General features: G+C 41.5%; 3 protein-coding genes and 1 long non-coding RNA gene across 9 annotated transcripts in view; 2 read left to right on the top strand and 2 right to left on the bottom strand.

The window, feature by feature from the left end:
- LOC133901955 (heavy metal-associated isoprenylated plant protein 20-like) overlaps positions 1 to 848 on the top strand; it is a 955-nt gene extending 107 nt beyond the window's left edge. The window contains exons 1-2 of one of the 2 annotated variants that reach the window (XM_062343514.1): positions 1 to 86; positions 212 to 848. The exon at positions 1 to 86 is cut by the window's left edge and continues 107 nt beyond it. In XM_062343514.1, coding sequence (XP_062199498.1) covers positions 1 to 86; positions 212 to 580 — 455 coding nt within the window. In that variant the 3' untranslated portion in view covers positions 581 to 848. Of the gene's footprint in view, positions 87 to 187 lie in introns of both variants that reach the window. The other variant, XM_062343521.1, reaches the window with a different exon arrangement.
- Positions 849 to 13839: 12991 nt separating this feature from the next.
- Positions 13840 to 16820, bottom strand: LOC133909921 (uncharacterized). The gene is made up of 3 exons (XR_009908462.1): positions 16542 to 16820; positions 15426 to 15481; positions 13840 to 15255 (listed from the first exon to the last, which is right to left on the bottom strand). It is a non-coding gene; the product is annotated as an uncharacterized LOC133909921 (long non-coding RNA).
- A 15195-nt stretch (positions 16821 to 32015) lies between these two features.
- On the top strand, positions 32016 to 37533 carry LOC133901929 (uncharacterized). Of its 5 annotated transcripts, none has more exons than XM_062343481.1 (9): positions 32016 to 32214; positions 32954 to 33116; positions 33677 to 33976; positions 34058 to 35178; positions 35750 to 35923; positions 35999 to 36115; positions 36244 to 36423; positions 36529 to 36575; positions 36938 to 37533. In XM_062343481.1, exons 1-9 carry the CDS (start codon positions 32167 to 32169, stop codon positions 37209 to 37211), a joined length of 2424 nt encoding a protein of 807 aa, XP_062199465.1. In that variant the 5' UTR covers positions 32016 to 32166; the 3' UTR covers positions 37212 to 37533. The 5 variants fall into 5 exon arrangements, with proteins under 5 accessions (XP_062199465.1, XP_062199473.1, XP_062199481.1 ...); XM_062343505.1 differs by having other exon boundaries at positions 32017 to 32214; positions 34361 to 35178; XM_062343471.1 differs by having other exon boundaries at positions 32017 to 32214; positions 33677 to 35178.
- A 694-nt stretch (positions 37534 to 38227) lies between these two features.
- Positions 38228 to 53987, bottom strand: LOC133901919 (protein ALTERED PHOSPHATE STARVATION RESPONSE 1-like). The gene is made up of 4 exons (XM_062343459.1): positions 52588 to 53987; positions 48004 to 48182; positions 47010 to 47233; positions 38228 to 39276 (listed from the first exon to the last, which is right to left on the bottom strand). Exons 1-4 carry the CDS (start codon positions 53759 to 53761, stop codon positions 38475 to 38477), a joined length of 2379 nt encoding a protein of 792 aa, XP_062199443.1. The 5' UTR covers positions 53762 to 53987; the 3' UTR covers positions 38228 to 38474.
- Positions 53988 to 72089: the final 18102 nt, after the last annotated feature.

The raw sequence follows: 72089 nt of genomic DNA, 5'->3' as shown, positions 1-72089 counted from the left end.
TGGGAGTCTTGGACCACCTCTCCGACCTGTGCAGCATCACGGAGACGAAGGAGGCCCTCAAGCTCAGGAAGAAGCGCCCGCTGCAGGTGAGCTTTGTGAATAACACATATGTTCCATGGTGGTGTTTGTCGATCTTGTAAAGAGGTTTAGTTTGCAGCGGAAAATGAGTTTTCTGATGCGTGATTAGCCGGATTAATTGTCGGACCTGCAGACGGTGAACATCAAGGTGAAGATGGACTGCGAGGGGTGCGAGCGGCGGGTGAAGAACGCCGTCAAGTCGATGCGGGGCGTGACGAGCGTGGCGGTAAACCCGAAGCAGAGCAAGTGCACGGTGACGGGGTACGTGGAGCCGAGCAAGGTGCTGCAGCGGGTGAAGAGCACGGGGAAGGCGGCGGAGATGTGGCCCTACGTGCCTTACACGCTCACCACGTACCCCTACGTAGGCGGCGCCTACGACAAGAAGGCGCCGGCGGGGTTCGTCCGCAGCGCGCCGCAGGCCATGGCCGACCCCAGCGCGCCAGAGGTCCGGTACATGTCCATGTTCAGCGATGAAAACGTCAACGCGTGCACCGTCATGTGATGCGTTAGAGCCGCCGTCGTCGAGGCCAGCGACGTCCAAACTCCGACGACATATGTGTGGATCGATAGAGCTCAGACCTAGAAGAGAAAAAGGAAAGTTAAGCGTCCTTACAACTACCAAAGTGTTGTATATGTTAGGTTTTGTTGTGATTGTGATCTTAACATAGAGAACAGAGTAATAGCGGTTGATATAAAAACTATTCATTACTGTTTTATATGGTGAGTGGGGGGTATTTATAGATATATATTAACTACTCTCGTTGTCATTATACATTTGCTCCTTATCTACAGGAATATTTCTACTAATGACGGGAAATATTCTAAGGTATCTCAAAGGATATTATGGTCAGTGTCTACATACATTGCACTAAATAACAAAATCTTGACACGTATCTTAGGGGTCCCGCACCGGACCCTTCACCGAGACTACTAGTGATCTTCCTTGAGCCACCCCTCGTCGGTTTCGGCTAATGTGCGGTTCCCTCTTTAATCTAGACTTCGCTATGTTACCGAAGGGACTCACGTCGCCACCCTTCAGTTTCATAATTTGTACTGGATCCTTCGTCCTTCAGGTCTCATTGCACCTGTTTGACCTTGAGGCTTCGCTACACTCCTTGCCCTTCGGGCCTCATCGCATCCCCTCGGCGTCAAGGCTTCGCTACACTCTTTGCCCTTGGCTTTGTTGCACCCCTTCGGTCTTTTGGGCTTCGTCTCCGAGCTTTGCTCCTTAGGTTGCTGCGCTTTATCGAGCATAACTACTGTATAACATATAGGGAACTATCCCTAACTTGACGTCAGTATCTCTATTTTGGTTTTTAGGATTTGCCATTGTGCCCAAAGTCAACAAACGGTGACCACGTGGTACCATTCCCCTAATAGTGGCCCCTTCATGGTTTTGGTTCTGACTTTGGGGGGCCAAAGCCAAGAATCTTTAGACAGTAGAGTGGTACCCTACCCTCGGTCTCTCCCCCCCCCCCCCCCGGTCGGCCAAAGTCAATTCCTAAAAATAGCAAGACTAACCTTTTATGAAACAGAGGACACAAAAAATATTATATATACATTTAAATAAAGGTAAAGCCCTCTGCCATCACGTAGTGAAAAAAGTAACAAAATAAATTAATCACCCGATGGCCTCAACCCTTCGAGTACTTGCTAATGGGTTTCAAAATAGTCTCTGCAAGATTACAATATATCTATGCATGGCGCAAAGGCTGATGCTCCTTCTCCTTTGACGGGGCAGCCTATTCTAGACTTGGGATGAACCAAGTGCCTTGCTCTCACTGATGTGCTGCGGGGACGACCTGGCCGATGGCTAGGACATTTGCCGCAACGTCCCACTACTGTACAAAATATTGGGCCCCGCCTTGGCCGTTGAGCTATCTGAGGAAGCAAATACAGCTTTTGCGAATACCTACAAGGTCCCTTTCTCCTGCTAGGATGTACCACGTGTTGTCCTAGCTCTACGATATGATTTTGTTGTTAAGCTCCAAGGTCACAATCCAGCTTTCGTGACCTGGGAGGGTCCATTGCCCATTGTTGCCTTTGAAGCTTGGTGCCTTCAGGGGTGACACCAACTGGCCACCATTTCGTGGCAGAGCCCAGGTCGTGTCACTTCGGAGGAGGATTACATGGCATCCTGCTTGAATGAATCGTGGAGCTTCTTCCCTTTTGGTCCATATTCATGACCATAGTTCCTCCGATGGCTCCGATGTCCAACCACTCGTGCTACCGACTTGCCACCATGACGCTTCCTCAACACACTCTCCGTATGTGATATGGCGGTTGCAGTATGCGTAGATGATGATGACTCTTTCTGCTTCATCTCCCAGCTTCAAGAGTATGAAGGCACCCCTTGGGTTTCGATAGCGGGCCCATTCTAGTAGCTGGGGTAGCCTAAGCACCTGTCTGGTCAGTGGGTTTACGATGCTGGCAATGTCATCATCACAATCCAACCTTATCAAATAGCTTCCCTCGAAGATCTTGATTCGCGTTCCCTGCCATAAGAAGGAGAGGAATTGTACGACAAAGATCCGCTCCTTGGTCAGCTAGTAAAATGATACTTCACCTAACTCATGGACTTTGTTCGTGAAGGATCCATGGGGCGAACTACGAGTTGTCTTTGCGTCGAATGTTGTTGCACCACCCAGAGCAAACCGCCCTGAAGGACACGAAATCCCTCAGCTCATCAAAGTAGTCGTTGATCGTGCAGAGGGCTAGCCATGGGAGGTCTGCGCACTCCATGACTATCGTGTTCGGGCTTTGCTGAGCCTTTTGCATCGTTGCTTAAGTGGTGGGTGGTAATGTTGGCTAGGTGTGGAGCTATGTTACGTTGACGGTGTTATGTTTGTTATTTATATGCGGGGGATGGGCTGGTTTTGAGGTGTGAACAATTATGTGTCACTTGGGGTTTGGTGGCAATTGTTGCGGTTTCTCGTGGGAGCCCAGGGGTCTCAACACATGTGTTGTACATCATTATGGCACCGTACAGTTGCGCTGATGCGCTCTTGATGCCATTACGGTGATTAATTTTTCATGCCATATCCGTTCGCCATGTGTCACCCCCATGTCCCATAACTATCCCATTGTGCAGACGTGACATGATCTATGTGGGCAACATGTGTTAGGGTGTAGCAAACATGCCCTTGGAGAGATTGTAGCAACCATATTTGGGCATGTATATGATTTTGGTGATTAATGATAACATAGTCAATGTGACTAATATGTTTGTCAAGTATATGCTTTAGTAGGTCTTATGGATGCAATACATGAAGAAGCCATCGAAGCCGAGATGAAGACTGATCAAATTGGAAAAGTCTTAGAGAAAGTGTACACACTGGAAGGTCTGGCGTAGAGGAGATTGTACACACCAGAGCATTTCAGCTCATGGCAATTGTACATCCCGAAAGATCCGGTGCATGGAGCCAGTGTACGTCGGAGTGTTTTTTATAATAGGGAGAAAAGTTGAAGCACGCCGAATGGTCCGACGATATGAAGTTGAATATGCCAGCAAAGTATTTCTTACAGAGAAGACAAGTGTTGAAGAGTGAAGATCAACACGCTGGATGGCCTGACACACTGATGATATAAACGCAGCGTATTTTGTGCAGAGAAAAAAGTGGCTCGGTTGGTAGAAGCAGTGTACACATCGAATGGTCTGGCGATGGAGCTGGTGAACACACCAGAACATCCGGTGTTCATAGAAGGTTTAGGGTTCCAACTGCTACTTTTTTGGATGATGCACACGCCAAATGGTCCGGTGAGTACAATGGTGTTTACACCAAATCATCTAGAGTATACAATAAAGTTAAGCCATTGGGGCAACAACTAGTTCATAGGGTTAAGGCTATAAATACCCCTCCACTCGATCATTTGAAGGTGCTGTAGTTCAGAGGAAGCTCATATACAATAGTGAAGACATCCAAGCCACCAAAGTACTTAAAGTGATCATCTAAGGCAATTAAGAACATGATTAGAGAGTGATTAGTCCCAATAGGCCTAAAGAGAGTTGTGTCTAGGTGTTTCTACACAGAGAGGGGATCAAAGAGTGATCATATCTTGTACCAAGTGATACGCCAGCACCTTGGAGTCTTGGTGACTCCCTGACATGTTGGGCCTTGGTAGCTCAAGCTTGTTGACCATCTAACTTAGTGTGGAGTGGCCACAAGACTCTTGTACGGGGACACGAAGACCCTTGTCTTGTTGTCTCAAGCTCCAAAGTCAAGACAATGGAAAGTGATCGGAAGAGAGGCTTGTGGTGAGGCCTTGCCTTGGTGGCTTGGTGGCTCAACCTACTTGAGGCCTAGGTGGCTTAAGGGCTATGACCGGGGGCCGTCCGGAAGCTATAGCCTAGGTGGCTACTCCAACATGGACTAGAGGTGGCGTTTATGCCATCGATACCATGTGATAAAAATTTGTTGCACCAAGTTTGCTCTCTCTCTCTCTTATTTATGTTTCCGCATTTACATACTTGCAATTTACCTTTCTAGATTGGTTCCATATCTTTTGAATGATAGAGTAGACACACTTGATAAAGCTAGAGCACATTTAGATAGAAATTGATATAGGTTTATCTTGTGAAATTTTTAGAGAAAAATAGTTTTAAGTGTCCTAATTCACCCCCTCTTAAGACGTCATCGATCCCTAAAATTGGTATCAGAGTCTCATACTCTTGAAAGGATTAACCATCTAGAGTTATGACGTCCAGGATTAGGATGGATATCGGTACGACTCCACTTTTTGATAGTACTAACTTCTCCCGTTGTAAAACTCTAATGACTTATCATTTGCAAGCCAAAGGTTTAGATGTTTAGAGGGTCACCGAAGAGTGGATGAGACCACGTCTCGCAAACAAGGAGAGGAAATGTGATGCTATGGCAAAGAGTATCCTATTATCATCTCTATGCACTGATGCTTTTAGTCGTGTTTATTCTCTCATTAATGCACATGATATTTGAACTAGTCTCATTGAAATATATGAATGCACAAAAGATGCATGCAATGAAAAATATCATATGCTAGTCTCTAAGCTCAATACTATAAAACAACTTATCCATAAAAGTGTTAATGATATGTACTCACATTTGAATATTCTTAACAATGAGATAAATGGGCTAGGTTTGATACAAATTAAAGATGATCAAGTGGTGATAAGGATACTTCATGCTCTTCTTTCAAAGTATAAGTTGATAGTCTCCATCATCTATGACAAGAATGACATCAAGAAGATAACTCCAAGGCAAGTAATCGGCATGATCACCGCTTATGAGATGACAATGAACATAGGGGTGGAAGCTTCTTCCTCATCCGACGCCAAGAACCTTGCTCTAAAAAGCAAGCAAGCACCATGCTCACACATGAAGGAAAAGATGAGGAGACAAGAGCAAGAGTGCTCAAGCGAAGGTAGTAGTGATGAAGATGAAGAGAGCGATAAAGAAGATGAGCAAAACACCTCAAGTGATGAAGAGATTGATCCCAAGGTTGCCAAGCTCGTCTCACAAGTGGAGAAGAACATCAAGAGAATTAATACCAAGATTGATCATCGAATCTCCATGAAAGACTTGGTCAACACAATTGATCATATCAAGAAGGAGAAGAAGATTAAGAACAAGAGGGAGACAAGGGGGAAGAGGCAAAACATTGGCAAACATAGGAAGATAGGTGAGTGAAGATGAAGATTCAAGCTCAAGTGATAAAAGCTTCACCATCCACTCCTCCAAGAGAAGCTCTTACTCAAGGTCATCATCACTCAAGTGCCTTATAGCCAAAGGTATGAAAAGCGATATAAGTGATGATGAGTTCGATGAGGATTCACCCTCTTAAGAAGAACTTATTGAATTGATTAATGAGCAACAAAGGGGTTTAAATAAACAATCTAAAAAACTTAAGAAATTAAATACCCTTAATAATATTCATGCTACCTTTGTGTTTAATTATAACAATTATTGAGCAAGTTTGAATTTCTAAATTTCTAAACAAGGAGCACGAGGAGCTTAAGGCAAAATTTGAGTGTATTGAATCTCAATCTAAGGTCCCTTTGAAGAAATCTACCGCTCTCTTTAATTTCAATCCTAAGGTAGATGCTTCCACTTATTGTGATGATTTAATTGATTTATCTAGCTCACCCCTTTGCAATGAGACATGTGTTGAGAATGTTGTTGTAGAATCATCTAATGATCTCATTGCATAAGAAAATCATGAGCTCAAGCAAGAAGTGAAGAAGCTCAAAAAGGACTTGGCAAGATTAGAGGGCGAAGGAAATATCCAACCTCCTCAAGATAACCGTGATACCATGATGAAGAAGCTTGCAGAGGGGTCAAACATGACATGCTTCAAGTGCCATCAAGAAGTTCATAAGTCCTTCCATTGCAAGCAATTCAAGAAGGAGACCAAGGAGGAGAAGAAGATGACAAATCTCTTCAACAAAACCTCCAACCTCCACAAAGCCTAACTACAAGATCAAGACTAAGAGCAACAACTACATGATCAAGAAGAAGAATAATAGCAAAGTGGTTGCACATATGGTTGGGAGTAAGGAACCTAGGTGGAACCAATCCATTTGGATGCACAAGAAAGTCATCACCAACCTGAAGGGGCCCTAATCGATTTGGGTTCCTAAGAAGACTTGAAGTCCATGGGTCGACATTGGGGATTTGGAGATTTGGCACATAAGATGTAGTGAAAATTCAAGTAAGAAGCCAAGTGTATAAGATTGGGCATTCTGATGAAGATCTTGATCATTATATACCCAAATTCACATCCAAAGGTTTTGTAGCTAGATTTGTGTTCATGCATTTATTTTGCATCTAGTACATTTGCCCTATCTAGGATTGTATATGCATATTTTATTCCTTTGCAATGCCTAGTGTGGGTTTTTTATATGGTAGGTTGCTTGTGTTTCTCTCTAACCTAGAAGCAACCTACATAGTTTATTAGTTGTAGGTTCTTTACATGTCATATTTCTACATTTGGTATCCTTTATGTTCCATGATTCCAATCTATAGGATAAATCTCTATTATTATCAATAATAAGTGCATATATCTCATAAAACAGTTAACACTTGTATGAACGTATTTAGGGGAAGTATATCGTATGGGTTGTGATTTTGGCACTGACATGTGTTGTGAGTTGTATTTTGTTTTAGTCTCATGAAGTAAGTTCTCGGAGATATGCAATGCTTATTTGTCAATTGATATCATTGTCAATTTATTTGTTCATTAAAGCTACCTCCATACATAATATGGCTTAAGCTTCGTATCTATACAAATTGTCTAGTTGTGTATATGTCTCTATCTTATCATATGTATGCACATATTTAGGGGGAGTTTATATCATATTATGTGAGTTTCATGAATTGTGATCTATGTGTTTTCATTTAAATTGGTACTATATCCTTAAAATAAATTCCTTCAATTGGTATCATTTTATTAGATCATGGTTTATGAAGCTCTCTCTCATGTGCTCTAACACTTTTCCTCGAGTTCAATATATGCTTTGTAGCCTTTTTGAAGATTGTTGACGAATTGAGAGAATTTTGATGACCAAAGCAAGATGCAAGATGGCATGCCTACTCTTCAATACATACAAGGGCTAATTACAAAAGCAAGTGCATGATAATTAAAATACAAGGTGAACTCGTTCATCGCTATTCATACTTTCTTAGTAAAGTATGGGATGCTACTAATTGTGATGTTTTGTTTCTTAGGAGTATGGGAGAAGCGCCACAATATCATTTATATGTCACCCCTCCAAGGGTAAGTCTAATCGGACTCCAAGTTGTTCTCAAGTCGGACTCCAAATTTGGTTTAGAGTCTGCGAACAATATGTTAATAAAATGGGTATAACTTTCATATACGGAGTCAAATTGAGGTACGAGTCCTTTCTATCACACACTGATTTTCACTTTTCTCAATTTTCTAAAATTTTCCAAGATTAGAAGCTAGATTGAATAATTAGAATAGGAAAAAGCCTATTTTCTAAATTCAAATTTTAATTTGAATTAGGATATAAATGATTATTATGCATTCATGCTGAATTAGGCAAGTAGGGTTTTTATTTGGCTTTTGATGGATTTTGTTTGAAGTGGATTTGCTTTGAATTAGAAATTAGAAAGAAAAAAAAGAGAAGAATAAAAAAAACCCTAAACCTAATCTAGCCTAGGCCTAGCCCGTGCTCCCTCCTCCCTTGGGCGCAGCCCATTCCCTCCCTCCTCTCTCTTCTGCCTCCGCTCGTTTTCCCCGGCCCGTTCCATTCCCTTTCGGCCTAACCCAGCCGCGCCAGCCCGCTACTCCTCCATCTCCCCACCTGGGCCTGGCCGCCTCAGCCCAGCTCGTGCACGCTCGCCCGCTCAGCCGCTCCGCAGTGCAGCTCGCCAGCCCGCTCACCGAAGGCGTCTCCACCCCTTCCGCCTTTGCTGACTCACCGATGCGTGGACCCACGCCGGTTGTCTTCGTCACAAACTCCACCCGAGTCCGATTCGATCATGCTACGCCGCCGCCCTTGAGTGTCCTGGCCCGTCCCGACCTCCCCTTGCCGCCTATATATCCCCAGCCGTCCCCCTCGGATCTCCCATTGCCAAAACCCACTGAGACCCGAGCCAAATCGCTGAGATCGATCTCGCCGTCACCATAGTCGTCGCCGCCACGATGCTCTAGCGCTGTTCCGCCGTCGTCGAGTAGCCCTATACCTCTGTCGTTGTCCCCTGTTTGCGCTGGTGTCGTCGATTTACTTCCCTGACCACCAGAGAATCCATCTCGACGACTTTCTGTGCGCCGCTGCCTTCCTCACCGCCGCTGGACCTCTCCAGTTTAGCACCGCTCTCTGTAAGACCTCAATCGGAACCCTCTTACCCTCCTGAAGCTTATTCGTCGCTCACCGTCGCAATCCGCATACTGGAGCACCGTTCTAGCCAACTCTGGCATGTCGCCGCTGATGTCCATCTGTCCCCAAACTCCCTCAGCCGCCCAATCCATCCTCAGCCGTCCGATTAGCAACATACGGTCTAGATTGAAACAAAGGATACCCCATCATCCGCCTATGCCGTGATGCCACATGTCCATCCTTTGATCCACTCAACATCTCAGCCACCTCACACGCCACATCACAGTCCACATCAACAAAATTGCTAATGTGTCATCTCTGTCACCGTGCCACGTCAGCCAAAGCAGCCCCAGTCAATATTTCAAGCTTTTCCAGTACAAAAATAATTCCAGATAATTCCTTTAGTTGGTAATTTTGCAGAAAGACCCCTATACTTTTCTGTAATAACAAAAGAGCCCTATCTTTTTACAGTTAAGTCCCTAGACTTTCCCATAATTACAATTAGGTCCCCTGTTTTTACAAAAAGGTCCCTAAACTTTCTGTTTTATTCAAAATAAGTCCTTTTCTTTTTCAGATTAAACACTAGATTTGTTTTAGCCCTAATTTTTTTCGTCGTAGCACCGTTTTAAGCGATTCTTGCGTCGATAGATTCGTTTTTCAGTGCTCTTTCTTTCTAGATAGGTTTTATCTCATTGTTCTTTTGTTTTGTGCTCTGTTCTTAGTGTATCTTGTTTGTGTTTGCCGGTAATTGTGCGATTAGTCGTCAACATCCTTGATTAGTTTGAAGAACATCAAGACCAGGAGCTAGAGTATATTGAGCAGCAGTAAGGAGAAAGCAAGTGTCTGTCACACCCGATTTTAACAGACAAAATCAGATGCGGCTTATGTGTGTCCAGGATGTTCAACACACATAAGGACGTCACAGGTGAAGTAACAAAAGCAATACTTTTATTAAATAAACGTTAAACTCTTACAGCAATTGACATATATTGTCTTCTATGCTATGCAACGGAACAGAAGCACTGGTGCCCAACAACACCGCAGGCAACTGACCGGGAGACACGCGCCTAGAACGTCACAACCTCGTCTTGATAGTCTTCAATATCTTCACTCACTGAGCAGCAGCATACATGTTGCATGGTGTAGGGAAAATAGCAAGTGTGAGCACATAGAGTACTCAGCAAGTGGGGGAAAGTAATGATATGCAGGCTTATATCAAGAATAGGCTAACAAATGGTATATTTGCGTAAATGCGAGTAATGAAAACACATTTGGACTCAAAAGCATTAAGCAATTATTAAGTGAATGTAACCCATACAATCCAACATCTAGCATACAAGGCTCCCCACCTTGCACACCATAACCGTCTAGTACTCCCTATACTATAACCAAAACCACAACCATCTAGTACTCCCTGTACCAGAACCATAACCACAACCATTTAGTACTCCCTGTACCAGAACCATAACCACAACCAAACTCATAACCACAACCCATAACCATAACCCACTAATCATGTGAGGATCCAAGTCTCTCATATCCGTGAGCACGACTGTTATAACAGTTTTACACTCTGCAGAGGTTGTCCAGCTTTCCCCACGAGTCAGTAAATTCCATGTTGCCGTGTTCGCGAAACACTTAACACACGCCAGTGGTGTGCCGCCAAGAATCACTGCATGACATTTGCCACTAACCAGAGACTAATCCAGTATATGTCTACCCACTAGGTTTCACCGCTAGGCTTTACGCAAGTAAAGCTCCTACCCAGAAGCCCCCTTTTGTGCTAACCCAACACACACTGGACAGACTCTAATCAGTATGTCACGCCTTACCTATATCAACCTCGTGGTTGATACGTTACTTCTTGGGTTGTCGCTCCACGAACCGGTCCTTACTTAGGTTACTTGAGCAAACACTAAACCAACATCATAATCATGACAACCATCAAAACTATTTTGCTCAAGGTCTAAGGTTCCATGTTGCTAAACCATTAACAAATTAACCATCAATATTGTATATATTCATTAGTCAAGATTATGACACTTCTCAACATCCCAAAAGCATGGCTAAGCAATCTACCCACAAAGGACACCTAACCATAAACCATATAGGTTCCAAGGGATGATAAGGGAAAATCTAGGGAAAACCCTAACATAGGTGACTACCCATCATATTGACACTATATGCAATTTTGTAAAACAAAATATTTAAAAACATAGGTTCAATATGATCAAGGACACTTGCCTTTTACCCAATGTTGCTCAGTGTTATCGAAATCTTAGTCTTGAAGTCCCTCGAACTGCTCCGGAACGTTATTGACTAATCGCGAGAACTACCGACAAACAACACAAAGGAAAACACTAAGAACAACATACCAAAATCATCAAAACACTTTTAAAAATACTATGGTTGGATAGGGATGATTTTAGGAACATTTAGACATAAGAATTTCCTAAATCGGAGTTAAGATGAAAAGAGAACAGCTTTCGAGAGACGAATTGGATTCGAGTTCGAGTCTGTTACGATTTTCTTTTTCGCAGCTCTATATTCTGAGGATGATATCTCTATCGTTCGGACTCCAAATTGGACGTTTCTTGATTCTAAATTATAGTACTCGAAAATATCTACAACTTTGGTAGTCATTGGAACTTCTGAAAACGACATCTTGATTTCCAAAAATGCACCACAAGATAAACTGTTTGAACTCGGTCTTCTCTGCGCAGCACTGATTTCGGGGGCCATAACTCCTACCTCCATTATCCAAAAGGTGACTTCCATAGGTTCAAATCGAAGCTCTTGATGAGACCTACAACTTTGGTATTGTCAAGATTTGCATTTGAGGCCGTTTTGAACTCTAAAACATCATGAGAAAATAAGTCTATCCAAGACTCCGCAAAAATTTGCAGATTTCGTGGATCCTTGTGTTGGGCCTTCTAGAAGACTTGGCTAAGGGTTTGGACTTGAGCAAGATTGAGCTCAAAGACGCTTTAAGTATATCTAGGGTTTAGAAAAGAAACTTTTGCAGAGAAATTTGAATTTGAATTGAGTTTGGAGTGAATTTGAGAGAAACAAAAAATTGAGGTTGAACAAGAATAGGAGTAGATAAGGAATTTGAATTTGGATTTGGGTAGAATTTGAGAAAGAGAAGAGATTGACTTTAAACAAGGATTTGGATAAGATTATAAATTGAACTAGAGAAGGATCAAGTATGATCAAGGATTGAATAGATGATGAATTCAAGGACTTTGAATTCCAATCATTAAGATCCTTAACTTATTCACTACTGAGTTTTGTAAAAACCTTTTCAAAATCTTTTTCACTCAAAACACCAAAGAGAAAGAAAAGGAAAAAGAACTCTAATGCATTTACCTGGATCCTAACAAAACTCAACATGCAATGCACATAAAATAATAACCTATATTGACTGATTGATTAAGAAAATAGGTTTTAAACCTATACTACTGTTGAAGCTCTTCAATAATCTTGGAAATTTTTTTAAAAATTTGAGAAATCTGAAAATCAGGGTGTTACAGTGTCCTTGATCATATTAAACCTATATTTTTAAATATTTTATTTTACAAAATTGCATGCAGTATCAATATGATGGGTAGTCATCTATGTTAGATTTTTCCCTTATCATCCCTTGGACCTAGATGGTTTATGGTTAAGTGTCTTTTATGGGTAGATTGTTTAGCCATGTTTTGGGATATTGGGAAGTGTCATATACTTGACTAATAAACAAATGCAACAATAGTGGTTAACTGGTTAATGATCTAGCAATATGGAACCTTAGGCCTTGAGAAAAGTGGTTTTGATGGTTGTCATGGTGATGATGTTGGTTTAGTGTTTGCTCAAGTAACATAAGTAAGGATCGGTTCGTGGAGTAAGGATCGGTTCGTGGAGCGACAACCCGAGAAGTTCCTTACAAACATGAGACTGATATGGGAAGGCTTAGTCGATTAACTAGGGTTCTTCCAGTGTTGTGTGGGCCAGATGGGAGGCGTGGATGAAGGAAGGTAATTCTCAGAAACCACATAGCACAAGAGGGGGCTTCTAGGTGGTAGCACCTAGTAGTGAAACCTGGAGTGTTGGTGACACATACTGGGAGGATTCTTTGTAAAGGCTTCGTAGTGATCTCCTGGCAATACATCACTGGCATGTGTATAGTGCTTGGCCGGCATTGCAACATGGATACTTTAGTCGTCTGCTTGCAGGTGATGAAATCACGACTCGTGGGAAAGTTGTACAACCTCTGCATAGTATAAAACTATTATAACAGCTGTGCTCACGGTCATGAGAGACTTAGATCCTCACATGATTAGTTGGTGGTGGAATGGTTATGGTATGGTTATGAGTTTAGTTGTAGTTATGGTTTTAGTACAGGAAGTACTAGGAGGTTGTGGTTTGCAAGGCGAGGAGCCTTGTAGGTTGGTTGGTTGTTTATATGGGATACATTCACTTAATAACTGTTTAGTGCTTTTGAGTTCAAATATCTTTTCTTTACTTGCATTTACACAAAAATACCGTGTGATAGCCTATTCTCGTTGAAAGCCTGCATATCATTATTTTTTCACACTTGCTGAGTACTCCATGTGCTCACCCTTGCTATCTCCCACAATACATATGCTGCTCGGTGGAAGACTTTCAAGACTTTCAAGATGACGGCTTGATGTTCTAGGAGTGTGTCTTCCGGTCGGTGCCTGTGGAGTGCTTGATCACCGATGCTTTCGTTCCACTGCCGTCGTTTAATAGTTATAGATTGGTTAGTAGAGTTGTTTAGGTGAAGACTTTGTGTAAGAGTATAACGATTGTAAGTTAAAATATTGTTTTTGTTACTTCATCTGTGACGTCCTTATGTGTGTTGAACGTCCTGAGCACATATAAGCCGCATCTGGTTTTGACCGTTAAAACTGGGTGTGACACTTTCTAACGGATCTAGTCCCACTCTTAGATTCCTTGAAAATCAATCATAGTCGAAATAAGGTATTGCATCACCGTTTTGGGCCATGTCAGGACTTGTAAGCTTGTCAGGGTCCAAGCCCAGGTCGTGTCCTCCCTACAGCCGCATAACTCTAGGTTAAACTCATCATGTCTCCCTCATATATATTTAGTAGCCATCATACTTTAGACTTGAATTTTGCTTAGATTATTCTATTTTAGACAGTTTCACTGAATATCAGTTTATGGAACCCCAATTTGAGTTCTTCATCGGTAATTAGCAATATTCAGATTGTATCTACCGTGTTTTTCTTGTGTTCTCGATTTGCATGCATGAAAGCCTTCTTGGTGAGGTCAATCGCGTTTGGCACAGTTGATAAACACGGAGTAGTGATGTAGTGGTTGTTAGGGTTCTCGATCTATCATGATCAGAGCCTTTGGATCGTCAACGTCAAACTCCACCAATCAACGTATCTCACACCTTTTGGAAGATCGGGTATACTTTCATCATCATATGGGTAAAGATGTACTTCCCTGCAAGGTGTAAAAGCTATTCGAATAGCCACACTCTTGGTCATAAGCATACTTAATATCCATTGGACATCAATCATAAAGTTACATTCAGTTTTTTGTATGGCTGGATGTGGGATGTTAGGAGATGGTTCTTATATGTGTTATGTTGAGAAGAGTATGTTTGCGTGTTGGCTATGTTTATGTACATGTTATCATGTGAGGATAGCATATTTTGTTAATTTATGTTAGTTGCTCACACCATATGTTGATTAAATGGCTTTTCACATCAATTTAACTTGTGACCTATCCTTGCTGCTTTCATCCAAATGTATAATACCTCGAGTTGGAAATATACTAGAAATGCAGCGCAGCGTTGCTGCGCTCTCGTTTGATAAAATAATGGGCATGAACAATTGAACATATAAAGTCTAATAAACTACTAGTTCATATAGATAATATTTCACAAAATGTTGATCGTGCGTTGCGTTCTGGACATATAGAACCAAGAATATAATTTGATCAAAGCTTGCAGTGATCAATGTATCAGCCACTCACAATGTGATATAGTTAGTATGAAACACGATATTGGTTACAAAAAATTTAGTTTTAGAAATGCATCAGTAATCTCCCAAGCTCGATACTCTATAGGACCTGGGAAATCCGATGCTTTAAACTTTTGCATGAACTCTAAGGGCAAAAATATAGATTGTGCAAGTCTGCCAAGTTGTTTCAAGGAAAACAAAAGGTGAAAAACTGATAATAAACTTAAGTTCAACCTTTTTTTATACACGAAAAAATTATTCTCTAAAATTCTAGTTACTTGGATGCAAGGCTATGAAACCAACAGTGAGTCAACAATGCTGGTCAATAGTACTCTCCGCCGGGAGTATCAGTGATAAAAATAGAACCTGTAACAAGTATATCAGTTGTATATGTGCAGAGCTAATGAAGAGAAAGACATGCAATTTAAAAGGTTAAATCATGCACCGCACCCCATATGGATCAAATCTTCTAATATAATCATAGGTGGAAATAATAATAAGTATAATCTTAGGCAGGCAGTGCTGTTATCTTGTACCTTTGATTTAATCACTTCCTGTTGCTAGTTCCCTTTGAACAATTTGTAGTACTGCTCTGCATGACAAAAGTTCCATAGAATGAGCTAATAAAATTAGTAAATTCTTAAGAAAAATATTAGTTGACCTAACCTAATAATGTGAAAAAACGATTGAGGTACATGAACATATAATTTGGTCACTCTAAGATATAAATTATAATTTGGATAGGATTTTTGAAGTGGGGTAACAAAAACTCATAATGATTTGTACAGTCGGTCAAGATTTCTAACAGTTTCAGGTACAATATATAGTTTTTCAAGTGCGGTAATAGAATTCAGAAATTCTGAAAGGGAAAAATAAAAATCAAATGAGGAAGGTCATCAGAAAGAAATACATAGTTCAGACTGATATGCTTGGACAGAAAACATTCAGTTCAGACTTGATCATCAGAAAGAAATACATTATTCATATCGATAAGCCTGGACAAAAAGCATTCAGTTCAGACTACTAAGCCTGAGACTTGTGAATGCGTTGTTGTCATGTTAAAAATGGAACTTGCAATATTGTACTTTTTACCACAAAGAGGTTAATTAACCAGACAGTACATAAAGCGGCATTCTTTTAGTGATTTATACAATTGACAAGGTTGGTATAATCCAGAGTAGCAACCTATATTATTCTTTAGGCTCTTTTTTTTGTTATAAACAACGCGATTTATACTTGCGATCTAAAGGTGGAGCTCTCCAATTGATATTTATCAAATCCAAGTTGAATATTTCTAAATTACTGAGTAATAATCATCGAGCCTGGCAAAAAATAGAATGAAATCAACCATGCAACAATTACAAAGAAATCAGGCCAGGATAAAATAGACGGAAAAGCAACCATCAAACCAGGCAAAAAATGAAACGAAATCTACCCGCTGAGATCCAATCGAGTGAAGAAAAAATAGAAGCAAGTCAACAGAAAAGGAAAGCAATCAAAATTGGCTGGATCTCAGCCCCCTATACTGCTCCAGATGAGATAATTTTCCAAAAAAATGAAACGAAATCTACTTGCTGAGTTCCAATCAAGTGAAGTAAAAATAGAAGGAAATCAACGGAAAAGGAAAGCAATCAAATTGGGTGCATCCCAACCATTTATACAGCGTGTGTAAGTGATAGTGCTATTTTCACAAACTTGGTGGCGTTGTCTAAATCTCAGCGGTGGGACGGGACGAGAATGTATGGAGCTCTCGACGGGGTTCAGTAGGGAGATGAGCATGGTGGTGTGACTCCTGGTGCCGATCTGACCAAATTTTTCTGACCAGGAGTGTATATCGGGTAGGAACGAACACTCTAGATACTTGACGTGGGAGAAGGGTCTACAGTACTTCTTCCGCATCCAACCATTCAACGTTCGGGTACACCAGCCAATCAGAATGCTCGGTGACTACCGAGCTTTAGATATGTAACAAGATATACTCTATGAGTAAGTGTTGCGAGTACTTTTATACTTATAGTGTTATTGTTGGGTTTTTCGTACGTGAAGGATAGCTAGTGTGAGGCTACTTTGCAGCCGATAAGGGACAAGATTAGTGTTTATCCACTTATTCTAATCCGGTGGTGCCTTTGAGCAAATGACACCATCATCTTTGTTATTTTGGTTTTCTTTGTTGTGCATAAATGTTAATTCTCTACAAGTTTAACTTGTTGTAATATGATTCATCTAGCTTGTGTTAATGTCTATTTGAGAGCCTGATGTTGTAATGTGATCTATCAACTTTAAATTTTTAGTTTGTAGCATTTCAATTGTGGACTTGTAATATCATCTAAGACATGTAATTTAATTTAAATATTTACACTTTATTAGGTCTTGAGATGATTTTCTTGTTGTAAAGGTATGTATTTGATCTTAGGCATTTGAGAACATACTGAGACTATTAGAATTGCACTCATTTTAATCGAGTAGCGGCTGCAATGTAAGGTTTTAGATGTGGTTTAGCACGTGGTGTGTCGAATGAAGTGCATGTGCTAGCTCTCATCTTTATAGCCGGTCGGCCCATTCGATTAAGACGAGTGCGATTTGGACACTTCTAACAAAAATCGATCCTTACATTTGAGCAAATCTACCACAACCCAACCGTATCACTTGTACCAGTCTCATCCAAACTATTTGCTTAAATCATAATTATATGTTTCTACAAAAATTATGCCATCATCTTTCATCATAATTGCATCGGACCATTATCTTATTCAGTTGAGTCATTATCATGATCACCATCCCAAAGCAAGGTTAAGCATTATCTACCTTTCCATAATCAAATCATAATTGTGGCCACTAGGATGATAAAGCAAATCTAGGGTAAATCGTAACTTGGGATTCCCAGTAATATTATTAACATGCATATTTGTAAAAGATAATATTTTAAAAACTAGAATCAATATAATTGAGGACACAACTTACCTTCACAATATTCAGTTGGGTCTTCAAAGTCTTGATCCTGAAGTCCTTCTAGCTCCTTCAGAATGTTGACATCCAGTCGTGAACATAAGCGAAAAGACAACAAATAAATACCAATATCTAAAAAGAATGTAAATAGCACACAACAACAACATCACAAAATAGGTTAGGTTTTTCTGGAAATTTTAGCCAAAAAACAAATCAAATAGGAGCTACGATTGACAAGTTACGGCTTCTGGAAGATTAAAATAGGATAAAAAGATTAACTACATGTGAAACTATGTGATTAGTAATTTTTCTAGAATTTTCTAGAGTAACCTATTATTTTCTAGAATTTTCTATGATTTTTTTAGTATTTATTTGAATTTTACCTCTGTGGCCATGATGAGATTTCTTTTCCTTTGTCCTACCACGCACAATCAGACATTTTCCATTGGAAGTCGAGTCATAAGTAGACACAATCTATTTCATCTTTTACTTAGCATACAAGGCCTCGTAAACTTTTTTCAAAGGTATCATGAAATGTATAATATGATATCTCTGAAGTTTCTAAAAGAACTAGGCAATAAGCACCTACCCCTAACCAAACCGAAAGCTAGATGAGCATTTCGATAGAGTTACCTTTGTATCTACCCCTTTTTCCAAACAAATAAAACACACAACATTCACACGCAAGATATTTATAATCAGAAAGTAAACATCATTGCCTAAGGCTAGGACCCGATACAATCCATAGACCAGATAAACTGTCCAGAAACAAACCCAAAACCATTTAATTAACCAAACTAGCTAAAGCATTATTGAGACAACTAAGTATTAACATAAGGGTGCTGATGCGTGCCGCCATGTGAGATTACATTCCTTTCTGAACATGCTATGATCAATGGGTACCTAAAAACCAATGAAACACAAAAGTGAGTAAAAAATATTCAACAAGTATAAAACATACATGAATATATCCTTGCATTTACCGGTAAAGCCGAGTAAGTGGGGCCATTACTCACTCACAGTAACCTAAACATAAAACCAAATTGCACCTCCGGTCTTACTAGCACTTGAATAAAATGTTAAGATCGAAAATCCATCTACGAACAACTAGGGATTACAAAGATGTTACCTTTAACAAGAAGATCACGGATTGGCGGAGAAACTGACAATATCTTCGAAAAATACCTTCTTCTTTTATCTCTTTCCTTTTATTTCTTTTTCCTTCTTTCCTTTTTCTTTCTTTTCTTTTTTCTTTCCTTTTATTTCCTCCTTTTCTTTTTCCACCTCCTTTCTCTTTCTCCTTTTCCCTTCCTTTCTTCTCTCTTGCTCTTCTTCCAACCCTCGATTCAGCACTGTAGCTACAGCTAGCGGTGGCCGATAGCTCCAATGGCCAGCAATGATGGTTGCCTTCGACAGTTGGCGGTGCGGGCTAGACAGCCAAGTGATGGGTGGCACAAGAGGCGGCGACGGTGATGCGAGAGGTGGCAATGGTGGTTCGCAGTGCAGGGGTGGCAATCAAAGCAAGTGCTAGCGATGACAGGTAGCACGAGCCAACGACAGTGGGCTGGCGAGGACCGGCAACCGAATGGCAGGTTGTGCCTCTGGTGATGGTGGCCAACAGGGTGTCGAACAATGGCTTCGACGGCAGCGGGTGAGGTAGCAAGCGATGGCAGTGGCCAACAATGATAGGCTCTACAAGACCGACAATGGCAAGGGGTGATGCCTACCGGCTAGGTGAATGGCGTTGGTGGTGATAGCGGCCGTGCAAAGCAAAGATGATGGTGGTTGCCGGTGAAGGTGGAGATGGTGAGTAAAGTTCTAGGGTTGTGATGGCTATGGCTTGGTTGGTCCCGTGTTGGGGCTACTAAAGCGACGAGGGCGACGACCAACTCCCTTAAGCAGTGGCTAACTATCGTAGGTCAGTGCATTTTTGTTTTTTTTATGTGAGATTCGGTATTACAATAGGTCAACAATGATCTCCTTGAAGACCAAAAGATGGTTCAACATTAAACCACCCTCTTGTAATTTATGTGTGAACAACTTCATCTTCAAATGTATTTTGCTGGTCAGATCCTTGGATATGTATATCGATTTTAGCTTTAACCATAAAGTAGCAGTGGCTTTCTCCTGCAAAATATTGTTTGATAAATGAAGATAAATTTGAGACAAAGTCTTACAATCCTTTTCTCTTTTTCTCATTAGACTAAGACCTCTTATGTTATGATTTAGCAGTGAAATATCATACTTCAAAGTAACCATGTCAAATAAATCCTCGACTACATGAAGAAAAAAAACATCCCAAAATTGCAAAACACAAATTTCTTGGTACGCGTAGCAAAAATAGGATAAAAATGAATTCTTGTGTGCAACCTCCAAGTGCGTGTAGCAGAAACCCTTTGGCTAATAGCAAAGGACGTCTTACGGATCTGTTGCGGCTCATTCGAATTTTCTGCGGTCGTCATTTTTGCAATAGATTGTGTGGTCGCCGATTGGTGAGTGCGCGACGGAGGTGAGACTAGTGGGTTCCGGTGGCAAGTGGTGGCGGTTGCCAGTGATGGGGCAGCCCAACTGTCAAGCGAGCAGTGAGCGACAGAGAGCGGTGTGAGTCCAGTGGTCACAATGTAATAGCGATGGACGGAGGTGTGGCAGCGATAGACAACCGACAACGGATGAGTGGCAGCTCTCTGGTGAGGAAGATGTGCCAGCAAACAGAGTTGTTGGTGGTGGCCAGCAATACGCAGTGCGGCTCGGTGCTTCGGCAGCTCCCTGGTGTGCGCTGCTAAGAGGCAGTTGCTGACAAGGAGCAGCTAGAGTGGTTTGACGGAGACAGCAGGTGTCGTGGATGGCAGAGAAAAGCAGATTGTGACTAGCAACAGTGAAGAGGCTGATGGCGAGATGGCAACCGACTACATGACGATCAGTGAAGATGAATAGTAGATCAAAACATTGACACTATAGATGAACAAAAGATGAACCATGCCAGACAATCTAATTTCTCCCCATTACCTCGTGTCAAATCTGGTTCTGATGCTACTGGTTAGAAATAAGATATGATAGATCAAACATGAGACATGATTTTTATATAAAAAACTCTTGCAGAAAAAACCATAGTCCCTAATTGACGATCTTTACTATATGAGATGTTGTGTAAAACACAGAGTAATTACAATGACCGTCTCAATTTTCTATATGGCTTACAATATGTATATATAGGGGTGGATGACTAGTCTAATACTGATTATTCTGGAACATGAACGAAAGACGTCCCTTATGTGGCACAATTCTACATGCTTGTCGGTCTTCTCTAGTGCACCATGGTTTTGGGCCTCTATTCCGTAGACTGCAATGTTATGGTGGTGCGTAGACTTATTGCATGTTCTGGTTGTGGGACTCACACCATGCTGCGCATTCTGGTGTGCTTTGTCCACACCTTGAGTGTTCCTGGCATTTGACGATTTGGACAGGGCTCTGTCCTTGGGCCTCTTCTATGTGATTTGTCCCACAGACAACACAACGACATTGTCTCTGAAAACAATGTTTGGGTGACACCAGCATAGAGGAAACGTCTATGTTTTCTAGGATAGCTATCTCATGTGCCTTGCCTTCCCACATCGTTTATCGACGTGTAGTGAATATTGAGTTGCCTTGTCGTTTAATTATTACAATCTGCTATAACATTACCTACACTACTACAGAAAATGTCATCACTGTCAGTTCAAAAATGTCATTACTGTTGGTTTTTGAATCGGCAGTGATAATAAAACTATCACAGGCAGTTTATGTAATAAACCATTGGTGATAGTCAAATTATTACCGCCGATAAATTACATGAACCAACAGTGATATTCTCTGCGCCCCCCCCCCCCCCCCACACATATACAAATCTAGCTATTGTCGACAATAGCATATTCAGAAAACAACACATATACACGAGCACATATACACACACAAATCATCATAGATCTTTGTAGCTCAAAATATTTCATTCACAAATTGCATATATACATACATAATTAACATGTCATTCACAAATGTTTCTTTGTTAGGTGGGACAGAGCTTAAACTCTATATCTCACAATTTATTTAAGAAATCTTAAGGTTCACTTGAAACATTCTTGCAAGGAAACAAATAAGCAATTCAACATCTCTTGCTACCTGTAGTTGTCGAACTCGATAAGTCCCGAGTGCTCATTGAAGGTGCAACTTTATATGTCGGGTCATAAAACTCACCTTTTGGACTTATTACTTCATTATTGATGAACCCGATAAGTTGTTCTTCAATAGCATTGAGGTGTTGTTGTAGAAGTTTACTTATGTTCAACTTAATTATCCGTTATTAGAAGAATTGAAGAAATCAATCCTATAAAACATGTGTAGAAACTGAGAAGCTCGCATTAATATGTATTTATATACCTCTGCATCATCTTGGAGGACCCTATCTTCGTTGAATGTGTCCATGAACTCACACACATATAAGCCACATAAATTGTTGCCCTGTTCCTGTATGTTATACTGAAAAAAGATATGAAACATCAATGGCATGGAACTAGTCATTTAGTTGGAATTTGAGATATAAATATTATGTATGTACCGAAAAGTTAGTTTGGATAGAGAAGGTCTTCTAGTATGGATGAAATCGAACATTGTCCATACAGTATCGTGCGAATACCCTATGCATGATTATAAATAGTATTATTAGACTTAGATTCAATAGAATAGAAGATTACTAGAGAGAATAACGAAATGATTGACTTAGCCTATTTAGCAAGTCTATTACATGTTGAAATTGTATTTGTGATCTCCTTTGTGAGTCAAATACGACGATCTTGCTCATGTTGGTCTGGTTGACAAGGAGAATCCAGTGATACTTGCAAATATACACACACACATATATATATATATAATATTACATATATAATATGTATATATAATGTTTTTATATTATAAATATATATATATGTAATATATATTTGTGTGTAGTCCTAACATCAAGTTGCGCATAAAAGAGTAGAATGAGCATGTAGGGCGACACATACATAACGTTGTTGGGTAAAAGTATATATGTCTTGTATTCTAGCTTGACCATAGCCTTCTGCGCATATGTCTCTATTTTGTGTGGATTATCTTTGACAAGCCTCGTTGATAAGTGCTGGGTAGAGGAACCCTATATTGTCAATGCACTCTTTTCTGCATTTTTGTACATCTATTCTACATAAGAAATAAGCTAGAGATGTAATTAAATGGTAGAAGAATGTAAATCTAAGACACTTATAGTGCTCAGCAACTCATGATAGACACATCGAGGCTGTCAAGCTGGTACATATTATAAAAGTGGGAGCATTTATAGAAATCTTCATATTTGTACCTACCGCCGATCTTTTGTCTACCCTTTTTCATCTCCGTCATGTACCACTAATGGAATTTGCTCATTTGATAGGACAAGTTGACCATCACATCGATCTGACTTGACTAGCGGTTTGGCCAACTCAAACTCCCACTTTAAGCTCTGGAAAGCTAATATTGTCATCCCAGCCGAGAATTTTGTCTTTTGTAAGTTCAGTTTTGGCAATAAACTATTTGATCAAGGCCTCTTTTAGGTAAGGCTTCTCCTTGATGCCCTCATAGTCTGATTTCAGTTTGGATCTGGTGTCCCTGTCTTTTTTTTTTGTTTCTCCATGGATATGAAAAACTTTTGCGCTGCATGATCGATTGGATCCTTCATCTTAGGCTGAGCCAGCTTGAAGTGTGATGTTACACAGTCGTTGTCTGCCTCAATTCATCAAGATTTAGTTCTTACAATTGAGGAGGTGTTGACATTTTAGGTGGCGCCCGCTTTTTAGATGAAAGCGATTTCTGAGATGAAGTTGACTTCTTAGACGTTGCAGGTGCTGGTGACAAATGACTCAAACATCTTGATGGTGCAGGTGCTGGCGGTAGAGGAGTTGGAGATTTTCTGCCTAAAGGTAACTCAGGGGTTGGAGATCTTCTGGGTGAAGGGAGGTGTCTATGTGAGTCCATCTCCTCTTCTTCATTGTATGTGCCTTCGTCAAACAATATGGAGTGCTTGTGCCACATGACGAAATTGCCAATTTTTGCTCCTAGTTTCTTCTACCTAGTTCCTCCAGGGATATCGATGTCCATTTTGTGGTATCCAGGTAGTTCGCTATCTACTTGGACCCTGGCGTATCCCAGTGGTATCGGGTGATTGTTGAATAGAACCTCGGGTTGACTTAGGTCTACGTTCTCTCCTAACCGAGGGAGGTTGTTGAATTTATTGTAATCTTTGGAGCTTGACTAGTCTCCTTTGTCCTGTCAAAAGCTATTGCCTTGATGTGGTACGGGTGATCCGGGCGAAGGAACCTACAGTGATGCATGTAAACTATTTTCTGAGAGTTCTTCAGCCACCAGCCCAATGTATCTTCCAAGCACTAGATACATCCATTGTATTGTTTAACTAACTGCCTTGATAGATTACCAAGATCAGGCCAATATTCAATTGTTACGAATAACATTACGTGTAGGGTGAAGTTCTAACGTTTGTACTCATCCCATACCCGTACACCAATGTTTCACATTATAAGATCTTCAACCAACAGTTTCAGGTACACATCAATATCATTTCCAGGTTGACTCTGCCCTTCGATTGGCAATGACATCATAAGGTACTTTCGCTTCATACACATATTAGGAGGAAGGTTGTAGATACATCAGAGATGGCCAAATGGGCCGTTTGGGCCGGTTCGCCATGGGCATGTCTAGGCACGGCCTGGCTACGGCCTGGCCCTAGCTGCCTAGGTACTGTTACAGGCCATGCTGTGCCAGCCCGCGTGCCACCCCCTCTGCCCACGGCACAGCCTGTCATCCACCGTGCCATGCCTGGCTGGCATGGGCACGATTGCGGCCCGATGGCACGGCTGGCCCGACCGGCCTGGAGGCACGGGTGGCCCGAACGGCACGGTTGGGCACACCGGCCTGGCAGCACTTCGAAAATAGGAAAAAAAATAAAAAATAATAGTTACAAAATTCTAAAAAATCAAAAAATAAAAAATAAATAAAATAAGCTTTATTGACTGGTTGTCTAGTTAAAAACCTTTCTACTAGAAGGAAAAAAGATTACAACCTTTATTGATCCATGAATGGAAAATTGGAAATATAGAAATAATAGATTTGATTTGTTGAAGTGGGCAAGTGGCTTTGGAGTTTGGATCAATGGGAGTTTGGTATAGATGGATAGTGGCTATTTATAGGCCAAGATGAGATGTGGGTGGTGGGTCCCGGGTTGCTTTCGAAAAAAATAAAGAAAAATCATAAAAAATTTAGAAATAATAGGGAGAGATAATTAATTCTAAAAATGAGCTTTATTGATAGGTTGCCTCATTAAAAATATTTATGTCAAAGGAAAAAAGAGTACAACCTAGCTCAAAAAATTAGAAATTACATATTCTCAAGTGTCAACAACATCTAGATACAAATTTTCGAATGAAGCTTCAAGCTCAATGTTCTCTGCAGTGTGTTGCATTCGCACTTCAGCTTGTTTCTAGTCTTTTATTATGGTGAGTATTTTCACCATCTCACTTGTGAGATTTGTTCTTCTCTTTTCGATTATCCTTCCAGTAAGACTGAAGACAGTCTCAGAATAAACTATAGATACAGGAACCGTTAACAAATCTCATGCTAACAGTGAAAACACTGGATAATTCGTCTTGTGCTCATGCCACCATTGTAGTATGTTGAAATTTTCTTATTCATGATTGATAACGTCTTTGTCAATGAAGGTAGTTAGCTCCCCTCCAGATATTGGAATTCCAGCGCTCATAGTCATAGATGATCGTGATGAAGAGTCTGAACTTCTTGATGAAGAACCTCCACCAAATATTTTTCCCCATGTTGTTATCTTCTTACTTGTTGTGGGTGCTAGTGGAGGTCGTTGCAAGCGAACTCCGGTATACTTTGTTTCATATTTACTATAAATATTGAATAACTTAGAACAAACATTAGTATAATAAGTAGAATAATCGTGACCAAGAGCATCACCTAGAATTGTGAGAACTCTAAAAAAAACCTGTGATTTTAGCTCTAGGATCTAAAATAAAGACAAATGCATAGAATAAGGGAATTTCTTTCCAATATTTTAAAATTTTAGATTTCATAGGAATTGCACAATCTCTTAGAAGATTGTCATTTTCATACATGTTTAAATGAGTAGCAATTTCAACAATATTATGCACTACTAAACAAGATGTTGGATAATAAACTCCTGATAAACTCACAAGTTGAATCATAAAAAAAATTCAAGAAACTATAGTATCCTTTCGACAACATACCAATACGCTTCTGTGAGTAAAGTTTGACCCCATGCTAATGATAGTGTGTATGAATAAACACACCAAATGTGCTCTTATATGGTATAATATTTTTGAGCGTTAAGAAAGTAGAGTTCCATCTTAACGGCATGTCCACAGCAAACTTACGTGGATGCACACCCATTGCAACACAATATCGTTGGTTAGAGGAGTTTACAAAAGATATTACAGTACCAAAATTGTCTAGGTATTGCGACAACCTCTTCAAACTGGATTTTACTATAAGATTGATAATATGACAAGCACATCGTTGATGTAACAAGAAAGATTGAGCATATGTACTAAACAACGGAGTAAGAATATTCATGGCTCTAGAGTTTGCATCGGTATTATCAAAAGTGATAGAAAATATTTTATTTGTGAGACCAAAGTCTTCAACTACTTGAGATATTTTTTCAGCAATATTTTCACCAGTATGCGCGTTGAATCAACCTAAAACCTATTATTCTCTTTTCTAATTCTCAATCATTATTAACAAAATAAGCAACAACACTAAGATAATCTTCTCTAACCCTACCTACCCATATGTCCAAGGTCAAAGAAACTGAAAATGTACATTTTTGTAATATTTCTTTAAGCTTGCTACGACACGTATTGTAGTATTTTACCAAATTCATACTAGTTGTCTGTCTAGAAACATGCATGAACTTAGGATTATGAGCTTGCTTAATGTAATCTTCAAATGCAGGAGACTCAACGGTGTTGAGTGGTAGATCCGCTCTTGCAATGAAGCAACATAACTCTTTTCAAGCATTGGCATAGTCATACTCCCAATAACGAACAGAGTCGTCGGGGTTGTATTGCAGCACCGTCTGCTTCATGGCTACTCCACTTTTTCGCTTGCAAGTTGTGACGTGCCTCTTCAAATGTCTCATTCCACCTGAGGGCTTTGCAGGTAATTCATGTTTGCAAATATAACACCAAGCATACATGACACTTACCCCATCTTCCTCTCTGTAGAACCTTTCAAAGTCTTGTCAAACTTTGGAAGTACTGGTTCTTGATCTTTTAGAGCCGGTGCTTGCTGATACGTATGCACTTATAGAGCCTGACGATGGAGGTACTGCTACATCACCTGCATGTGAACCAACTGGAGGTTCACCGTTAGGTCCATCATCATCTGCAGCACTGGTATCAAAAGGGGTCGTAATCCCCTATGACTCCTTGGAGAGAAAAAAATTATGATCGATGGATGTATTATGATCATGATCACTGGCATCCATGATCAATATCTAATGGCACTAAAAAAATACAAATATTCAGAGTTAGAAATAATAAAATAATAAAATTAATAATAAAATAGCAATGAACAATGAAGCAAAAAAATCACCAAGATTTCTTCAATGTCAAGACAGCAGGATGACGGTTTTGGAATTGCTCGAATTTTTTGTAACAATTCAAACTAATTTTACCAAATTATTGCTAATTCTCAAGAAATTTGAGACAAGAATGAGAGGAGAAAATAAGAGAGAAGATGGTGTTGCTTGTGTGCAATAGAAGGGCAGGGTGATCCTCTATTTATAGGTAAAAAATAGCGAATTTTGCAATTTTTTTGAATTTTTTGGAGCTCAAACGGTCACAAAACGGCTACAAAATTCAAAAATACCGGGTTAATGGGTTAAATGGGCCATTTCATTCTTATTTAACCTGTTAAACCTGCATGCCCCAGCGTGCTGTCCGTGCCCCCGCGTGTCGGGCCCATGCACAATGGCTATAGCCGGCCCAGGCGTGCTCACTGGGCCGTGTCGCGCTGGACCAGTCTTGCCGTCGCGTGCCGTGCCGGGCCATGCCGCCGCGTGCCGCTGGGCCGCTGCGTGCCGTGCCAGGTCGACCATGCCGCCTGGGCCGCCGCGTGCCCGGGTCGTGCCTATGTCGGCCCGAAACATCTGGGACGTGCCGCGCGCTAGGCCCAGGCACGGCTTGGGGCCTCCTGATGTGTCAGCTCGGCCCGAGCCTGCTTGGGCTGTGCCTAAAGTGTCGTGGGTCGGCCCAGTAAACACGATTCATTTGGACATCTTTAAGATACATAGAGTCACAGGCTAAATGCTAGGACTATTGCTCATGTTACTGAAAGGATTCATCCCATTTATACTCAACCTAAACCTTATGTCATCTCACTAGTAAAGTTCCCTCCCCATCACGCAACATCTGATTTATGTCATCTTCATCGTCGTGGACCGAAGTATCTTCGAACACCGGCACATCATTATCTTCATAAGCCATCATATCATTGTCTCTGTTTTCTTCGATAGTGGGTTGTCATTCATGTTCAAACTTCTCATCTTCACCTTGTTTGATCCAACAGGTATAGCCAAGCTTGAAACTCCTCCGAAGCAAGTGTGCACGGATTTGCTCTATACATGAAAATTACTTCTTATTCTTGCAATCAGTGCATGGACAACATATATAGTCATCACAATTAATTGACTTCTGCGCCGCGGTAACACTAAAAAAACTTCCATGCCGTTAAAAAACCCTGGGCTACTATAGTTAGCATCATACATCTATATTCGGTTCATCTGCAATTTTATCAATTATTATAAATCCATTGCATTAATATGAAACAACAATCAATTTAATTCATTATTATCAACAAAATAGAATATGATGCTGAATAATGATAATTAAATTCAAACCTAGAATATGAAAACCTAAAATCGATTATCTTCAATTCACTAAGTCAATTAGAGCTATAGCTTCTTCAAAATTCATCATCATAGAAAAATCACCTGTTCCAAATCTAGAGCAGTCTAAGAAGTAAATCTAAGTACAAATAAAATATAGATGAACCTACTAACCTAGATAATGTATACTAAAATCAATTAGTTTAAATTAACTAAATCAATTGGAGCTCTAGCTCCTTCAAAATTCATCATATGGAGTAAGCACCGATTTTCAAAATCTAGAGCAATCTAGCAAGTACATCTAATCACAAATGAAATATAGATAAACTTACTAACCTTAGAGTGCCTAGGTCACGTGGATGCCACCAAATTTTGAAGTCGAGTCGCGCAAGGTCGCCACACAGAGCTGTCGTGTGTTGAGAAGAGCCATCGTGTGCCGAGAAAAACCACCGAACAAAACAGATGAGCTCTGTTCTGCTGAGGCTTGGGGACAGAATATATACTGTGACACATCACTACCGGTTTTGGGAACCAAACGACAATGATACTTCTTTATCACTGTCGGTATATGACACCAACCACTGCTGGTTTGTAATAAAAACCGTTAATAATAGTGTGTATCACTGTCGGTTCTCAACGGCTTAATGATTCATCGTCCGTTCGACCTTGTGAGCTGGTAGCGATACCTTATCACTGCTGGTTATTTTTAAACCGATAGTGAAGAGGGGGGCACAAATGACCCTTTCTATAGTAGTGCTAGTTCATTAGTGTAAAGTTATCGGGAGTGATTGATAAAGTGGGTTTTGAGACGCTCAATGACAAAGCAGCTAAGAGAGACTAACGTGACAGTTTAAGTTAATTCTAGGCTTTGGTCTTGTTGTTTTCATATTTGATTGTTTACCTGCCAAGATTATTTGTTTATTTCTGTTGTCATATTATCTTTAGGGGTATTTTAATCACTCAATTAGAACTGTCATTGTTCTCTTGCTAGATAATATTGCTTGTAGTCTTGGCATTAACTTGTGATAGACTAAAACCTAGAACATAACATTGTGATTGTCACACGCAGTCTAGGGCCTTAGAGGCCACATTTGTGTGGACATCGTTAATTCGGTAACCCACAACTAAAAGCAATATTCATTTGAAATAATACATGTAGCTATGTTACTAGTATTTTCCTAGCTTTATTTGTTAATTACCATATTGAATAGAGATATTAATGTGAGTAGCATGCTTCATTTAATCAATGCTTTAGAAATGCTCATGTTAATATATGTGGTATGTTCATATGGTAATTATGTTATTAAATCAAGGCTTATATCTAGAACTAATTTTATCGGCAAGTTGCTTAAAAACCATTTGTTCTAGCAGTTGGTCCATAGAGAATCGCTCAATTGTTTTCCTCTTAAAAGAAAGGAAAGATCATTAAGCTAAAAGTAGAATTTATGGAGCGTTGCTCATGCCCTCAAGAGCGAGGAAGTGGTTCGCACTTGGCAACCACAGTAGATTTTGACACGCCAATAGCCGACGCCTATTCGACCGGAGAAAAAGTGTACTGCAGCCGTCGTCATCGTGTAGTCATGGTCTCGACTCCCAACCCAATGTTTCCCCGCGGCACCATGGAGAAAACGGAGTCCTGCTAATTGGCGCCCGCGTACGAGCAACGTAACTCGCGATTTTCGGATAGCGAAAAGACGCGCACGTGGGCAGGAGGAACCAGCGTCCGCTCACTTGCTTCGGGAGCAGGGCGGCTCCGGCCGCGGGCGAGCGTGTGGCCCACGTGGGTGATCAGCTCGTGTAGCTAGGCCTCCGGTGTAGCTCGGTGTAGTTTGGAGAAAAAGTTTTTAGAAAAAATTTAGAATTTTTTTTAGTATGAGATTGAAGCAAAAGTTTTGATAAAATATTTTCAGAAAAAAGTTTGAAGAAAAGTTTTGGAGCACAAGTTTTGAGAAAATATTTTGAGCAAAAGTTTTGAGAAAAGTTTGAAGGGGCGGTAAACCCGTGGTGAACAGTACTCCGAAGTTCAATTTCTCCTACTATCTTCTCTATTCAAAATAATGATATTCTGTTACTCTAAAACTTTTATTACGTGTTACATAATTCATGTGCAATCTATTTTAATTTAATTCACTCAAAAAAGCTAGTGTAGAATTTAAACTAAAATTCTCCAAAAAAGATTACTTTTATAACTTCTAGCAATTGCTAGGGCCTCAAATAAATTTCTAAAAATCTGGTAAAATTCATTAATATTCTTCTTATGTGATGTGATAATTTCTAAAATTATTTTCAGCCTATATTATATGGTAAAAAAGTGGATTCCTTTGTAATGCACCATTTATATGTATTTTTATAATTTCATGTGATATTCTTCTTTTAACTTAATTTGAATTCAAACATATATAAACCTACTGCTAAAAATAATTTTAGAAATTATCACATCATATAAGAAGAATATTAGTGAATTTTACCATTTTTTTAAAATTTATTTGAGACCCTAACAATTACTAGAAATTATAAAAGTAGCTTTTTAGAGAATTTTAGTTTAAATTCTGCATAGAATTTTTGGGTGAATTAAATTGAAATGGATTGCATATGAATTATATAAAATATATAAAAAAATTTAGAATTTTTAGAGCAACAGAACATTACTGTTTTGAATTATTTTGAATAAAGAAGATAGTGAAATTGAACTTCGGAATACTGTTAACCGCGGGGCTTACCGCTGTGTAAGTCTACCCATCGAAAGGGCGGTAAGAGTTTATGGGACTGCTTATCGCCTTCTTATGAGGCGGTAAGGGCCTAACCGCCTTATGACATGGCGGTAAACGCCTAGTTTTATAATTTTTTTCACGAGAAATCTATTTATTTAAATTTTTAATCGATAAAATATAAAAAAAAACTCCGGAAGCGCTGGCCCTCCACGTGCGTCGTTCGCTGGTCGAGTCGCGCGACTTGCTAAGTTACAGGATTTCTCGAGAAAACACCGAGCATCTCTGAAACCTACTCTGCTCCCGCGCTGCGCGGCTAGCTTTCCCTCTGGTGCACCCGGATTCTCACTGACCACTGGTCCCCACAAGAGGTAGCTCCATCTGTCATCGCACCACCTTGTCCGGATACGTACGAGTCACTGCCGTGTCTCTATCCGACAGCGCTGAGCGCTCCCTCCGGTCTTGGACAAATTGGGGCCAGGGGGGGGGGGGGTGGTTCCTTTGTTCAGAGTTTTCTTTGTTGTTTCTTCCAATCGCGGCCAAGAACCCCACTAGTCTTTCTCCACTTCCCCAACCAGTGCTTCGTTCCCCTTCTTGGCCGGAACAACCAATCCCTTCTCGCTGGAGCGATCAGAGATGGCTTTGAAGCAGGTGTTCTACGCCCTGCGAGAGGTTTTCCCGCAGGTCCGGATGCCGTCTGCGTTACTCGGTTCTTGATATTTTATCTTTCCTCTCATTCTTTTTATGCGGACCGAAGAATCCTGCAGGTTGCGGCCTTCTCAGAAAATTCAATTTCTTTCTCTCTTTCCCCTTGTATAATGAGTGTTCCCTTATCCCTCCATCTTTGATTTTCCTGATTGCTCCATAATCCCCAGTAAGAAGCAACCGTAAGATACCAAATTGCTGATGAAGGTTTTGATGGTCTTGTCAGGAGATACACCGAACAGTAGGTTCCCTAGGATTGTTCAGTTTTTTTTTTTTTTTTTTTTTTGCACTTGAAGGAAAGAATTTCGATTTTATGCCGAGAAAAAGAGAAGGAAATACTAAATATTCATAGTGACATTGAAAAACAACAGGGGTACTAATTGTTCACGTGCAATATAAGTTGACCAAATAGTACTGAATAGAAAGGTTAATATCTAAGAAGCCTTTTGTTAATTAATTTTGACTTTTGGAGCAGAAATAGTATGGAGTAAGAAGAAAATAGGAGTAGCCAAAGAATGTTTCCTTCCTCCAGAAAGTCTTAGTTATGTAACGTGAACCAGCTCAATCAAATTGCTTGTACATATATTAAGGCAATTCTGTTATTGGTAGAACCCCACATAGGTTACCTTCATTTGACAAAGAGTAACAATTACTTATTTACAGTTTTGTATTGGAACATGTCTCGCATAATTACATTTCACCCTTCTTTATGTTGCAGGTTGATCTTCGGATTTTGAAGGCCGTAGCTAGTCAATATTCCTCTGATGTCGATGCAGCTGTCGAATTTGTTCTTTCTGATGTCCTTCCAGCAGTAACCGAACCTACTGAAGCACATTATACACTCCAAGATATTGGTTGTGCCAAAAATGATCATACAGACTGTAAGTAATTTTGCGTACCATATATTGCATATAAAGCAAATTGGATTATATTTCTGCTGTTTGTTTTGCACAGATAGCCTGGGAAACACGCATAACAATTGAATCGATACACCTGCTAGTTGTATATTTTGTTCCTCGGGCAGGGGGAGGCGACGTTCCCTGGACTTTGATTTTTCTTACGTAGGGGTTACTGAACCCTGGCCAGGATCACGCTGAAACTAGATTTATCAGGGAGGTATCCGCAGCGAGCACCCGGGTTCGAGCCTGGGAGGGTGGCTTCCTCGATGGGAGGCTCTATCAACTGAGCTATCGCTCGGTTCTCTAGTTGTATATTCAATGGAGACTTTAGTTTCATGCTTCTATTGTTTTCATGTCTATTTTTCTTCGAGGGGTTGTTTCCATGTGCATTATAGACAATAAAGCCAATCCCAAATTATACATGGGAGAATCCCATGTGCATTATAGACAATAAAGCTAATCCCAAGTTATACATGGGAGAATCTCATTGGTGGATTGAGGAGCTAGAGAGAATGCTAATGTGCTATTTGCTTTTCCATCAGCTTGGAGCATTGGCACTTTCTGTGGAAGGAATCTATCTCCAGGTTATGTTGGACCATTATGCACTAACAACAAATTGGAAGAATGTTCCCATATTGAGGATAAGGTGGTGATTAATGAGACAAAAATTACTCCAACAGTAGATTATGCTCAAGTTGAGGCATCATCAAAATCTTCAACTAAGCCGCCTATAATAGATTATGAACAATCTGCCTTAACAGCATTTGTTAATCATTGTGCAATGGACAAAGGAAAAATGACTCCAAAGGCTGAAAAAGTAACTAACCAGAAGCATTTCAATGGTAATTACAACCCGCCAGATTTCCTTGTCTCTTCTGGGAGTATGTTGCCATTATATATGCAGAGTTTTTCAAATTGTGCAGTGAAATATAAAGGGCATATGCCTTTGGAGCTTCACAAAGATGAAAGTACACAAGATTTCTCTGAGTTGGAAGATAAATATAACATAGGGAACTTATTTACTAACATTTGTCCAACTGTGGACAGACATGCATCAGTGGATTTGCTGGGTGCTTCGCATGTGCATACACTATCTGAATCAGAAGATAACTATGACTTGCAAATTTCGTTTCAAAAGGAAATGCCTTTGAAGTTTTCTGAAGCTGAAAGTATATACCGTTTCTCTAAGTCAGAAGATAATTATAATTTGGACACCTTATTTGCAGAATTTCGCTCAAATAAAGACAGACAGACATCAGATAGTTTGCCAAGTGTTCCAACAGTCCAAATACTCTCTGAATCAGAAGATAGTTATGACCTGCAAGTTTTGTTTGAAAAGGAAATGCCATTGACATTTTCTACAGCTCAAAGTACACATCTCTCCAAGTCACAAGATAATTCTGGCGTACAAGTTATGTTTGAAAACATTGATAATGATGGAAAAGTATTGGACATGCTACGTACTGCCGAAAGTACTCCTGAACTCCACAAGTCTGAAGATGACTTACATAAAAAAGCATGCACAACTGACAGCACTGCACAAGTATCCAGATTTCTTGTACAGGATGAAAATCATCAGTCACCTTACAAGCTAGACGATCAATGCACTTTGTACGACTTATTTGCATCATCAAAAATTGTTGATAACTCGTTGCGGATCTTTGAAGAAAAAGACAATTCATATACTGTTGATAGTGAAGAGAAACAGTCAATGGATTTCACCAGTTCTCGAACTTTTACTAATGTATGCAATCCGAATGATGATTTTAACTTGTCAGAATTGTTCTCTTCTACTCCAAATGCTTCTCTCTCTGATTTAGACTCAAAATGTGTAATGAGAGATGAAGCTGAAAGGGAAATCATGTGTTCAAACAGTGTGGATAAGCACTCTATTGTCCCAGTTATTGAGCATGATACATTTCCATGCAATGGAATGAAGCTGATGCCTGGTGCGGATAAATATGAAGAACTTCTGGATATCACTACCCGGTCATACCAGATTGCTAGAATAAACAAGTTAGTTGCTGACATTACTAATGGCAAGGTAATTTCAGTATCATTAAGTTTTGTCCTGAAAAATAGTTTTACTTGTACTCACGCTTCAAACTTTGTAATAGCTCGAAATAAAGCTTAGTGAAAACTAATGCATATATTACAAGCCGAAGGTCAATTCTTAATGAATGTTGAATTTGACATCTAAATCAACCATTTTAAAATAGCAATCAGCTACTTCACAGCTTACATGCTTATTTATCTAAAGAAGAAAATGCATCGCTCCATACATGAACAAAGTTCATGAAATTATTTGATTCTGTCCTTATTATCATATATTTACTTAACTTTTCTTGAATGCCTAAGTGCAATCCTATATTTCCTATATTGGGAATTTTCATGCAAGCAGCCAGAACCCTATGACCAAAATTTAAAAACATTAAAGCAAGTATGGTTTATAGCTAGTTCTGTTTTTTCTGGTATTAACATGATGCCTGAGTTATATATTTCTAGAAACACTATAATTGAATATAAAATTTGCTATAAAGAATGCTTTCAAGACATGGGATTGTATTTTAACATGCATGGTGAACCTAGATGATTCAGTCTAAAGCTCATTTCAGGAAGCATTGAGTTCTTTATATGAATCGACAACTATAAAGATGAAGGAGGTGGAGCTTCAGGAGGAAAATTCAAGAAAAGCAAAACAAGATGCTATCGAGGCACATCAAGGTTTTGTTGCCATGGTAGAAAACTTTAATCAGCTCATTGAAAATTCAAAAGAGTCAAATGATAAGGTAGTCCTTTTCGTAAGGCTCTATTACCTACATGTGTAATGAAAACTATAAGCTTACGTATTCATTCTTTGATAGCAAGCTCAAATAGTATGTGGAGAAAAATCTTTGTTGGCAGCTTTAGCTCAGGACCTTCAGTCTCGGCTTACCAAATTGTCTGCAGAGAGAGATGACATGCTTACAATTGTTGAGGAGGTAACAAGTATGCTAAATTAACATCATAGTGTGCAAATGAACACCATTGAAGTAAAAAGATATGTGCAATTTTGGAATTGAGAAAATGATAGTGTTGCTTTATTCTCATATCCAATACAATTCTGCAGATCAAATTTGAACTAGACGCACGACTAGCAACATCAATTGAAGAAGAGACTGCAGCAAGGGAGCAGATTAGTCAGGAAGAGAAGTTAGCTCTATTGGTCCGTAAAGAGAAGGAAGCTGAAATGGGGAGCATAATGGAGGAGTCAATGAAGCTCCAAAAGGAAGCTGAAGAAAACATTTTGGTAATCGCAGCTCATACAAGACAAATGCATATTTTGTAGATGTTACTGTTTCTTCTGACACATGCAATCGATTTAATGCCTTCCAACATTTCTTTTTTATTGCAGTTGAAAGGTCTTTTGTCAGACCGTGGGCGCATCATTGATATATTGAAGTATGTTGCACTCTCCCCAGTATTATAGCCTTCAGTCTTGTTACCTATGGCTATTGAGTTCTTTGTTCTTGCATTTGTGGTTTTTCGCATGCCTTGTTAAGCAACTTCTTTTGCGGACAAAGCATCATTGCTAAATTCTACAAATAAAGTGATTCTCCTCTTCATTAATAGTCCAGTTAGATATATTTGGGTCTGAATATTTATCCAGTCTTTGCTGGTTAAACGACCTCATCAAATTTGCGCAAGTATTAGATTTGGTTTAGAAGGTTTAATTATTTTTCATACCATATGGACATAATCCAACCCTCCATATATAATCAGTACAACTTCCAAGCACTCGTTCTTTTGTTTTATGTTCACAGAGGAGAAATATCGAGCATCCACGAAAAAGTTATTGCACTGAAAGAGGGGACCCACAGGAGCAAGCTTCAACCAGCCCTTGTCACCACTAGCTCCTCAACTACTTTGCCCCCTATTACTGACTGCAAGACTGCATCACCTGGTAGGCACTGGCCATTGAAGAATCGGAGCAATAATAGTATTCTTCCTCGTGAGAAGATGGCGGGGATCCATGCTAAAGATCATGAGAAGTTTTCAGATGACGAATGGGAAATGCTGGAAACAACTCAAGCTTAGAATGAGACTCATTGTTGAACTACAGTAAGCTAATAAGAGGACTGGCTCTTGGTTTACGCAGAAGTTGTGTGCCAGCCAACAGAGCATATAATATCACTACTGCATATAGTGTGCCTATGCTCCTGCTTGTAAATATACAATATCTCAGTGCTTATTGTTGTAATTAAACTTGGCAGCAATTGTGTAAATTATATGAGTGCTGTACATATTGTTTTACTTGACAACCAAACAGTATATGTATAAAGTCAAGGTATCAAACAAACAGATAAAATGTTATCTGTGTATGTATAGTTCACGTAATGCTCTTTAGTTTCTTGATTTATATTTGTCTTTTGGATACATTTTTTTTCAACTTGTGCTATTTCACTGGTTAATTTAAAATGTTCAACTTCTTGTACATATTTTTCATAAACGACAATGAAATTTGGTTCATGGAGTTTCTATGATTTTAGCCACTTTCTTAATAACATCTAAAACCTAAAGATATCAGCCATTGTTTCGAAATTGACTAAAGTACACCCAGATAGAGTTTCCGAGAAAAAAAAAACTTGCTTTTCTTGTGGAAACTTTGCCCTTTAAAATACTTAGATTTTTTAATATGGGAATCTAAACACATTATGTGATCTTGTGCATATTGTCTCGACAAATGAGATGCAGAATAATGGGGAAAAGGTGCAGGTCTTATCTGAGTGTATAACACAGCACACCTTCAAATTAGAAAGGGTATGTCACACCATGAAGAAGAAACCGTAGCATTTGTATCTGACTTTTCTCACGATGTATTTAGTTTTAGATCATGTAATATCCGAGATCTTAATATGCTGTGGCTCTCCCAAAAGTAGGTACAAGATGAGGCTCTTTCCTCGAGGAATAGAAAAGTTCAGAGCTTCTATGAAACACAGTAACGTAAAACACACGAATGAGAAACACAGCATTTGAGTAGAAATACAATTGCAAAACAGAGGATTTCAAGACATAGAAAAACTACAAAAAAGACCATTTGGATGGAACACATGAATCAGAAAAGAGATAGATAAGAAAGAATTTTTTCCATGAGGTTGAACATCATGTTAGGATCATTTCAATTTACAAACAGAATTAATGATCACTAACTCTACAACGCACTCAACACATTGAAAATGACCTCAGGATGCCCACGTCACCAGGAAACACCTAGCCATTCCCACAAAAAAAAAAAGGAAACACTCACAACCAAAGTTTTTTTCCCTATTGCTGGTTGAGTACGACTACAAACGTATAGCATCAGCCTTGGACTTTATCGTTGAGCACGCCAGCAGTTTTTCTCAAATTGTTGTACATGTCATGGCAAAAGAAAGCGAAATCAGCCATGTTCCTGAAGAGCTCTGGCAGGCGTGTCCTGAGGTTCGCGAGGGATTTTTCTCTTACCTGCCTGGCATGCCTAAGGTGGTGTCCCTCCTGTTCCCTCAGCCTAATCTCTACTTCCTCGATGGCATGTCTCCTCTCTTCAACAGGATCTGGGTTTTGAGTTTCAGCTGCTTCAGGGTTTGCATCCTCACCTAACGCTGCCCGTCTCTCTATGTACTTTTGATGCCAGTCCTCAAACTGTGCTCTCTTTCGGTTCAGATCCCTGCGAGTTTCCTCACATCTCCTCCTTAGGCCTACTTCCTCTTCCTGAAGGTGTACAATATTGCTTATCACTTCGTCAAAGCTTTTGATTGCAGTTTTTGCAAGCTCAATTGGAAGCCTTTCAAGCTGGTCATGCCAGGCATGCAGCAGGTGTTTGATAGGTGGATCCACCTGCCTTGCCGGAGAAGAGACCTTCTCCTTCAAGTTGCTCTCAATAGGGATGAGATTAAGCTTCAGCCATGCATTGAGTGCTCTGATGTACGCTTTCTGATTGTCCATCAGTTTCTCAAACTGCATGTGCCACTCCCTAATGATGTCACGAAGCTCACAAGTCTGGTTGTAATGTGAATCAGTGGTTTCTCTTGGAACAGGAGGAACCTCAAAAGCTCTGATCCCTGAAATGATCATAAACTGACTTCTATGATGACGGTGCATAGCACTCCACATCTTAGTCATCCTGCAAAAGTTAAATATAAGGAAATGGTAATAAAAATGTTCCAAAGACTGCCAGTAGACCAGAACAGCAAGCAATTATACAGCACACGTTTCTTCTCATTTAACAAGACAAATCTTACAAAAAATGCAAAGCCCTTTTATTGTTTATTGTGGCCATCACACAGATCATGAATTCAATAATATGTGACTGCCTGCTGATTCAAATACCTGACTCAACTTTTGACATTGACAAAAGAGATGCATCTGCTTATTTATTGGGATTAGTACATATTTTCTATCTGCGGACACAAATAATACACACAATTATGGACTTCATACCAACTTTTCTGTTCCATTAATTGCAGAAAATTTTGATCATACTATCCAAACTGGTAAGTATATATGGCCCATATACATGTTGGCCCATCTCTGACCCCATGTTGGCCCATCTCTGACCCTATATATTGGGAGCAAGTCTAATGGATGGTTATCTTCTCTTTTCCATAATTCTAGTCAAGGTAACATGGTATCGGCGCGGGTTAGGGTTACACTAATCTAATCTCCTACCCCTACCCACAATCCTAAATATCTTTTTTTTTTGCCATCATTGTTGTTGCCTAGGAGGTCGTTGCTTCCGACACCGCAACTGTTGCCCAGGAGGTCGTCGTCATCATCCGGCCGCCGTCACGACCATCTACCATCATGGCCAGTCGTCGCACGTTAGGCCGCTATCGTGGTTCCCCTTCCATTGCGCATCCTCTATTGTGTTGCCCGCCATCGTGGATGTCTACCGTCTGTCTGTTGTTGCGCGTCCGCCGAGACACTCTGTCATCGCGCGTAGTCACGCCTAACAGGAGGAGTCTTTGATCCGACGGATCCTTGAAGTTGGAACGACACCGTGGATTAGTCTTCAATCTGGCAGATTCTTGCAACCGAGACGACGCTGCGGATCACTACAAGGTGCAGTACATTGGCCGCCACCTCTTCCACCATCTTCAATCAGAATCACACGCGCTGCAAGGTGCGACTCATTGGCCGTTGCCCCTTCCATCATCTTCAATCTCTACTGGTGGTGGTGTTTGGCCGCTGTGTCTGTAGCTGGTGATGGTGGTGTGTTGCGCCATCACCGCGTCTGTAATTACTACTGGTTGGGTAGTGATCTGTTGCTGGTGGTGGTGGTGTGCTCTCGCCTGTGGTAATTTCTCTTTATTACTTCGGTCATGTCACAACCAAGCGCAATTGCTATTCCTATCAAGCTTGATGACCATAATTATCACGAGTGGGCTTCTGTGAAAATTGTATTAAGGGGTAATGCTCTGGCATCTCATATGACTGATGTTCCACTTGTGGATAAGTCTAAAGACAGTTTTGGTGCTACTGAAGTCAAGAATTGGAAGAATGATGATGGAAGAGTTATGAGTGTTATAGTCACTAGTATGAAGGAGTCTTTGATCATGAGTCTTGAGCATCACAAGATAGCTAAGAAGATGTGGTATTATTTGCAACGTCGATATGTTCAGAATAGTGGTGCTCTCTTACATACTCTGATGATAGGGCTTCATGGCCTCCAACAGAATGATTTGTCCATAGATGAGTACTACATTGCATTTAATCGTTTGATGGGACCGTTGCTATCAATGGTATCTCAATGTACCGGAGGGTGTTCAAGATGTTGTGATCAAAAGAATAAGTTTATCGAGAAGTTCCTTATGTATTAGTTCTGTCATGGACTACAATTAGAATTTAAGTCTATTCGTATGCAGCTACTTAACAACCCCACTACTCCATCCATTGTTGATTGTCTACTTTGATTACTGAAGAGACTTGTCTTCATTCACTCACGTGTGCTCTAGTGTCAGTACCCCATAGTGTACTTGCAGCTTATCAAAGGACCAGCATAGCTAGAGGCAGTTAGAGGGTATTCCTTATGAGTATTGCAAGAAGATTGGTCATCGTTCAGATAATTTCTTCTCTCGTCGTCTAGAGAAGTTGGTTGAGTTCTGTGCTCGCTGTGCTGCTCGTGCTCGTAATACAACTCCTTCCCGAGGCTCTATATCTATTGCTACTGCTCATGACAATGATTTTCAATCTTGGGTTCTGGATTCAGGAACTTCCTTCCATATGACATCTGATAAGTCGCAGCTGGTTGCTTGCAAGCTGGTCACTACTGGAGGTTATATTCAAACAGTCGACGGTATATCTTGTCATACTACTCATTAGGGTGCACCACCCACCACTTATTTTTCTATACCTGATGTTTCTTTGTACCTTAGTTATCCATAAATCTCCTTTCCGTAAGTCAAGTCACTGACCAAAATTATTTTGTTGGATTTAACACCTCATCTTGTGTTATTCAGGATCTTCAAAGCGGGAGTGTAATTGGGACTGGCCGTCGCCATAGAGGCTCTCCTGACCTCTACATTCTGAACACTTTGCGTCTTCCTCTGTCCACCAGCTCCAACGGTCATGTCACCTTCTACATCTTCGTCTACTGCATCGTCATCCACTTCATGTTTTGCCAAATGGCATCATCACCTTGTTCACTTATGTGGATCGCGTCCGTCTACTTTGGTTCGTCAGGGTCGTTTAAGTCATACGTCCATTGAGTCCACTTTTCATTGTATAAGTTGCAAGCTTGGTAAACAGCTTCGACTCCCATATTCCGGTGATATTTCCCATTCCGCTAAACCTTTTGATCTTATTCGTTCCAAAGTATGGGATCCTTCATATTTTGCTTCAAAAGGTTGTCATAGTTATGTCATTTTTATTGATGATTATTCACGTTATACTTGGATTTATTTCATGAAACATCGCTCCCAATTGTGTTCTATATATCAATCTTTTGATCGTATGGTCCAATTTTCTACTACCATTAGAGTTTTTCGCTCGCCTCTGGAGGAATGTCTTCAGTTTTTCGTCAGTTCCTCACTTCTGAGGGCACTCTTGCTCAGCTCTCATAAGCGGGTGCTCATGCTCAAAATGACATTGATGGACACAAACATCACCATCTTATAGAGACTGCTCGCACACTCCTCATTATGTCTTTTGTTCCACTGTCTATCTTATTAACCGGCAGCCATCTTTAAAGCTGGCCGAAAAATACCCTAGTGATAGTTGTTAAGGTGTCAGTGTATCGTCGTTATGGCAACCATATAGCGTCATGGCAGAAAATCCACGGTCTCCACGGCGAGTATGGCGTCTGCCTGGCCCTTCGCCCGCCTCCACCTTGCCCTCCAGCCTCCGCCCACCCCCTCCGGACTCTCCACCCACCCCGCCTGGATCTCCCCCGGTCAGATCTAGGGCCTCCGCCTCATCGTGACGCCGTCCGTCCCCGTTACAAATCTGCCCGCTTGTCGCTCAACTTGTCGCTCCGCCCGCTTGGAGAGGGGGAAGAGAGGAATGGGGGGATGGATGCCGCCTGGAGAGGAGAGGTGGTGGCAGCTGCTTGTCTAGTTGTGAAGGGAAAACTTGTTAGGGCAAAAAATAGGAGGTAGTAGGTTGGTTTCATGGGCTCCTGGGCTTTTGTTTGGCTAATGGGCTGACCAGTTGGGCTCTAGGCTATGGTCTCTAGTTGTACTTTGTTCTAGTTAAGGTCCGCTTCTCTCTACACTGTTCTGAACAACTATGGTATGTACTCTAGTTCTAGCTCTGTTCTAGTAAGGTACTACGGTCTGTACTTTGTAGTGTTTTAGTGATTGGTAGTGGTAGATCGTGATGCGTGTATTCGCCACAGCGATGTGTATGGCGTCACCACGCCACGCGCCATAAGTGTTGTAAAAGTGTGAAGGTGGTGGGTCGCTGCACCTCGTCACATTGCCGTAACAACATGGGCCCTTTTTAGTACTCCTAGCTATGATCATCGGGTTTTGGATGTACTTGTTGTGTTCTTCTTGCACCTCATGAGCGGATTAAGTTGTCTGCTTAGTCGATTCAGTGTGTTTTTCTTGAATTTAGTCCTGAGCATAAGGGTTATCGTTACTACGATCCTTTCTCTCATCGCATGCGTATTTCTCGTATTGTGACTTCTGTTGAGAACTGTCCCTTCTTCTATAATCCCTCCACTCAACCCTCTTCCTCTCCCACAAAGTCCACTTCTTTTCTATGCCTTCCTCCTCCATCTGGTGATCATGCCCATGTTCCATTTCCTTCACCTACACCTACTCCACCCACCTCTGATTCGGTTCCAGCTCCTTCACCAATACCTGCTCCGAATTCAGCTCCTCCACCATATATTCCAGCTATCACCTATGTCTATACTTGTCAAACCACAGTTCTTTCTGATCATCCGTCCATTCCCACCTCTTCGGCTAGTCCTGATGCTCCTGGCTTCATTGACTCTAATGTTGATGAGTTACCTACTGGTCCCTGTTATAATCTACGAGATCATGCTACTATTGAGACTCCTGACAGGTGGGGTTTTCCCCATGCAAGTGTTGTTGTAGTTGAGGAGCCATCTACTTATCAAGAGGCATCTGGTATTCGTGAATGGCAGTCTACTATATCTGAGGAGCTTGCTTGCTAGTATTCGTGAATGGCAGTCTACTATTGAGACTCTGATGTTGATGAGTTACCTACTGATGTTGATGAGTAACCTACTTGATCATACTGTTCCTATCACATGTAAGAGGGCGTTTAAAATTAAGACAAAGTCAGATGGTTCTATTGAGAGATACAAAGTTCGTTTTGTTGCTAGAGGTTTTCAACAGACTAAGGGTCGAGATTATGATGAGACATTTGCTCATGTTGCTTATATGACCATAGTTCATACTTTGATTGCAGTGTTTGTTACTCGTTCCTAGACTATTTCTCAGATGGATGTTAAGAACACTTTCCTTCATGGTGATTTGCATGAAGAAGTTTATATGCAACCACCCTCTAGGTGTTGACGCTCCTTCAGGATATGTTTGTCGTCTTTGTCGTGCTTTATATGACCTTAAACAAGCTCCCCGTGCTTTGTTTGAGCAGTTTGTTTCTATTATACATGCTTCTGATTTTTTCACTTAGTGATCATGATCCTGCTTTATTTATTCACCTATCTCAAAAAAACGTACTTTGCTTCTTTTATATGCTGATGATATGTTGATTACAGAAGATGATATTGAGCATGTTGCTCATATGAAGAAGCAACTCAGTGAGCAATTCCAGATGTCTAATTTAGGCCCTATTAGTTACTTCTTAGGGATTGAAGTTATGACTTCTGAAAAGGGTTTCTTTCTCAATCTAAATACATTCAGGATCTCATGACTAGCTCTGGCATTAGTGATACTCGGACAGTTGCTACACCTACTGAGCTTCATTTACAGCTACGTCTTACTGATGGCACAGCCCTTGAGAATCCCTCTCGATATCGTTGTATAATGGTTAGACTTGTCTATCTCACTGTTACTAGACATAATATTGCTAATGCAGTTCATATTTTGAGTAAGTTTGTGAGTGCTCCAACGTCTGTGCATTTTGGTCATTTTCTTCAGGTATTATATTACTTGAGGGAGACATCATCTCAGTGCTTGTACTATGACCGTTCTAGTCCGCTTCAGTTTTATGCTTACTCGAACTCCACTTGGGCGAGTGATCCGATGGATCCTCGTTCTATCACGGGTTATTGTATTCTTCTTGGTACTTCTCTTACATGGAAGTCCAAGATGCAGGCTGTTGTATCACATTCCAGTACAGAGGTAGAACTTCGAGCTCTTGCTACTACCACCTCGGAGATTGTATGGCTTCGCTAGTTGTTGGTTGATTTTGATTTCTCTTGTGAAGCACATACACCTCTTCTATGTGATAATATTGGTGTCATACAAATTGCTAATGATCTTGTGAAACATGAACTCACAAAGCAAATTGGTGTTGATGCTTCCTCTACTCGGTCTCATTGCCATCAGAAAACTATTGCTCTTCAATATGTGTCATCCGAATTGCATGTTGTTGACTTCTTCACCAAAACACAAACTCGAGAGCATCATCGACTTCATTTGCTCAAACTCAATATTCCCGAGCCTCCTATACCACCTTGAGTTTGAGGGAGGGTTAAGTATATCTAGACCATATATATTCTAGGCCCTTGTTGGCCCATCCCTAACCCTATATATTGAGAGCAAGTCTAATGGATGGTCATCTTCTCTTCTCCATAATTCCAGTCAAAACACAAACCATCCAATTAGATTGCTATGCCTCACATGCTTCAAAGATTCAAGTGCTTGATAAGAAACCATTACTAGGGGTGAAAAATGGATAGCAGATATCCGCATTATCCGATATTCGTATTCGGCCAAACGTAAATGTGGTAAAAAAATCCGTGTCCGATTGAATATGGCTATATCCAAATCTGTTTTCCCTTAAATGAATATGGATATGGATAATATCCGTATCCGAATATGTGGAAATACTTCTATAGAATATAAATATGAGTAACATAAAGTTCTATTCTTTTATCATATTCTCTTACCTATCATTTTATTGTTTGGTATTGTACCACATATACTGTAGCGATAAATCTGGCCCTTTCATCTCCCATCGAACAGTCCAAAATCATCTAAAGTCATGGTATTGTATTAAAAGTGGCTCTTTGCCTTAAGGTAGAGGATCAATCCATTAAAAATGAAGTTACTTATGTTGAATTGCCATCGTGTTCGTGTCAAATAAATTTATTATTTCACAATTTGTCGTTAAAGCTGTAGGATATTCCCATACAACTGAATCTAGTACATATTCGGATGTGGATTCGTATTTGAATAATCCGATTCATATTCGCATTCGAGGATATTTGGATTTGTATTCGTATTAAAATATGGATAGCATGTGAAAAGTGGACTATTCGATTCATATCCAATCTGTTTCCACCCCTAACCGTTATCTAATGAGTAGTGGACCAATATCCACATGGCAAGCATAAAAACAGTGATAGTTCAAAACAAGTTGACTGGCAACGCGAAAGGAAAAAAGAAAAGGTGATATTTTTGTTGGACAGAAGGGGTAACAATTTATTAGGTACAAAATTATCTATTGTAGCACATACCTTCCAGTTACGTGAGCACTTTTTAATTATAACGAGGTGTATCTAAAGGCTCATGCTCAGTAGTTCACTACTTCCGAAACACATATAATACAACAGTAAGTTATTATTCAACGCCACCAAAATTATAAATATACAGTCAACTTTTCTAGAAAAAAATCAGCACAGATATGCATATAAGTATTTAGGCTTGTGATGTAACATTAAATAATAGTAGAAGATTTCCATCAAAGGTATTTCAATATCATTGTATTTCTAATATGTTTTGCTGACATATAGATAGTTAGATACAGAAAGCAATGGTCAGAGATATTTATTGGAGACTGCGTCGTCCTAAATGTCAAGTAAAAAAGAACGGAGATAGCTAAGAATCAATCTGCTAGGATAGCACAGAGCACACGTGGCAGCATTGTTTTCCTGTAACTTAAATCATGACTCAAATGATTTATATGCCTTACACTGTATTTTTCTTTTTTCTGCACTGTTCAAACAATAAAACTGCAGCATCACCTCTATCGAGCTAAAAAGAAACATGCTGGAGCTTCAATAGGCTAGTGATAAGAATTAGGTACTAGCACTAACTTTATCACAGCACGTGGATGTGAAGGAAAACTAAGCAAAGTAACAGACAAATAGGCAGGTCCATATCACTGAGACAATTCATTGCAGTTAAACGAAATGTAAAAAAGGTATGCTACAAATAAATTTATACATACTTCAAATGCTGTTGAAAGAATACTCACCCATCAACAAGATCCACTAACTTTGGGAATAGCTGTTTATCACGAAGCCGGTTTATTTCAGAAACTGTTGAATCCATGGATTGCATATCTACGATGTACCTTGTGTGTAAGTGGCTAACAGCAGCTTTTGTCTTCTCCAGGGTTTCAAGTTTAACACCACGTTTCTTTTGCTTATGCAATAGAACAACCTTCTTTTGATAATCGATTTTCATAAGCTCCCCAGCCTGATTTGGCATATGCAACAAATAAATTGGTAAACCAAAATAATGATGTTTCAGTAATTGAACAAAAGACAATACTAACAAGCATGGAAACGAGCCATGGCTCAAAAAAAACTCAACCACGTGGAGAAAACGTCCCCTGGTTTGTCTTAAGAGAGGGTAGTACCGAACCCTTTAGGGAGGTACTCACACGATCTGCGAGCAGCCTCTTAACTGAACGCTCTACCAACCAAGCCAATAGGCTTAAAGTTTGTATTGGGCAGTTTGAATTATTTACAGTTTAGGCTTCCACTAACTGGCCAGATGACTTCTCACTTGATAGTACCCTTCCAATGACAAGATTTCAAGTGATTGCAATTTATATTAAAATTGTCAGCTACCATGCACTCCCTGATCGATACAAATACATCAATCTGCTAGCTTTTTTTCTTTTTTCTTTTTTACTTTTTTTGGGTGGGGTGGGGGACGGGGGCACGAACAGTGACACAATGTTATGAAATACTTAAAATATGAATTGCAACAGTTGAGTTACAGTATCGACTAGTTTCAGATCACAAAGACTAGGTTAACGACATAGATTTAGAGGTGTTCATTAATGATATCAAAGCATCACCATTGACTAAGACAGATGTTTTCAAGTTACGGAAGTGAAATGGGAAATAAATAGGTCCAAAATTATAAACAGTGTGCTCCAGAGCACTGTTTTTACATGCAAAACAAAGAGATGAGGCAGAGACAATTTTGAAAGCAATATCACAAGAACTATACATTACCTTCACTTCATCATACAGTTTTTTCTCCCAAGCAAGCATTCTATCCAGAACTGCAGCATGAGTTTCAAATCTTTCATCAATCTCAAAATTATCATTCAGGTCATCGTGGTCAGGTAAGTTCTTGAAGGAGCGGTTCCATGTGATAACATGCATAATTTTTGTAGAGTGATCAATATGTCCTAAAAACATTAAGAAAAATCATTAGAAAAGTGCAAATTTCAACATCACACTGTAAATGCATTGGAAAGAAATAAGGTCACAATTCATAAAACAAGAAACTACAGTTCAGTCAAAACTGGAGAACAAAAGGGGAAAAAGGAAGATATATGTATATCTTTTCATGAATGCATCTATGGATAAAAAAATTCACATGACATATTGAGTTCTTAAATGTATTCCCTCAAGGTGCTTGGGATTACCAGCTAATTCCTAATTGTATAGATGATGGCAGCAGTCGCAGGAATTTAAAATTTTGACAGAATGATGTGACACAATTATAATCTAACTTGGTAGCACAAAAAAAAAGTAACAGATGGGAAAATACAATATTTATCTTAATATTTTGTTACATCACATCTGTTATAAACAAATGATATCTGAGAAAAAGTTTTCAAATATTTTTTAGCATGTAATCAATAAATTTATCCTTGGGACTTACTATTTATTCAGGAGTAAGTTAACAGGCAATGCAAGGTATATTGGTAAGTGACACGTAACCCCAATCACTAAGGCCAACATATTACATAAAATCGGGCGTATGTTGGTAGTGGAATAAAACCCTGGTATTGTGGTCCAAATGCTGCAGAAAACCACAGGCAATTATGAACGGAAGCCGAGCTTCTGGTGGTGTAGTTCCAGTTCCCAATCAGCGGTGCTGATGGCGGCAGCCAGAAATGGAATGGGCATACCACCAGCATGAAGCTCTTGCCTTTTAATCAAATTAATGTGGCCTTTGCAATGTTTATGCCAAAAGACCAGGAGTTATGTGCCACTAATTAATATATCTTAGCTTTCTGCAACTTATGCCACAATTACTGCAGGTTTACGTATTTGGTTCATAACAAAATTCAAGAAACCTACATATTGATATGTTATTAAAAATTATGTTGAAAGCAAAAAAGCCATTGGGGATATTAATAGTAGTCAATATAATGACTATGTTATGCACAAAATACCCAGTCTCTGCCTACAGTGGATTCATTACATTGCTAAGTGAACATTTAAGAAAAAACAATGAAATTTTCTATCAAACCAAAAGTTTGTAATAGAATACATGGATGATACAAAAATCACCTATAAAAGAAATGCAATAAATGTAAACGAAACATGAGAACATCCCAATTCCCACCACCATGCGAGCATGGTATTGAGGCAAAATATTAGCCCCAAACCGAGTGTTGCACCCACTGAATGAGTATGTGTCTAAACAATTTTAAAGCAACAATTAGAATTAACATGACGACCACATAGCTTTCAGGCAGATGAAGTTTTGGTTCACTAATTATTTCAAGGTGCAAGAATATGACAAGGGGAAATAAACTAATTTATCCACTGAGATGACTTACAACTTATAGCATGAGAACTTCTAAGGGAAAATTCCTTTTCAGTGCCACTGTAAACTTCCCCGGTCCCGGAAATGCCACTGAAAATGTGCATTTCCCTTCAGTGCTAGGCTTCTTCAACTTTATCCCCGTCAATGCCATTGACGGCAGTTATGTTAGGTCTCATTGTGAGTCAATCTTCAAAATGAACATCCTGCCCCTCTTCTACTTCTCTATCATCTTGCCCTTTCCTCAACATCCTTTTTTTTTTCACTCCATGAATGCGGCGAAGCAACTCTCATTCCGAGCAAGAGCTACCGGCTGCTGCACCTCCCAAGTCTCGTTGGAAAGGAGCCAAGTGCAGCAAGCTACTAGCAGCAGCAGAACAGGGAAAGATGAAGAGGAGAAAGGGAAAAGTGGAGGAAGAAAGAAAAAGCATGTGGGTCTAGGGCCAAAATTGTATTTTCACACTTCATCACAGCTTGACTACTGGAAAGTGGTCAGCAATGGCATGTCAGGGAAAGAAATTTAAGAAGCGTGGCACTAAAGAGATACGTGTGTTTCCAGTGGCATTTCCAGGATTGGGCAAGTTTTCAGTGCTTTTTAAGGCGTTGCCTAGGCATCCAGGCGGGCTACAGCTCTGGGCGTCAGCGTCGCCTTGCTATCCAGGCATATGGCGTCCGCCTTGTCGTTTGTGGCGTCGCTATGGCACCCAGAGGCCTGAGGCAGATGCCATTCAGCAAGCTGAGCAGGCAGGCACGCGGGAAAAGAGTCCCACGTGGGGAAAACAGGGGCGCATCACATGGTATGGCGTCGCTATGGAGTCTGTTGACGCATCAAGTGATGTACATGATGCAAACATACTTGTTGATTTGTTGGAGAATAGAATTGAAGACATTGGAAAAGACAAGGTTGTTCAAGTTGTCACCGATAATGATGCTAACTTCAAGGCAGCGGGTAAGCTTCTAATGGAGAGGATTCCTACATTGTTTTGGAGTCCATGTGCTGCACATTGTTTGGACCTAATGCTGGAAGACATAGAAAACTTGAAGGATTTTAAGAAGCTGATTACACATGCAAGGCATGTCACAACTTTCATCTATAGGCATGGGAGGATTCTTAGTGCAGTTAGGGAGAAGGCAAGTGGGGCTGATCTTGTGAGACCCGCAACCACTCAATTAGCAACATCATTTCTTACTTTGAAGAGTTTGCACAAGCATAAGTATGCATTGGAGTGTTTTTTTTTTTTTTGTCAGTGAAGCATGGACTAGGAACAGATTGGCTAGAACTAAAGCCGGCGAGGATGCGCATGACATTGTGCTCTCTACAGAGTTCTAGAATTCAATTGAAGATTGTCTTAGAGCTTTAGCCCCACTCCTTATTGTACTTAGGGTGGTTGATGGTGATGAGAAGCCTGCAATGTTGGAGGTTGCAGCACTAATGACTCATACAAAGGAGAAGATCAAGCTATTGAGATACAAAGGTTTGCTAGGCGTGTTGTTAGTCTTTATGCTTCGTCATCTGTTTGTGAGCAAAACTGGAATACCTTTGAATTTGTAAGTTGCAAAGTAGTGAAGTACCATATTTGTGTTTTGATGTTTTCCCATTTGGTTGCTCTTTTGACCATATTTGCTATTTTGTAGATCCGCAACAAGAAAAAGAAACGGTTGTTGCACAAGAGACTGAATGGTATTGTTTTTGTTTCCTACAATTGGAAGATGAAAAGTAGGTTTAAAAAAAGACACGAGAAAAAAGAGAAAAGTTTTGACCTTTTGATCATTGAGGGGTTTAATTGGAACAATGAGTCGGTTGATTCATTGCATGTACCCCCTCAAGGTGGTCACGGGTTGTGACTGTGACATTACATGGGAGCTGTTGGCGCTTCACGTTCGCTTCAAGGTCACAATGTTCCAAGAAGAGCTCATATAAACACCCGGGTTGCGCTATTGACCTACAGCAGCAAGCTTGCAAGAAATTATACACCTGAGGTTGAAGATGGCTTGGGTTCGGGCAATGAAGAAGAGGAAGAAGATCAAGATCCACATGATGATGCGGATGTGACCGATTGTGAGGATGCTCCCAATGGTTCCAATGATGGTGGAGAAAACACGGAGGCTGCTAACATCTCCAATGAGTTTGATGATGGATATTGAGATCTGAGAGATGAGAGTTGAGAGTTGGCTTTTGCTACTCTTGTGTTGTGCTGCACTAGCAGCATTTCTTATTATGATATTGGACTTTAAGTTTGTGGTTGTGGACTTATGTAATGCTGCTATTAATGTCGTATTGTCATGCACTTATGTTGCTAATTAATTCTCAGATTTGTCACTTACATGTTATTCAATTTATTCAATATTGTTGCGTGCCTTTTTGTTGCTAAGTGCTAACTGTTGAGCTCAATTTTTGTGTAGCTTGATGCATGGGACAAGAGAAGAAAAGTCACAACAGAAGAGAAAAGAAGGAGGTCAGATGATTTTTGTGTAGCTCAATTTTTGTGTAGCATGGCCTCAAGAACCATGGTAAAATTACCCAACTTCTAAATCATTTGCTCCATTGTTGCACACAAGATGACTAGACAGGATTTATGCAAGCAGCTAGGTTACAGCATGATACTCACAGATAAAATTTGTATTCACATTACACAATAAAGCTTCAGTAAAGTTTCAATCAGCTTGGACAAAAGAAAATGTGTTATTCTTAGTTATCTTGCATCAAAATCAGGTAGATTTTATAATTTCGATACACAAGGCCATATTACATAAAAGTTTCAAGGATAAGTACCCCATTTTTATCCAGTTTATCACATAGAAACAAATCAGATGTGTAATTTAAGCTAGTCCAACGCCAGATATCCTACGATTGCGGGGTTACAAACTAAAGAGCAGGATTCTAGGCTCCACCTTTTCTATTCAAAACGACGTTGACACACAAGAGTAAATATTCTAAATCAATCTAAGCATAAACACACTGTATTTTCTAACTCAACGGGTGTGCAGCATTGCATAACTAAAGATCAGGAAACAAATTGAGTGGCCACACTTGCCTCGGCTATCAGCATGGTTGGAGTGGTAATGCATTCGGGTTGCCTCCAATTTTTTTGACACGTCATGTGCACTCTCTGAAACTCCGAGGAAGTGATCATCAAGCTGAGTAACAATCTGTAGCAAGCTGGCAGTCCCTGATGCCGCCATCATCTTCCCCTTTCGAGTCTCAACTAAACCCATCGACGAGGCATGCTGGTAGTGTACTGCCAGCGGCGGGCCAGGAGCCTTGGGTGGCTTCCGAACAATAGGTTTTGACGGGGGTAGATTTGCCACCATCTCCTCAATGGCTTTCTCCTTCTCTGCTGCTGTCTGCGGTGGCCTTTCCTCAGCATCAGCTGGTTCACTAACAACTGGTTTTGTCACAGGTGCTTTCACCTCGGGCACTAGCTCATTCTCACACCTTTCCATCCAAGTCTTGTCAGCAGGCTGCTCTAGGGTGGGCGGTGGCGTGGGGGTCGGGCCAAAGAAGTAATCCCAGGTAGCCATCTGTGACTCTGGCACCGGAGGTGGCGGTGTTGCAGAGGCCGGTGTTGGTGGGTCTGGGTTCAGACGCGGTGGCGGAGGCGGTGTCACCGGAGAAGATCCCACGCTATCCATCACAACCCGCTTCTGTGGCAGTCCGTGCACCATGCCATCCACGCTAATATCGTCATGCTCATGGTGATCATCCTCGTCGTCGTCGCTGTCGTCGTCATCATCCTCACTGTCGGTCCTAATATGCCCATCATCTTCCTCCTCGTCCTCGTCCTCCTCCCGGATAGCAGCACCGGCGGTGGGCCGGTTCTTGGTGGCGGCCCTCGGGTCTGGCATAGGGATGTTGGGGGTGGAGGAGGACCGTTGGAGGCTGGAGTGGGAGAAGTCGCGGAATGGCGGCGGGGGCGGCGGGGAGGGCGCGCTGAGGACGGAGGCGGTGGAGGGGCCAGGTGGCGCGGAGACTGATGCTGCGTCGGCGGCGCCGTGGTGGGAATGGGAGGCCACCAGGCTAGGGTCGGGCGCCTCGCCGTGGGCGAAGTCGGATAGCGCACCGCCGGTGCTCTTGAGGCGGACGGTGTAGCCTGTGTGGGCGGCGGCGAAGGCGTTCCGAGCCTGGACGGCGTCGGCCATCAGCCGCTTCCGATCCCGGCACCGACACACCGCCTCCTCCTGGTCGATCTTGGACTGTCCGCACCCCATCGAGGCGGGCAGGCGGCCGGCGATGGGGTTTCTGCGATTCTCGGGAGGGGCTCCTGGCGATGGGGCGTGATGCGACAGCGGCGTCACTGCGGGGGTGCGCGGGGGGGGGGGATTGGTGAGGGCCGCTGGCGGTGGATGCACGGTGGGTGCCGTGCAGCAGTGGAGTGGGGAAAGTGGCGGAGTAAGAGCTGTTCGCTGTTCTTTGCGAAAGATTTTTTTTTTCCATCGCCAACAGATGGATTGGTTATTTGCTGAAGAAGGTATCTTCGATTTCTTGTTATTATCTCTAAAACTCAGTAATTTCCAAAGCCTATCTATATCCTCTTATGATCCGTCTGCTCGAGCTGAAGCAACTAGACTGAAAGACAATTATAAGACTTGTCTTACAGAAAGATTATTTCTAGTGTATACTATTTATCTCTCTCTTTTTTTTTAATTGTACATGTCAACTGTTAGATAAGAAAAAAGTATAAATCAAAATCCTGTAAGAATCTTTTGCTGAAAAATCACATGAAGTTTCCTTTCACTATGCTGAAGCCTTGTCGGCCATGGGGATGGGAAAGCACGCGGGATAAAAGGAGGGTAGCGGTTGTTAGGATCAGGGTTACCATGCACCGGTCGCCACACCAGCTCCTACTCCCTGCTGTGCCGCCTCGCTGCTCTCTTTGTCGATTTGGGGTGCCACCGCGCCTCTATGCCTCGTCTCTGCGTGCCCGAACGCATTCCTCGCCACCACCGCGATGCGCGGCTACCTCCGCTCGTGCCTCCCACTACAAGCCAACCTCATCCTCCGCACGCTGCTGTCACGGGTGCCCCGCCTCCTCGGCAACTCCTTTCTTGCTCTCCTTCGCGCTGCAGGCCTCCGCCATGATCTCGGCACCAGCCGCCCTGCTCGCGCTCTGCGCCTCCCTCCACGCGCGCACTTAAGTCGAGCTTCACCGCCACCGTCCTCTTCATTGCGTTCGACGAAGCGCCATGCAGGGATGTGTTCCTCTGCAACGTCATGGATGTGGCCTACGTCGCTCGCGGGGATGTCATGGAGGCGAGGAAGGTGTTTGACGGAATGCACGAGAGGGACCTCCTCTCCTGGAACATGATGATCCACGAGTACGTTGTGATAGGAGAGGTCGCCATGGCGAGAGAGATATTTGATGGGACGAAAGACATGGATGCTTTTGTTGGTAATATGCCCTAGAGGCGATCGAGTTTGCGGATTGGATCTGCTAATGGGCTTTAATGTTGATTAAAGGTCCATTAGGGTTTAGAGTCATAATGGGCTTTAATGTTGATTAAAGACCCATTAGCGTGCTCTATATAAGAATAGGCAGGGGTCAAGGCGCATTGAGAGTTTTTCCGAAAAACAGATCTTGCCACCAAAACCCTGGCCGCCTCCTATTCCCGAACTCCCTTCGAAACCCTAGCCGGGCGCGCGGTGCTAGCACACCGGCGCACGGCGATTCCATCCTTGTACGTGTGGATACCGATAGAGGCGCTGCTACTATTGCGGTGCTGATTTGCTCGGGGGTACCCGGGACGTGCTCAGGGGTGCTCGGGTCGTGCTCGGGGTACTCGGGACGTGCTCGGGGGTGCTCGGGTCGTGCTCGAGGGTACTCGGGACGTGCTCAGGGTACTCGGGACGTGCTCGGAGGTACTCGGGCTGTGCTCGGGAGTACTCGGGACGTACTCGCGAGTACTCGGAAGGTGCTCGGGACGTGCTCGGGACGAGGTTGACGATCGACTACTTGACGCGCACGACATTGGATTGGTCTGCTCCAACTCTTCTTCCGCTGCACTGCTCGTCAAGTGGTAACGATTCATGATCCCCTACTCGCATGGCTTCCTGGTTGAATGCGGTAGAGAAAATTTATTTTGTGCTAGCGTAGCCTACCCGCAACCCTACAGTGGTATCAGAGCAATCCTGCGTAGTTTTCGATCTGGATCAGTCACATATAGAAGATATGTGATAGAAATAGATTAGATCTATTGTTTTTGATCAGTTCATATGATGGATTGATCAATGCACAGTTGGTTAGGTGAATTAGAGATCGGATGAGATGCCAGTCGATGAAACCACATAGCCAAAAAGATTAGCTCGATCTCCCACCTGGTTTTGCGTGCGACTTGCCCCTACCGACTGGAATCACCATCGGGGCTAACTGCGTGCATCGCGACATGGTCGGGAGAACAGCAGATCGAGGTCGTGTGTGCTGTCATCGTTTCTGGAAAAACCTCATGCGATGATCAATGGGATTGATCTAATGGAAATTGAGGCATTATGAATGACTCGGAATTGGCTTGATACGATCGATCCGATGAGATTTTCATAGCGATTTCATATATGCGATCTATGTATTTCCGAGAGGTCGCGTACACACATAGATTGTTGTAATAACATGATCCCATCGCGACATTAGAATTCGATTCTACGCTTAACTCGTTTTTGCAGAGAATGTTGTGACTGGTATGGCCTTGTGATATGTGATGCATGTGTGTAATTTTTCATGGCCTGCGTGTCATGGTTAATTGCAGCCCAAGGCTGTCATGTTATTGTATAACGGCATGCGTGTCGACTTGTGATGCTTCTTCTCATGTAATTTATCTAGTGCTATTAGGTGTAATAGACTAGAACAAGATCATGGAGATTTGAAGCATGATGACCCGGAGGACAGGAACCGTGGCGATGGAGATCACCATGTGAAGGGGTCATACTATGTCACAGTTAATATGATTGCCTGTGATGTTTTTATGTTCCTTTCATACTATTCTTTCATGTTTTATATGTGGTGGATATGATTTTCATGATAGAGTAGTTTCCCTCAGAAAAATCAAGAGTAATTGATGCCCTTCCAATAGCTGCACTTACAAAGGTTTTGATCATTGTGTGGTAGGTCTGTCAAAGCAGGGTGCCATCATTTATCTTAACCAGTTAGAGTGGATGTCGGACATCCACACGCATAGTATTGGTTTACTTGATAAAGCTATCAAAACGGTTTTGGGCTTTGGGGTATGGTGTTGGGCGCCGGGGCATTCGATGCCACCCAACAAACAAGAGTCACATAGGGATGTGATTAGCAAGACGTTGCTTACCTATGTCACTAAGTTTCTAGCAGTGATGCCAAAGCTCACTAGAACTTAGTTGAATATGGATCTTGATCCTCTATATGTTGTTAGAGGGAAAACACATATAGTGGAGTATCTTTTGTTAAATTGTTTAATAGAAGATTCACATAGGCATAGTGCTGAACCTGCATTTTCTGTTGTAGATTATGGCACCGGCCGCTAGTAACACTTCCAGTTTTAATTTGCGATCGATTCTTGAAAAAGAGAAGCTTTATGGAACAAACTTTATTGATTGGTATAGAAATCTGAGAATTGTTCTCAAACAAGAGAAAAAAGAATATATTCTAGAGGTCCCCTATCCTGATGAACCAGCTGATAATGCTCCTGCCACGGATCGGAGGGCTTATGAGAAGCACACCAACGATTCACTGGATGTTAGCTGCCTCATGCTTGCCTGTATGTCCTCTGAGCTTCAGAAGCAATATGAGAACAGGGATGCCCATGATATGATTGTGGGACTTCGAGGCATGTTTGAGAACCAAGCTCGGGCCGAGAGGTACAACACCTCAAAGTCCTTGTTTGCGTGCAGGTTAACAGAAGGCAGTCCAGTCAGTCCTCATGTGATCAAAATGATTGGTTACATTGAGAGCCTGGAAAAACTTGGTTTTCCTCTTAGCCCTGAGTTGGCTACGGATGTAATTCTCCAGTTGCTCCCTGCGAGCTTCGAGCCGTTCATTTTGAACTTTCATATGAACAGCATGGAGAAAAGCATGGCTGAATTGCATGGGATGCTAAAAACTGCTGAGGAAAGCATTAAGAAGAGCTCTAGTCATGTGATGATGGTTCAAAAGGATAGCAAGAAGAGAAAGTGCAAGGGCAAGGCTAAAACTTCGGATGAGATCTCGAGTTCTAAGCCTAAACCTGTTGGAAAGCCCAAGGCTAGCCCTGCCGCTTCTGACACTTGCCACCACTGCCATAAGACTGGTCATTGGCGGAGGAACTGCAAATTGTACTTGGAAGAACTCAAAAAGAAGAAGGGAAGTAAGACTTCCTCTTCAGGTATAAATGTTATTGAAATTAATCTTGCTACTCGTCCTGATGATTCATGGGTATTTGATACCGGATCAATGATTCATACTTGCAAATCGTTGCAGGGACTGAAAAGGACTAGGAAGTGTGCAAGAGGCGAATTGGATGCTCGCGTCGGCAATGGTGCAAAAGTTGCTGCGTTGGCCGTTGGTATTTACTCCTTATCGCTACCCTCAGGATTAGTTTTGGAATTAAATAATTGTTATTATATTCCTGCCTTGGGCAAAAACATTATCTCTTCTTCATGTTTGGAAGAAGATGGTTATGAATTCATAATAAAGAACAAGTGTTGTTCGATATTTTTGAATGGTATGCTCTATGGTAATTGGACATTAGTAAATGGATTATATATATTGGATCTTGAGGATATAACTATTTATAACATTAATACAAAGAAGCCTCGGCTTGATGATTTGAATCCCACTTTTGTTTGGCATTGTCGATTAGGTCATATAAATGAGAAGCGTATGCAGAACCTCCATAAAGATGGTCTTCTACATTCATTTGATTTCGAATCATTTGAGACATGCGAGTCTTGTTTACTTGGCAAGATGACTAAGATGCCTTTCACTGGTCGAAGTGAGAGGACAAATGAATTATTGGCCCTAGTACATCCAGATGTATGTGGACCGATGAGTTCTACAGCTAGAGGTGGTTTTCAGTATTTCATTACTTTCGCCGATGACTTTAGTAGATATGGTTACATCTACCTAATGAGGCACAAGTCTGAATCCTTTGAAAAGCTCAAGGAATTCCAGAATGAAGTACAAAATCATATAGGCAAGACAATTAAATTTCTGCGATCAGATCGTGGAGGTGAATATTTGAGCCATGAATTTGGTGATCATCTAAGGCAATGTGGAATCGTTCCACAATTGACTCCATCGGGTACGCCACAATGGAATGGGGTGTCCGAGCGGAGGAACCGAACTTTGTTAGACATGGTCCGGTCGATGATGAGCCAATCTGATCTTCCATTGTCCTTCTGGGAATACGCTCTAGAAACTGCTGCTTTCACGTTAAACAGGGTTCCATCTAAGGCTGTAGAGAGGACACCATATGAGATATGGACCGGGAAGTGTCCCGGATTGTCTTTCCTTAAGATATGGGGTTGTGAAGCTTATGTAAAACGTTTGTCGTCTGATAAGCTCACTCCCAAATCTGATAAATGCTTCCTTGTGGGGTATCCTAGGGAAATCAAAGGATATTATTTCTATAACCGGGAAGAAGGCAAAGTGTTTGTCGCCCAAAATGGTGTCTTTCTTGAGAAAGAGTTTCTCGCGAAGAGAGTTAGTGGGAGCACGGTGCAACTCGAAGAAATTCGGGAACCACTTGAAAGTGTTTCAGCTCCTATTGAACCACAACTCGGTATGCAAGATGTTGCAGAACTTGTTGTCGAGGCACCAGCCCCACGTCGGTTGGAAATGTTCAGTTGTGCACCCGAGCGGTTTATGTTCCTAACCACGGAGCAGCGTGTCATATTATTGTTGGACAATGATGAACCTAAGACTTACTCGGAAGCAATGGTGAGACCAGACTCTGAAAAATGGCTTGGAGCCATGAGATCCAAGTTAGAATCCATGCGAGAAAACCAAGTTTGGAACTTGGTCGATCCACCTGATGGTGTGAAAACTATCGAGTGTAAATGGGTTTTTAAGAAAAAGATAGACGTTGATGGAAATATTCACATCTATAAGGCACGATTGGTGGCGAAAGGTTTCAGGCAAATTCAAGGTGTTGATTATGATGAAACGTTTTCGCCCGTCGCAATGCTAAAGTCTATTCGGATTCTCCTAGCAATTGCTGCATATTTCGACTATGAGATATGGCAAATGGATGTCAAAACGGCTTTCCTTAATGGAAACCTAAGTGAGGATGTGTACATGACGTAGCCTGAAGGTTTTGTCAATCCGAAAAATACTGGGAAGATTTGCAAGCTGCAAAAGTCCATCTATGGACTAAAGCAAGCTTCTCGGAGTTGGAATCTTCGTTTTGATGAAGTGATCAAAGGGTTTGGTTTCATCAAGAATGATGAAGAGCCTTGTGTTTACAAAAGGACTAGTGGGAGCGCACTTGTGTTTCTGGTCTTATATGTGAATGACATATTATTGATCAGAAATAATATTCCAATGCTCGATGCTGTCAAATCTTCATTACAAAAGAGTTTTTCAATGAAAGATTTAGGAGAGGCAGCATATATATTGGGCATAAAGATCTATAGAGATAGGTCAAAAAGACTAATCGGATTAAGCCAGAGCACGTATATTGACAAGATATTAAATCGGTTCAATATGCAGGATTCCAAGAAAGGTTTCTTGTCAATGTCACATGGCATCACTCTCAGCAAGAATCAATGTCCTAAGACATCTGATGAGCTCGAGAGGATGAGTGCGATCCCGTATGCTTCTGCTATCGAGTCCATCATGTATGCTATGTTTTGTACACGCCCAGATGTCTCCTATGCTCTAAGTGTTACGAGCAGATATCAATCGAACCCAGGTGAATGTCACTGGGCTATAGTAAAGAGTATCCTAAAGTACATGAGAAGAACTAAGGATATGTTCCTAGTCTATGGAGGTGAGGAGGAGCTCGTTGTAAATGGTTACACCGATGCTAGCTTCCAAACCGATAAGGACGACTCGAGATCGCAGTCTGGTTTTGTGTTTTGCCTTAATGGAGGTGCTGTGAGTTGGAAGAGTTCCAAGCAAGAAACGGTTGCTGATTCCACGACGGAGGCCGAGTATATCGCAGCTTCAGAAGCTGCAAAAGAGGCTGTTTGGATCAGAAAATTTGTTTCTGAGTTGGGTGTGGTCCCTAGTGCGTCCAGTCCAATGGACCTCTATTGTGACAATAGTGGTGCCATTGCACAAGCCAAGGAGCCTAGGTCGCACCAGAAGTCCAAGCACATACTTCGGCGCTATCACCTCATTCGAGAGATTATTGATAGAGGTGATGTAAAAATATACAAGGTGCACACGGATTCGAATATTGCTGATCCGTTGACGAAGCCTCTCTCACAGCCCAAGCATGAGGCACACTTGAGCTCTATGGGTATTAGATACTTGCGGGATAGACTCTAGTGCATGTGAGAGAATGTGTTCTGCCTATGCTAATGTACTTTCGGATAATTGTTATCTGGTTCCATGAATAATTATCATTTACATTGATCAGCAAGTATGTGACTTGTTTGTGAAACTCTTTGTTTTTATGATGTTATTCTAAATAGTCCCTAATCTCATATCATTGTGTGGGACAATAATGATTTATAGATTAGCACATTTGACTGAATGATGATCATGTTTCACGGATCATAGATATGGAGATATCAAATCAGTAATGTGGACACATGTTAGAAAACATGATGTTGGATAGACCCACCCTGAGATACTGATGGGATTGTTATTTTTTAATGTGCCATCAGTTGTTATCTCAAATGGTGTACCTACAGAATTCTTTGACCTGAGGTCATCATTGATTCCAGAATGTGTAGTAACACACTTAGGGGCTTCCAAACGCTATTCCGTAACTGGGTAGTTATAAAGGTTGCTTTCGAGTATGTTATGAAACATGTCGTGGGATGTGAGTGATCAAGATGGAATTTACCCCTCCTAAATAACGGGAGAGATATCTCTGGGCCCCTCGAGGTAGTTGGATTAGAAAGTGCATGGCCATGCCAATGTGATTAAAGAGTTAATCATGGTGAATCCACTACTTGATCGAGTGAATGGTCGAGCTATCACAAGGGTGGTATGGATCTCGCCTTGAGCTTAACTGGTATCGTGTGGTAAAGGGATTGGTGCATGAGTATATCAAGGTTCAGCCGATATGATCTTTGTGTGCATTCGGGAGTCAATATGTCCTGCTAGGTACCGCTATTGACTTGCAATTCGGAAAAGGGTTTCTGGATAGCGGCCGTTTACACATGAACCTAACGGGTCACACACTTAAGGGGATGGAAGAAGAGGAGCCAATGGGCGGGAGGAAGAAGAGGAGCCAATGGGCGGGCGAGCAGCTTGGTGACTCAGCGGTAGCGAGAGAGGATAAGGAAGGGGGGCTTGGGTGCTATGGGTAGGCCAGCTCAGGCAGCCCAGCGCGGGAGATGGCTGGCTCAGCCTGGTGGGCCCAGACAAGTGCGCACGCGGGAACGGTCAGGCTTCGGCCCAAAGGGGAGAGGAGGGGGAAAACGGCCCAAAAAATAGAGAGGGAGAAGGGGAGGAAGGGTTTGGGCCATATTTTGAGAGAAAAAATGGCCCGAGATGGTTAAGTATTTTGGAAAAGGTTTTCTTTTTTACTTTTAAACCATTTTCGCAAAGAGCTTTTAAATGAGCGCCTTCTAGCGAACTTTTTGCAAACATTTTTAAAAATAAAAGCCTATTGCAACTACTGCAGCATGAATGCATCAAACATAGATATAACCTATGGAAAATTAAATTTAGAAATTAATTTCCTTCTAAATTGAACAAAATCTACAACTCCTATTTAAATTCTAGCAAAATTTTAAACTATTACAAAAATTGAAAATTTAGGGTGTTACAAACCTATCCCCTTTGGTTAAATCTCGCTCTTGAGATTCGGAAGGATCGGAGAAGAGATAGGGAAATTTTGCCTTCAGATCATCTTCTCTTTCCCAAGTTGTTTCCTCTTCGGAGTGATCCTTCCACTGAACTTTGCACATACGGACTCGCTTGTTTCGAGTAACCTATTCCGACATCTCAAGAATCTTGATCGGATACTCTGAGGAAGAGAAATCTTCTCGCACATCTAGTTCTTCTACTAGTAGCTGCTCTTCAAGAACTCTTAGACACTTTTTCGACTGTGACACATGGAAACATCGTGTACTCATGAGGGTTGTTAAGCTACTTCTTCTCATCTTTCCAGTATCTTGTACAGACCAATAAACTGAGGTGAAAGCTTGCCCTTGACCTTGAATCTGCGTAGACCTCTTATAGGTGACACCTTAAGATAAACGAAGTCCCCTACTTTGAAAGTCAATTCTCGGTGTCGATTATTTGAATAGCTCTTTTGTCTTGATTGAGCTGTTTATAGATTATCCCTAATCTCTTGTACTTGTATTTCTACTTCTTGTAGAACTTTTGGGCCGAATACGTGACTTTCCCCAGTCCGGTTCCAGAACAACGGGGTTCTACACTTTCTTCCATATAAGGCTTCAAACGGAGCATCTTTAGGCTAGCTTGATAAATGTTGTTGTACGAGAACTCTGCATATGGCAAAGTCTTGTCCCAACTGTTACCATTCTTCAAAGCACATGCTCTCAACATGTCCTCAAGGATTTGATTTACTTTTTTTGTCTGTCTGTCAGTTGGCGGATGATATGCTGAGCTAAAATTCAACCTTGTATCCATAGATTCATGTAGGTGTTGCCAGAACCGTGAATTAAACTGACTGCCATGATTAGATACAATTATCTTAGGTACTCCATGTAGACACACAACCATGGACATATACAACTCAGCTATTTTCGAGCCTCGATAGGATACTATAACTGGAATGAAATAAGCTACTTTTGTCAATCAGTTGACTATAACCCATATAGAATCATATCCTAACTATGTTCGAGGTAGACCCACTATGAAATCTATGCTAATTTCTTCCCACTTCCATTTAGGTACTTTCAATGGTTGTTGCAGTCCTGCTAGTCTTTGATACTTAGCTTTGAATCAATGACAGATATCACACAAAGCCACATATTCTGCTATTGCACGTTTCATTCTGTACCACCAATACTAATCTTTAAGATCTTAGTACATCTTGGTACTCTGTGGATGAATGGAATATGCTGAATCATGAGGTTTCCTTAGAATTGTATCCCTAGTAGCCTTCACATCCGGAACACATACTCTGTACTTGTACCATACTGTACCTTGCTCATCTTCAATGAAATATGGGACTTTGCCAACTTTGATTAGTTGCTTGATTTCTGAGATCTTTTTATCCTCAATCTGACCCTTCCTTATATACTTTTCAAGTGTTGAGTCTATTTCCATCGTAACTATCTCGGTGTTACACACCACTCGCAGATTCAACTTCTCAAATTCTTTGCATAACTCGGGACTCATCTCTTGGAGAGTTGTAGCATTTACATGAGATTTCCTACTTAAGGCATCAGCTACTATATTTGCCTTTCCTAGGTGATAGTTGATTCTAAAGTTGTAATCTTTGATGAGCTCTAACCATTTGCGTTGTCTGAGATTAAGATCTGGTTGAGTGAAGATATACTTTAAGCTCTTATGATCTGAGTAGATCTCACACCTTTGACCTATTAGGTAGTGTCTCCAGATCTTGAGTGCATGAACTACCGTGGCTAATTCCAAGTCGTGTGCCGGGTAATTCTCCTCATGTTTCCTTAACTACCTGGATGCATATGATACCACATGACCTTTTTGCATGAGCACACATCCTAAACCTTGACAAGATACATCACAATACATAGAAAACAACTTCTGAGTGTCTAGCATGATCAGTACCAGAGCTGAGGTTAATCTTTTCTTCAACTCATTGAAACTAGATTCTCGAGCGGCTGTCAAGTTAAACTTTGCTCCTTTCTCTAGCAGTTCTGTCATTGGTTTTGCTATCTTGGAGAAACCATCTATGAACCGGCGGTAATAACCCGCTAGACCCAAGAAACTGCGGATCTCTGAAACGTTATGCGGTGGTTTCCAGTTCAGAATATCCCTTACTTTGGATGGGTCCATAGATATACCTCCAGCTGATATAATGTGACCAAGGAAGGGAACTTCCTTCAACGAGACCTCACACTTGCTCAACTTAGCATACAGCTGGTTCTTCTTGAGCTTCTGTGTTACCATTCTTAGGTGTTCTCCATGCTCTTCCTTGTTCTTGGAGTAAACTAGGATGTCGTCAATAAATATCACGACAAATTTGTCCAAATACTCCATGAAGATCTTGTTCATCAGATACATAAAATAGGTTGGAGCATTGGTCAACTCGAAACACATTACTGTGTACTCGTATAGACCATACCGAGTAACAAATATCATCTTTGGAATATCTGAGGAGCGAATCTTTAGTTGATGATACCCAGACCAAAGATTGATCTTGGAGAACACACATGCTCCTTTCAATTGGTCAAACAGATCTTTAATGCGGGTTAGAGGGTACTTGTTCTTGATTGTTACTTCATTAAGGGCTCAATAATCTATACACATCCTTTGTGTTCCATCCTTCTTCGGTACAAAGATAACTGGGCCTCCCCAAGGCAAAGAACTGGGGCGGATAAAACCTTTGTCTAATAGCTCTTGGATTTCCTTGAGCTTAGCTAGTTTATTGGCATCCATTCTATATGGTCTCTTATATATAGGGGTCTTTCCAGGTACTACCTCAATAACAAACTCGATTTCACGATCAGGTGGCATACCTAACAAATCCTCTGGGAAGGCGTCTGAAAATTCACTGACCATTCTGCTATCTTCTACTGCATTGGCCTTGTTGAAGCTAGCATTGAGAGTTGACTCTGTCGTAGCTTGGAACTCCACCTTAGTACCATCTCTGTGTGTTAAATATACTGACTTTGTAGCACGTCCAATGATTCCATTATACTTTGTCAACCAGTCCATTCCCAGTATAATATAAATTCCCTTGGATTCCATAATGATGAGGTTTGCAAGAAAGTCTACCCCTTATGCATATACTTATTTTAGGGCATATGTGCCTTGATTTCATTTCACCTCCAGGAGAACTAACTAGCACCAGGTTTTTCATTAATGCTCTTGGCAATTTATATGTATTCACAAGCTGAGATAATATGAAAAAATGTGTAGCACCAGAATCGAACAAAACTGTAGCAGGGTGAGAGTTTGCAGAAAACATACTCAGCACTACGTCTGAAGCATCCTGGGCTTCTTCCACGTCAACGATATTGACTCGACCATGCATAGCATTCTATTGGGGTTGCTGCTGCTAATTGTTGCCATGAGCCTGTGCTTGGCCTTGCTGCTTCTTGGGGCACTTGTTGGCGAGGTGCCCGAAGTTGCCACAACTAAAACACGGGCCAATATTGTTTGATCCTTGACTTGTGTGATTCTGCTGCTAGGGCTGGTTGTTATTGTTGGGTCGCTGCTGTTGGAAGTTAGGGCACGACTGCTGTTGCATTGGCGGCTTGTATACACTTGCATCCTGATTAGGCATCTTTTGTGGTGGACTTTGTTGTTGTTTCTGTCCTCCATGGCGGAACATTGGACCTGTGGTAGGGGGATTGAAACACGGACGGTTGTTGCTACCTGAAGACTGACCTTGCAGGCTGCGCTTGTGTTCTTCTCCCAGATTCTGCCTCTTTTTCTCCATGATAAAAGCTCTATCCACCAGCTTCTGAAAACTGGTGGTACTCATTAGTTGAGAGGGCATACTGTAATCCTATATTGAGACCCTCCAGAAAACAGTCCTGCTTCTTCTCATCAGTATCAAGATCATTGGGGGCATAGCGAGAAAGCTGAGTAAACTTGGTAAGGTATTCTCTAACTGATATGGGACCTTGCTTCAGATTGAGGAATTCTTTCCTCTTCAACTTTAATTCTCCTGCAGGGACATGGTGTGCTCAGAAACTGTTACAGAGATCTGCCCATGTGATCTCTTGGGTATCCTCTTGAGCGGCAGTGTATGTTGTCCACTATTCTTGAGCTGAACCAATGAGCTGGTGAGAAGCGAAGAGAACTCTTTCCCTTTCGGTACACTGAGCTATCTGCACCTTGCTCTTAATAGTCTTTAACCAGTCATTAGCCTCCACAGGTTCAACTGCTTGAGAGAAGGTGGGTGGCTGAGTACTCAAGAAAGTTCAGAGCTTGGACTATGGTTGCTGAGGTGGTGCTTGCTGGACTTGAGGTTGCTGGTTTATAGCCTGCACCAAGCCTTGGAGAATGGCCATCACTTGGTTGGCATCCATCAGAGAGGTCGGGGGTGGAAGATCGTGTTGGTTGGTATTGGTGTTGTTGTTGTTGACGTTGTTGTTGGTGTTGTTGTTGCCACACCTGGTGTTCACCATCTGTTGGTAACCAAGATACAAGAGGAGAACATAAGAGAATAGCAAGGGCAGGAAAGCAAGACAGAAAAGAACAGGTAAGAATAGATAGAAATAGATAAGAACAGATATAGCATGAAAGAAAGAAAGGGACTCCCAACTATTATTATTTTATTAACTAATGCAAGTGTAGAGGAAGAACCTCCACATTACACCAACACATAGACAAAGATCCAACTAAAGACAAGGTTCACACTACAGACACAAGCCTCAACCACACACTAGAATAGACAACACAAGACAACTAGAACACACTGGGCTAAATGATTTATTCAGCTAAGCACATCCTCCTAGCTCGACACTACTCCTCGCCTATTGTGCCTCATGGACCTGCTGCATATGCCAGACGAAGCCTCTTGCGTGACGAGGAATGGGGTGGTGCAGCCACGGGTGCCTCGGGAGTCTCCTCGGGGAACTGGTCAGGGTCCCCTAGTAGAATCTACAGCTAACGGATGCTCTGGTCCTGCTCTGCGTGACGCTGATGCATATCCTCCAGCTCATCAAGGGCCTTGTCGAGCTCATCATACAGGGCAGCACTAAGGCAGACTAGCTCTCTCAGACATCCATCTGGCTCATTGTTGACAGGCACAAAGATGACCTCCAGACTGCCGGACGGGCGTTGCGGGAACTTGCCGAACTAAGTGAGATGAAGGGCCTGTCTGTTCTCCCTACAGAAAACAGCCAGAGCCTAGCAGGCGGCGTCCTCGATCCCAGCCTCGAAGGTAGCTGTAAGGGCGACGGTAGAGTGAACATGGTGAACTCGGCAAAGACAATCATTGGAGGGCTTCTTGAACATGGTCACCTCCACAGACCAGGAGTAACCATGCTCTCTGAGTTGAACTCTAACTCCCTTGTAGAGTGGAGAGTCATGGTAGACAAGACCTTGAAGCAGGTACCACAGCATGCGGGCGAAGTAGCTAGCGAGCTATCCATCGAAGTAGAACTTGGCATGGGGTTGGTACACCCAGATAGCACCAGCGAGAATCTCCTGATCAGAAACCAGCACACGCTTGCAGATTTTTGAACTAATCAACTCCTAAACAATATAATGAAAAACACACAAGGGAAACTACAAAGACCAGTACACCAAACAGTACCAAATCTTGGTAAAACCCTATAGAAAGATTCTACATGTCGCTACAAACATTTGAGCGTAAAAATTACCCAAATCAGAGTTACGAGCAAAAAGTTATGAGCTTTTGAAGTTCTAGGGGCTTTTCTGCAAATTTTACTTGTTTCCGGGAATAAACCGATTTGTTTTTATCTGAAAATATTATTTATGATGTCATAAACCAACACATGATTATTTTCCAATTGAAAAATGCGTGGAAAAGGTTCATGGGCTCATGGACCACAACCAAAAGGGCGGTCTAAGGGTCTACGGTGGACCGATTATGAGATGGTGAAAGGGTACGCGATCTCGGCCATTGGATCTCGATTGGACGGTCGGGGAGAAGGGGGCTTGGATTGATGGCGCGGACATGGGTAGTGACAGGTCGACGGTGATGGTGTCGCCGACGCATCAACGGAGTGGGCGAAATTGCGTATCCGACCACGGATCACGACAAGATAAGGTGTAAAAATGAAGAGGAGGGAGAGGGGATCATCACCGTGGGATTATCATCGGTGGAGAAGGGCGGAGGGAGGCCGGCGACAGAGAGAGGTAGACAGAGGGGCTTGGTCACGGCACGGGCGATGCTCTGTGGGTGGGGCGACGCTGAGGTGCAGCTGGGAGCTTTTCCGGTGACCCTGCGAAGTAGTAGAGGGGACGAAAGGGTTCGAGACGGCTCAGCCACGGCGAATTACGGTGGCGGTGGCAGAGGTCTCACCGGCAATGAAGAAGATGACAGTGCTGAGGGTGAAGCCGAGCATGAAAGGAGGGGAAACATGTTGAATTGGTGTGGAACCTGCCACAGAGACAAAGGCCGGCTTATAAGCGCGAGAGGGGAAGTGCATCAGTCGGGATTCAGAGAGATTGGCCAGTGGCCTTAATGGAGTTGAATGCGGTGGTTTCCGCATTTGAGAGGGGTAATGGAGGGGGAAACAACCTGGGTGAAGTGATTAAGGGGCAGGGATCGCGACCACGGCCTTTAATTGATGTGGAATGGCGTGGGGAAGCATGAATTTTAATGGGCGATGATGGCCGCTCCACCTGGTGGGCCAGGACCAACGTGCACGTGGGAACGGTCGGGCTTTGGCCCGACAGGGAGAGTAGGGGGAAAATGGCCCAGAAAAGAGAGAGGGAGAGGGGGAGGAAGGGTTTGAGCTAGATTTTGAGAGGAAAAATGGCCCGAGATGGCTAAGAATTTTGGAAAAGGTTTTCTTTTTTACTTTTAAACCATTTTCACAAAGAGCTTTTAAACGAGCACCTTCTAGCGAACTTTTTGCAAACATTTTTCACCCATAAAAGCCTATTACAACTACTGCAGCATGAATGCATCAAACATAGATATAACCAGTGGCAAATTAAATTTAGAAATTAATTTTCTTCTAAATTGAACAAAATCTACAACTCCTATTTAAATTCTAGAAAAAAATTCAATCTATTGCAAAAATTGAAAATTTAGGGTGTTACAAGTATCCGGGTTCACCCGGAGACTCCGAGTTAGGCACTCAAGCCCAAATAGAGAGCCCGGCCCGAAATCTAACTCGAGGACTCCGGGCTATTGTCCAGAATATAGAGTATTCTGGTGTTCGTGGATGATTGTGTATCTCAACTTTTAGGTCTAAAAGGGTACTTTGAGCATTGAGACACCTTCAGGACTATCAACACACACCCCTCTTGATAGTATGACATTCCTAAACTCAAATTCAAAAATAAAATGAATTTAAATATACGAGTAACTACATGCCGCTTCTCTTTTCTTTTTGAGGGACATTGACGCCTTTTAACTTTATTGATGGGACTAAAACCTGTTCATAATCTCAATAAACTCATTAGTCTCTTAATCATTTGTTATCAATTATTCAAAACCCACATAGGGGGTCTAGATGTACTTTCAGTCTCTCCCTTTTTGTGATTGATGACAACACGGTTGAAGTTTACAAAAGATATTTGAAATAAATATTTTGAATTCTAAGATATATGTGAGCTCCCCCTAAATGTGCGCATTAGATTGATTTGAATTTGAGATCAAATGCACATATTTAAAAGAATTTTTGCGAGAGCTCCCCCTATATCTTAGTGATGAGCCCATGGCTCCTTCGGATATGATCAATACCGCCAATAATCCTCAAATCGTACAAGGTTCAATTACAAGAGAACGTGCACGACAATTAGACCACCAAGTGAATTTGTCATTTGCTATTCATGCTTCCTTGGATGGATTACTACTAAATTCTTATGATGTTTTATTACTTAGAAACATGAGAGAAGTAGCACAACCTTATCTGGATGTCACCCCTCGAAGGCCAAGTCTACTCAGACTTGAAACTGAGCTCTAGTCGTGATCATGGTTGAGGTTGTGGTCGTAGTTGAGTCCCAGGACAACACGTCAGTAAAATGGGCATAACCAACGAAGTCTGTTTTAGGTAATCTTGGACATTCTGGAAATCTTACGATGAGCCCTTTCCAATGTATATGATCTTGACCAAATATTCCTTATATTGTAGTCAGAGTCAAAGGAATAAGGTGCTATGACACCGTTTTGGACCTAGTTGGGTCTTGTAATCGTGTCGAAGTCAGAGTTCAGGTTGGGTACGCCTCTTTCCATGGCTTCATTACCCTTTGTCGACCTCCTCACATCCCCCCTATATATACACAGTAGTCGTCGTAGTTTAGACTCGGGTTTTGCTTAGATTATTTTGTTTTAGACAGTTTCACCATTTATCGGTTTGTTGAACCACAACTCGAGTACTTCATTGGTAATTAGCAATATTCCGATTGCATCTACCTGTTCTTGCTTGTGTTCTCGATTCGCTTGCAGGAAAAGCCTTCTTGGCGAGGTCGACCGCATCTTGGCATGGTTGATAACCACGAATCTGTTTTATTCGGAGCCTGTGGATCATCAATTTCGAAGCTCCACCAATCGACTTATCATATTACCTTTCAGAAGATCGAGCAAATACACATCAAGTGGTATCAGAGCCTCGATTGCCTGTTAGGTAATCTCCGTTATCCCCTTTCTTTCATCGTTTTCCATTCTCTAGAGTCCAGAAAATTGCCCTACAAAAATATTTAGATCTTAGTTTTTTCGATGTCCAAACCACTTTGAGCCTTCACAATTTTGTTTTCAGTATTCGCGTCATTGAGTTTGAGTCTATCGTCGGTGTCTTTGCTGCTGGTCGAGTCATCATGTTCTAGTTTCTAGTGTCGAGTCTTGCTGTTTAGTCATCGTGTATCTTAGTCTAACCTTGTTTTCTATAGCCGAAATTGTGTATCTAATCGAGTTCGACCACTAGTCGAGTCGACCATCAAGTTGTGTTTGACCACTAGTCGCTTTAACCATCTACTCGAGTAGACCATCAAGTCGTGTTCGACCACTAGTCGTTTAAACCATCTACTCGAGTTCGATCACTAGTCGAGTCGACCATCGACTCAGGTTCGACCATTAGTCACTCTGACTACCCACTTGGGGTCCTGACCAGTTATTCCGACCATCCACTTGGGGTCCCAACCAGTCACTCCGACCACCTAGTCGAAATCGCTCACATTCTCGAATCTGACCATCCTTTCAGGTTCGACCACGTAGTCGGATTCAACTACCCACTCATTTCACCTCCACAACCTAGTCGGAGTCTATCTGTTTCTGGCTGCTCTCGGACATCCTACAAACTCATCATATCAAGCATTGTTCGACAAAGTATGATTATCACTCGATAGCCCAAACAGTGATAGCCAAAGTTCAGAGAGAGAGAGAGAGAGAAAGAGAGTAGAAGAGTTTTTATTACCTTTATACCCCTGCTCTCCGAATAAAGTTTGTGACCCACATATCTCACTGGTCTTAGACAAGGTAGTGGAAGAGTTTTTGAGTTTGTGTCACATTCGAAAAAAAGAGAGAACAAAAGCAAACAAGAAGCAAAGGGTGCCAAAAAAGAAGAAGCAAAGAGTGCAAAAAAAAAAGAGAAGAGAGAGAATTAAAAAAAAAGAGAATCAGTTTGCATTGTGAATTTTGTTCTATTGTGCTT

The sequence above is a fragment of the Phragmites australis genome, chromosome 2 (assembly GCF_958298935.1).
Source record: "Phragmites australis chromosome 2, lpPhrAust1.1, whole genome shotgun sequence".
In the NCBI taxonomy this organism is placed as follows: domain Eukaryota; kingdom Viridiplantae; phylum Streptophyta; class Magnoliopsida; order Poales; family Poaceae; genus Phragmites; species Phragmites australis.
The sequence above is the reverse complement of the archived record's forward strand: the minus strand, read 5'-3'. Positions and strand labels throughout refer to the sequence as shown.

What these genes read in the sequence shown, in the direction of transcription:
- LOC133901929 (XM_062343471.1), top strand. Translation starts at nt 32,167, where the DNA reads ATGGCTTTGAAGCAGGTGTTCTACGCCCTGCGAGAGGTTTTCCCGCAG. An exon ending in CAAAAATGATCATACAGACT is followed by an intron (nt 33,117 to 33,676) that starts GTAAGTAATTTT and finishes CTTTTCCATCAG; the next exon opens with CTTGGAGCATTGGCACTTTC. An exon ending in AAGCTGAAGAAAACATTTTG is followed by an intron (nt 36,424 to 36,528) that starts GTAATCGCAGCT and finishes TTTTTATTGCAG; the next exon opens with TTGAAAGGTCTTTTGTCAGA.
- LOC133901919 (XM_062343459.1), bottom strand. Translation starts at nt 53,761, where the DNA reads ATGGGGTGCGGACAGTCCAAGATCGACCAGGAGGAGGCGGTGTGTCGG. An exon ending in CAACCATGCTGATAGCCGAG is followed by an intron (nt 48,183 to 52,587) that starts GCAAGTGTGGCC and finishes TAATGTTTTTAG; the next exon opens with GACATATTGATCACTCTACA. An exon ending in AACTGTATGATGAAGTGAAG is followed by an intron (nt 47,234 to 48,003) that starts GTAATGTATAGT and finishes ATGCCAAATCAG; the next exon opens with GCTGGGGAGCTTATGAAAAT.